The 55,520-nt window shown below is 33.3% G+C and overlaps 2 protein-coding genes across 2 annotated transcripts; both read left to right on the top strand.

The window, feature by feature from the left end:
- The first annotated feature begins 14,236 nt into the window (after window positions 1-14,236).
- LOC132550944 (Na(+)/citrate cotransporter-like) lies at window positions 14,237-29,715 on the top strand. The gene is made up of 13 exons (XM_060215046.1): window positions 14,237-14,341; window positions 15,626-15,775; window positions 16,322-16,437; window positions 17,384-17,529; window positions 17,879-17,966; window positions 18,607-18,756; window positions 21,616-21,702; window positions 25,933-26,037; window positions 26,200-26,291; window positions 26,566-26,678; window positions 27,179-27,340; window positions 28,918-29,055; window positions 29,584-29,715. The coding sequence occupies exons 1-13, from the start codon at window positions 14,237-14,239 to the stop codon at window positions 29,713-29,715; spliced, it is 1,584 nt and encodes a 527-aa protein (XP_060071029.1).
- A 989-nt stretch (window positions 29,716-30,704) lies between these two features.
- On the top strand, window positions 30,705-43,354 carry LOC132550946 (solute carrier family 13 member 2-like). The gene is made up of 14 exons (XM_060215047.1): window positions 30,705-30,818; window positions 33,929-34,078; window positions 34,336-34,451; window positions 34,789-34,946; window positions 36,269-36,365; window positions 37,042-37,200; window positions 37,437-37,559; window positions 39,935-40,030; window positions 40,218-40,322; window positions 40,955-41,060; window positions 41,565-41,666; window positions 41,956-42,117; window positions 42,491-42,628; window positions 43,154-43,354. The coding sequence occupies exons 1-14, from the start codon at window positions 30,705-30,707 to the stop codon at window positions 43,352-43,354; spliced, it is 1,827 nt and encodes a 608-aa protein (XP_060071030.1).
- The last annotated feature ends 12,166 nt before the right edge of the window (window positions 43,355-55,520 follow it).

The raw sequence follows: 55,520 nt of genomic DNA on the forward strand, positions 1-55,520 counted from the left end.
CACACCATAGGGTCTCAAGGAATAATCAGGGCTGAATCACACCAGTGGGTCCCAAGGAATAATTAGGGCTGATTCGCACCAGAGGGTATCAAGGAATAATCAGGGCTGAATCGCACCAGAGGGTCCCAAGGAATAACCAGGACTGAATCACACCAGTGGGTCCCAAGGAATAATTAGGGCTGAATCACACCAGTGGGTCCCAAGGAATAATCAGGGCTGAATCGCACCAGAGGGTATCAAGGAATAATCAGGGCAGAATTATACCAGAGGGTCCTTATCTATAATCAGGATATATTTTGTAACCGTCCTTTTTTGGACATAACCAAGTATAAGGTAACCTTACAAATTAGAATAAAGACTAAGAAAATAAGATAGAGGGAGAGAGAAAAAAAGGAAGAAATTGAGTTGTAGGTGTTGATAATAGATTACTTATAAAAATATTTCCCGAAGAGTGACGGGCCCAAAGATAAAATATTTATCGACACATATCATTTGTCTCGTTTTATGTATTTGGTCAGCGTGCCCGTTTTCTCAAGCCTAGATCAATAAAAATTACCGGTTATGCCTACTTCTTTGTCTTGTATACTGTCCACCGACATTTTAGACTAATCTACTTTAAACCACACTTAATCTCAAAAGAAATTGATACACGTAAGCAAAACATGAAAATATGTCAAAAACAGGGACAATATGGTATAAGTCGAAATTCTAATATTAGTAAGGATATCATATTTGTTTTCCGATCTATTTTGGGGCAATTACAATCGTCCTCAGTAGTAAACCATAAAAGCACATGCAATCTTTTTCCACTTGTAGACACCTCTTACGCTAAATGAACTATTGTTTAAATTCTGATGTAAATGGAATTGATGTAAATTCTTTTTATGGGTTTGTTCTTAATGTACAAAGATGAATCAGAAGACGGTTAAATGTTTTGAAGTGAATAGAGGACTGCAGTGTGGTTTGTCAAGTTTGAGTAGACAAGGAGATGTTTCAAAGTATTGTGTGAAGAATTTGCAATCGTTTCCAAATTAATCGTGTTCCTTCAAAAACAACATGATTCAGAGACTACAACACATCACCGTGATCACGTGTTGCACGGCGTTACAGGTATGTTAATTCAATGTTAAATTATTAAAGAATGTATCACAATTCTCAGAAAATCGATACACACTTGCTATATATCTATAAATGTAAAAGTATAACTGTACCACAGTCATCTGATTTCCATTTAATTGTTATGATAACGTATTTATCGTCCATAAAATAACTTGATATTGAGGAGTTCTGTTTATCATACCACGTGTTTGTTCAAAATGTGATAATATGTACCCCACGTGTTGCCTTTTAAGGTGGCTAGGTGACTAAAGATATGAAATGAAATGATATCAGACTGTAACAGCTTTACGAAATGACCAGCATCAGGCTTCTAGTACCTGGTAGACACTCATATAATTAGGAACTGTATTCATGATGCTAATTTATGGTCATGTAGCACAGCAAAACGAGATTCCTTAAAACCCCGCCATAAGAGAGACCAATTAGATCAGACTTGCGCTTTAGAGGATGATTATGGGTAGGGAGAGGTTGTAGGCATATAAAAATCGTAACCAATACTACGGAGACTTGGCGCGAATTTCTCATCAATGATCAATAATGATATTTATTGTAGTTACAAGGGGTGTAACTCCCGACAAGGTCTCGGGTACTTTATACTGTTACAAGCGTAAATTTTACGATTTCGGAATAGTTATTGAGGTACCCATGGGGGAAGAGCTTGTGTGACCAACCGCACAGGAAAATGTCTACCTGGCCATTTCTTCCTATATTTCCGAATTCGACAGGCCATAACTTGGTCAAGACTCCTCCAATCTCATCCATCAAACACTCGTTAGAAAGATAAAACTTTTCTCTTACATATAATGTATATGTTACTTAGATTTGTGGTCGCTTGGATATCAAAAAAACATAATTTAGGACTTTTTTTTTGTTATTTCCCCCATCCCTTGTATCTGTAATACATATGTAATCCATGTACCTGGTACCCTCAATGTGTACTAGGTCCTCTGCACTTACACCTCATATGTCACGTGTCATGTTGTTTACGTTCACGTTTGTATACAAGTGCGAGCGTATGATGGTTGAATGGGGTGAGCGGTTGTAAACGGAATGCGCGTGCGGACCGGAGCCCTGTCACGTCTCCAACCCAGCACTCACCAGTGGTTCCTCTCCTGGACACTAAGGAGGTCACGTCCAAGCCACATCGTCATGTATGTCTGTGCCCTGGTTTTACCGTGATATATTAAATTATTGACTACAACAAGACGTTTGGTTATTATTTAAACCACCAACGGTCTACACATATATATAGTCTGTGGGTTGGGAATCGTACAAAACATAAGTCTTGATGAGAAAGCTCCTCTTTAATGATTTTAGATTTAATGCGATAGGAATCTTGAATACTATGTCGGTCCCTTTTCTGGGGCTATCGACCTGACGTCATACTTATAAACAATGATGCGTGGCCACAGAGTAAGAATGTCTAAGCATCGTCTAATGCTGGAGACGTTGCAACAAAAGGACTTGTCGGGCCACTAGCTATATCATCCTTGATATCTGATTAGTTTTAACACCACCCACCAAAGCTTTTACACAATCTCATTCGTGGTAGGCATAGAAATCGTGGAGATTTAATTGGCGATCATAGCCGTGTCACTCGGTACTCAAATAGTTTAATACTTAGGAAAAGTTGAGTGCATTTCTAGTTAAAAAAAAAAAAAAAAAAAACCACACATACACACACACAATGTTGCAAATTTTATGGGAAACACTTTTCCTTTTGGCCAAAATTCCGGATAGTAATGATGATCTTTATTTTAATTCTATCTTTTACGAAAAAAAAATTAAAGAGCAGTTATACTTCATATTCGCATAATATACATAAAAAAATATTAGTATTTTATTGTAGATAAGCCCAATGATTAAAAGAAAAAACACGAGAAATCACTGTCATGTCTTCTAGGTCTCCATCTCTGATAAATATGGGCGACCAATAAAAGTGTCTTTTGTCATCCCATGTTCAATCTCGCCGTAACTGTCTGTCCTTCAGTGTATATGAACTGTGAGAATAACGTCCCTAGGTACAGATGGCAAGTGTATATAGTTCAACCATAGACTACTGTTCAGTGTACACTGCTTCTGTCTTAACGGCCTAAAAGATACACTGTATGTAAGATCAGCTGAGTGAAATTGGATGTTGGCTCCTTGAATAGATTTTTTCTATGTTGTTCACAGCTGATATGATTTCATTGAAATATTAAATAAATGGAAAAATCAGACTTTGTTACAACGTTATTTTTTTAAAAAATTTTTTATTTAATCGAAAAACACATGAGGAATAAATAGATTCATACATAATATCAGTCTATAACTCCCACCGTCACACACTTACAGAGTATAGTCATGCATCATTTTCACCACTAAACACACAGCATTTTGAGTTGCACACTATATCTTAACTATCATAGACACTATGTAACACAATCACTCTAAACATATATTTATAACTTGTAGCCATACTAGCACTCCAGCATTGTTACATATACAAACAACATCAGCATCTGACATCAACGTCATCATATACAATCATCATCCTCGTCACACATTAGCATCATCACATACCAACAGCATCATTATGGTCACCTATCAACATTAGCATCATCTTCAGCAGCATTTTACATCCGCATTATCACATACCAAAATCAGCATCGTCACACCTCAACATCATCATATATACCAACATCAGCAGCATCACACAGCAGCATCACACATCCTCATTATCAGCTTTTTCACACACTTTAACCTACATGCATAAGGATGCTGCAGATTCTTAGACACAGTCAACATCATTGTCTTCATCATCAAGCATACATACATACATAGACATGCTAAGTTCAGTAATTTCTCCATAAACTAGTATGGACTCATAACAAGTGAGCTGTCACTATATCACTGTAAGATAAATGTTCCTAGATATAATGAAATAGACAAATACAAAACAAAACATGTGATGACTTTTTTATTTATTAGAAAGAAAGAGGGAAGAACAAAGAGGGGGGAAAGAGAGATGGACTGGTTAAGTCACACTTTGTATATGAATAGGGTAAAACTCTTTTTAACTATACCTGATAAAAATTACATGTATTTTAATTATATCAAATACTGCCAAGGCCAAGGGGAGGAAAAATGAAAAAGCATGTGTTCACAAAATTATGGGGAAAAATAGATTAATAAAATTATGATGAGTTCAAAGAAGTATTAATTTATTCCATTTTCTCCATTCTTCATTGAATTTTTCTAAATAAGAATCTCCCTTAGCTGTAGCAATATACTTCTTAACCTTATGATGATCCTTAATGGTATTAATCAGTGCATGTATGTCAAGAGAGTTCTTAAAGCATCTTGAATTGTATATGTACTGTTTAATGATAATATTAATTTCATTATCAATTTTGCTGTACAAATTTTTAAGTGGCCAGAAACCAAAGAAAAAGGACTGCTTGTTGACAGAAAAAGGGATTAGCAATGCTTCTAAAAGAATTTCTAAACTTTGTAAAAAATTCTGGACTTTTTCACAATCCCACAATATATGTGTTAAAGTTTCAATCTCAGACGAACAAAAAGTACAGAGTGGACTATCTACTTTCTTCACCTTATACAGAAATGAGTTTGTAGTCAAAGTGTAATGTAAGACTCTGTACTCTATGAAGCTTAGAATTATTAGTAATTTTAAAAGGTAAAGAAACGATATTTGCCCAAGTGGATTCCTCAAAGTTAAACTGTTCAGCCCATTTCTTTCTACCTGTAGGAATTTCCTTATTTTTTATAAAACATCTATAAATATCATTTGTCCCTTTTGCCCGTAGGAAAAAAGGTTCAATATTGCAAGGAATAAAAGGCAAAGGAAAATCTGAATCCTCATTCATATGCAGGTCAGTATTCTTCTTAATAGAGTTTAAGATTCCTTGAAACCGAAGAAAATTTGTGACAATACCATATTTTTCAGAAAATTCATTAAAAGAGCAGAAAGAGACTGTATTTGAAACCTTTAGCATATCATTTACAACTCTAACACCTTTTGAAAACCAGTCTTTGTAGAAAACAGAATGCCCACCTATAATTAATTTTGGGTTATACCAAAGAGGTGTTTTCAGTGGAGAGAGTTGTCAACCTTTAACTTTGAGCTTTATGATCAGTAACTTTTCCCAAGCTTGGAAAACATCACTCCAAAATTTATTTTTACATTTTTTCTGACACTTTTTTATATAATCACTTCCACAGTTCATAGCAAGATCAGTATTAATTTGTCTTTTGAATAAAATTTTCCACTTACTTGTAGAAGAACTTAAACAAAATCTCCTAATCCAACCTAACTTCAATGCATTTATGAAATCTGAGATACTTACCATCTTCAAACCTCCCTCAAAATAGCTTTTAATAATGATATTTCTTTTAATTTTATCAGTTTTCCCATTCCATAAGAAGTTAAAAAGGATAGTATTTAAGTAATTAATGAACTTATTACTTGGATTTGGAAGGGCAATAAATAAATGATTAAATTGTGAGATTAAAAGTGACTTAATGACATGTATCTTCCCAATTGGAGATATTATTCTTCTACTCCAAGATTTAATAAGAGATTTTAGTTTTATTAATTTTTGGTCAAAATTTAGTCTAGGAATTTTATGCAAGTTTACACTAAAATCAATCCCCAATAATATAAATGTATCTTTTCCCCACTGTAAGTTAAGCTCTGGTAAAAAAGTGTGTAGAATATTTCTTACTACCAATCCATATTACCTGTGTTTTGCTAGTATTAATCTTAAGACCTGAAATATTTGCAAACAAATTAAGCTCCGTTACAGATTCACATAAAGATTCTTCTGACCCATCAAGTATCAAGGAGTGTCATCGGCATACTGAGAGAGAAGTATTGGAAAATCACCTACACTTATACCACTTATATTTTTGTTTTCCCTTATTCTTATTGCTAGAATTTCTGTGCATAATATGAAGATATACGGTGAAATTGGGTCGCCTTGTCTGCAGCCACGCTTTACTACGAAGAAGTTTGATACGTTTGATTTATAGCTGAACTGGCCACTTTTGTGAAGAGTTTTGACCCACTTTCTAATACTTTCCCCAAAGCCAAAAAAGTTAAGTGTTTTATCCATAAATTCCCATGAAACAGAATCGAAGGCTTTCTCAAAGTCAATCATTAGAAGCATTCCTGGAATATTATTTTCTTCAGTAAAATTCATTATATCATAAATAAGCCTAGTATTTTCACCTATATAGCATCCCGATCAGAATCCAGTTTGATCATGGTCAATAATTTTGTCTAACACTGACTTCACCCTATTCGCTATTACCCCAGAAGCAATTTTGTAAACAATATTCAAGAGAGAAATGGATGGCCAATTTTTCAAAAACTGTCTTGGTTTATCCCCGTTCTGTATACAAATAATAATTCCTTGTCTTTGAGTAACAGAAAGTTCGTTTGCAAAATACCCAAAATTATGTGACCTAACAATAAATGTACCCAAATGCTTCCAAAAACATTTAAAAAATTCAGTGGTAAAACCATCGGAACCTGGGCTCTTTTTATTTTTCATTTTACTAAGAGTTTTACCCGCTTCTTCTAATGTAATAATTCCTTCCAGATCATCGAATTCTATATCGTCTAATTTAGGAACATCAAAACTATCAATAAAATCATCCAAGTTAATATAAAAAATTTCATCAACTACACCATACAAATTCTCATAAAAATCTTGAACTTCATTTAAAATTTAAAATTGATCAGTTATTATCCTATCACCTTTCTGTACCTTAGGAATAATTTTTGAAGTGTAATTTCTATTTTCCAAACCTAAGAAATAGCTTGCAGGCTTTTCACCCTCCTCTATCCATTTTGCCTTAGACCAAACAATATTACCTTGTATTTTATGTGACCTTATGACTTCTAATTCTTTTTTCTTATTTGTAAGCTCTACAGTATCTACCTCGTCCTCATTTTCTAACCCCTGTATAAGTTTCTTAATATTTTTTTCTCTACTATTTTGTGTTTTCTTTAAAAATGATGAAAATGAAATTGTTTTTCCCCTGATTTCCATTAGAAGAGTGGTAACCTCTAAAAACAATTGATCATTAATAGTAAATTGCAAATCTGAGTCTAACAATTCTGAAATATTATCCAAGTTGTAGACAGGAAGGCAATATCTAGTTTTTATATCATTAATACAGGTTTTAACCATTTTGAGATACTCCATATCTTGTAAAAGAGAATTGTTGAATTTCCAGAGACCTTTACCTTTCTTAAATTTATTGAACTTTAAACTAATTTTGGGAAAAGAATGATCAGATTTGTAGCCAGGATCTATGGAAGAACTTACAATACTAATTAGTAAACTTTCTGAAATTAAAAAAAATCTAGCCTAGCCTGCTTAATAGGATTACTCTTTCTCCAAGTATATCTTTTAGAATGTTCATGTTGCTCTCGAAAAATATCTACAAGGCCCTCATTTTCCAATTTTTTCCCTAGATTTAGGATTATTAATGTTTTTATAATTGCTGTCATAATCAACCTCAGGTTTCACAACTTAGTTAAAATCACCACATAAAATAACATCATTATTTCCAAAATCTTAAATAGCTTTACTTATATTATTAAAAAAATCGGGTCCATCCTGATTAGGGCCATAAACAGAAATAATGTTTAATCTTGTACCTTCTATTGTTATATCTAAAGCTAAAAAATTACCTGTGTTATCTTTATTTTCCCTATGCACCTTCGATTCGGAATTATTGTTAATAAATATTGCAACACCCCTAGCATTAGATTTGTAAGAGCTGAAGTAACAATCAAAGCCCCATTCACTTCGGTAAATAATTTCCCTTTCTTCTGTAAAATGAGTATCCTCGAGACAAAAAACATTATAAGATTTACTTTCAAAGTATAAAAACACATCTTTTCGTTTGGAACAATCCCCTAGACCCTGACAGTTTGAACTTAATATAGTTATGGAATCAGCTGCAAATCGATCGTTGCAAGAGTATTAGTATTACCAGAACTTCTATGAGGTCTGTGCCAGTCCAAGGGAAAGTAGGAATAAAAGAAAGAGGGGCCATAAACAAGAAAGATAGATATTAGACATAAAAGTTACCATAAGGTCTGAGTCAGCGACAACTTGCAACTCAGCACCCTGAAAATTAAAAATTGTCTAGCTCGTGGCCGTACGTGTACGGCAAACAGGAAATGACAATTTAAACCGGAAGTAGAAAGGGATATATAAGCGTCGACATGAATTCCTGAATAAGCAAATCCGGAAATAATCAGAAAGTAAATTACAAGAGGGTATTACTGTAATACAATGTTACAAAATTGTGAGGACACCACAGCATAGTATTTCACTTATTTACAAATAAATAAGAATAAGTAAGTAGATAAATACAGGTAAGCTTTCAGAGTCGGAAAAAAACCAACTGAAATTGTTGAAAAAATTATTACAAACCGTGATACGTTAAATAAAACTAAACTCATGTTTAAAGGTGCTATCAAATTGCAAAAATATGTATCAATCAGTATCATGTAAATAATATAAACAAATTAAAGGTGAAGAAAAATAATATAATAGAAAGGGCATGATAAATCTAATCTTTCATCACACGCGATAGTAATTTCTCACCTACCTTTAAATCGAGTCTTAAATCCCAATAATCAATAGAATAAAACACTTTCACACACAAACTTACTTAAACCATGGTTCCAAGATAATCAAAGCACGCCTCCAGTGACCGGGCTAATATACTCGGAAATGTCTTTCACCGGTAGTGCGGCGTAATACAAAATAAAAATAACAATTACTTCAACATTTAGCACAGTTATCTATGTAGCTCTGGCACTCTTGAAGTTTTTGTCGTCCATCAGGAACTCATCGAATAATGGAGTGTCAAATGAAAGTCTGCGCTTTCTTCCGTTCGTCAAAATCACAAACAATTTCCCGTCTGCACTATATGAGTTCTTTACACATCTGAGTTTATAAGCCTCCTTTAGTCTATCTTGGTTGAACTTGGTAAGATCCTCAGAGATCGACACCCTAGTTCCTTTCAACTCCCTTCTCTTTTTCATAATCTCGTGCTTCTTAGTCCGGACTGGCCTTTCCGTTGGAAAACCTTCCCAGTCGGTGTATAATGTCAATATCATTTCCACTTAGACAGACGTTCAGTTTGGAGTTAATAAGTCTCACCACACTGTCCTTGCAATCTTCAACTGTCTCATTCTCTGAAGTATCTGCTAAACCAAAGATTCTGATCGAATTCTTCCGCACATGTTGCTCGAGATCGTCAAACTTTTCACACAGTGCTTTCTCGGACTCTTGGAGATTTGAACACTGAGCTTTGAGAGCTCCGACCGTTTGTCGCAGTCCATCGTTTTCCTTTTCCAAATCAAAGATTCGTCCTTCTAATTTTTCCAACAACTCACGATTCCCCTTTCTGATGTCGTTTTTCAACTTTATAAGTCTTTCATCCATTCTGTCCGTAATCCCAGCAATTGTCTTGTCCAAGTTTCCCAGCATCTCGTATATCTCATCCAATCTCTCTTCGTTCGTCTTGGCTGTAGAACATCTGACCGTCTTTCCCATCATGAATATATATATAAGTCCAATAGTATAAGATGAAAGTTTACCCACACGAGCTACACAATAGCTACGTATACAGGTACATGTATACTGGACGCCTCGAAAGCAGTTGTCACGCGATCAATCCTAATCCATTGTTCGTTTTTCAAGTCCAAAAAGTCACCTTCCGAGAAACTGATAGAAAATCTTTTCCAAACAATCTGATATCAGAACATGTTTACATCACATTATCCAAAAATTACGTTTTTCAAATCCCTAGAAAATATGTAAAACACTGATGATGGTGAGAGCGATTTTTTCCATGTCCATACAGGTTCGCGTGACCTTGACCTTCCTCAACGTTATTTCTAAATATAGACAGGTTTTGTAAATTGCTGTAAGCATTATTGATTAAATAAACATGAACTCCAGAGAATACTGACATAAGGCGCACCCTATATATTGCTACAACACAAAAATCCAATTTAACCTATATTCTACATCAAGCACAGTTTCTCGTCATCTTAACACAGATCATATTTCATCCCCTGTAATTTATTTTTCTATTCTTGAACGAAACGACGAAAATTCCTCTCTTATTAGTCCAGCAACACCAGCAAATTCAAAAACAAAAACATCCGAAAATTCTAGAATAACTCATAGTTCTCTGTGTTAAAAAATAAAAAAGTTCAAACTTTTACTATTTCTATACAAATGTGTGTAACTGCCTCAAAATGTTCTGAACAATTAGCAGTTTTTTCATTTGTTTTCTGTTTGAGACAGTCATCCTACACCAACTAAATGTATCCTGCAACTGGCAGTGCTTTTGTCGGAATACGCCATATTTTAGTTGTATTCGGCCGTGACAGAAAACAGCTGTATTTTAGCACGTGCGGTAATTCGACAGAAATACGCTCCGAATTTAGTTAAGTATTACTTTTTGAAATATAAATAGTTGTTGAAATAAGCGATTTTTTTACGTGTTGTAATGAAGAATTTCATTCATGAAAATTCATAAAATCGCTGTTATCCGCGTGGTGCAAATATTTTGGCGTCCGTCATCGGCAAAATATCAGGTTGAACAACAAAAAACGTTTAAGCAGTTCAATAATGTGAATTTCAATCAATGTTTCAGGATAAATAGAATACATTGTCAGTGTCTTAAAACTTAAGCTGTATTTTGACTCGGGACAGAAAGACAAAAGCGACGAGCCTCTGGCGGGCCACTTTTGTCTTTTTTCAGCCTCGCCAAAATGCAGCTTATATTTTAAGACACTGACAATGTATTCTCTATATACAAAACATGTATAATGCGACCAGCTTAAACAAGTGAAAGTGCGGGATGAACCACGAATAAGCTAAGCAATGTGTTTTTGGGAAAGCATGATTCATTTAAAAAAAAATAAAAAGATATCTATCTATAAATTGTTGCCTCTGTGTTGGAACTAATATTAGTGAGGTGTTATTGTAAAAGTGATTTGTGGCCACGAGTGACGATTGGACTGGTAGAATATTAGCCGACGTGAACACGAGTGTTTTCCTCGCTAGATAATTGTATTAATTCGGCGCTTTTTTTTTTTTTAAAGAATTCGAATATTCATTTTTGTTTCACGACATTCACATTATGTGCCAATGCACCGCAACCTTGATCAAGTAAAATCACAAGGAACCAGTGATATTTGCATTGTTGTCTACAAAGAAACAACAAATGTGCAAATGTCGGAGAAGGCTGAAAGCAGTTTCCTCGAACTCAACAGCATTTTCCTTGTGCTGATTAAACATAAGATACAACAACTGTGACAGGTTCACAATTCCATCTCGTGTGTAACAAAGTGGACATCTGATTAAACGTTGTAAAGCGATAGTGGGTTCTCTTCGGAAAATATTTACTTGCAGGATCTTTGGACACAATCCTGTCTCCCCTCCCGATAGATCAAATTTAAAAGATATTTTGCTCGGATGAAACAGTTGGATTTGTCTTGGCCTGTTTAAAGAACTTACAACTTACACGAATATTACAATACAGATCCAACACATAGATCAATCTTTTAAGTCATTTGTAATCTTTTTCCATTCACATTTTTTAAAATTTATGTTGACACATATGTATGTTCTCATCGTTGGCTGTTTTCGAACACGAGGTCGTAATAACTTAGTCGGTTAGAACGCTGACCTACATAATCTCAGGTGAGGAAGGCATGCAGCTCAACACTCCTTTCATCTAGATAATGAAAAAGATTTGATAGAAAATGACTTTATATCTAAATTACCTAGTTATGAACCAGACAATGTCGTACCTCTCTCTTTATCTTCGTCTCCTATCGATGTTGTGGATATGTCCACTACTTCACGCTAGTTTTCGAAGCTTTAAAGTTTTTATTAGGCTTGTTGTCTCCCCTTTATCAACATATTAGGCCAGCACATGCATAACATTAGTTTTCCACATACGAGAGAAAAGTATTCCGTAATCTTTTAAATGACCTCTTTCCACGTTGAACAGGCATGTTTGTTTAGGATGTTGCTTAGCAACAATGCAATGTACAATTTATGACTCTTGCACCTTGTCATCTTACAACGTTGTCAATTTCTAAACCCACTGTAATGTTTTGTATGTTCTTATTATTTCCTGCTTGTAAACAAGTACTCCACTTATTCCAGTTAAAGATATTTATAAACATATGCACGCTTGGAATCAGAGCAGAACTTTCTAAAGCTTTACTTTGGTATCCTTAAGAAATTATTTGGAGGATGGCGAACATAAAGTAACTATGATAATCATTTTCACTGTTATGCATATGGACCTGTCGCTGATCCTTTCTTTCTTTCGTTATAAATATAAACATGTATTTTTACATTTACATACCACGAAAACCTTTATCTCCCATGTCGGTATTTTTGTTATTTATTTATTCATTTAGTTTTTGTTCATTTTTTGTTTCAGTGAGATGCTTCAGTCGGATGTTATTTTGGCAGGTCCTTTTTCACTCTGTGGTTGATGAAACAAATATTTGAATATAATGAATTATCATGTTAAAGTATTTGTCCTACCGAAGGACACACCTGTTGAAATATAGATTAAAATTAGTCGGGATCAGTTCACGAATTCAGGTGAAATAAAGTAAAATTTCATTACGCGTATAACTTCATATATTATGTTGACTGCATCTGACACCAAGAATGTTCAGCTTAATATGAAAAACTATAGCTTTACAATAGTTTAAGTTTGAGTATAAAGAACTTAATTGTAGACTTTTTTGTCACAAAAAAATTACAAAATTAACTGAAGAAAAAGTAATTAATTCCAAATATATTGACGAAATATGTTACTTCTGCCAACTATGCAAACTCTCCTTTAGAATTTCTTGTTTTCCTCATCATTAGCAGGCTTGATTACTAATCAATCTATTTTGCATTCAAACAACATTGTTGATATTGTTATTGATTTTATGCTATATCTTTGATACAATCTGCCGTGTCGTTTTATAAAATAATATGATCGATGCTATTACCTCAAAGTTGTGTAAATGAATTCCGTACTTTTGGGCCCTAGAACTATGAGGAGTCATTGTCTAAATATGGTTTTATTTGGCTTAAGGTGTATTTGTTAGCGAATTGAACTGTGATATATACACGATTGTGTTTATATTTTCAATGACGTAACATCTGGTTATAAAATTTTATGTTTTATGTCTCGTTTGGTTTGCCGTTTAATCATTACGTAACACAGGGTTTCCGTAAGGATCGCTACTGTTTAAATATTAATGACCTGCTTACTCGCGGAACACCACAGGACACAAACCAATTTTTCTAAGTGTTCAAATGAATGAAGTGTTAATTCGGAGAAATAGAGGATAATTTGGATCAATTGCCATATAACATAAAGATATTCCAAAATGCTATACATTGAAAAATTCTTGATTTTCTGATGCATTGGTATTCTTCTATTGGTACTGTTTTGTGATAAGGGCCGTGACAGCAAGTCTGGCCCGTGTAACATTAAGGTGAAGATCCGGGATGAACGTTTCGACCTAATCTATCTATGGTAGTTTGTGTTGCTTAGGAAGCTAAGAAACAGACCGCTCTGTGTTGTTGGGTTAGTTTCATTGGCAAGACACTTATTTTATATACTATGTGATTGGCCTACTTTATGTTGTTGCGTTATGTATCCAACATGTACTACATGGCGACTCCGCCATACCATGATCATAGCTGTCCCATTGTCAATTAACCTGGCACAACCAGATAATTAAAGATGTCAGCTGAAGCTGATAGTCATCTCATAATAGCTACATAATATTTCTATGACATTTTGGATCAAGAACCAATATTACATAATAATGCTGGTTTGTTTTACATGACAATGCAACATTCAATATGCGATATAAGTAAGACATTACAAAACCTGGTAACATAACATTTTATAATAAAATTACAATTCTTTTGTTACTTTGCATGAAGCCTATCCGTTACCTAGTATGAGTAGAAATTGTGACATCCTTCAACAGACTTTGACCCAATTACTTGTGCGACATACTATTAGGGCGTAGATAGAGAAAATGGCAGTGCAGATTCTAAAGAACGCTTGGAGACTAAGGCAACTCCTTATCGTTGTTCTAGCACCGATTCTTCTTCTTCCTATTGTATTCGCTGCTGAAGGAAAGGTGAGTAATGACATATGTCTCTTATGGTTATTTCAAAAACATTTATTTTATCGGCTGTAAGTTAATTTTTATTCATTTTATGGTAAAATGATACACGTCTTTATTAACGTTTGCATGTAAATGTCATCACATGTACATCAGTAACCAGGGAAAGTTATAATTCCATGTACTTTAAATGAGAACAACGATAATTATAGTGTCAGTATTCTGGACATGGAAAAATGAATGCTCATGGGTGAAATGTATGTTTCATTTGACGGATAAACTGCGGTTAATATTATATTAATTATTATCGGCTTAAGACAACATCATTTGCAGGGAATACATATCTTGTAGGCAAACCTGCCATAGTTCATATTGAGCTAGCATTGATAGATTTGCGATTTATATTGACAATAAATGTCATAGCAAGATAGTTCGATGTTCGATTCCTCAGACCAATGTAAGACTAGTTATATACTATCTCGGCAGTGAATGTTATGCTTCAATAAAGGTTGCACATGAGCACTATTTGATCTATTCGATATGATGTCTTTTAATTTTACAAGAACATAGATTCGAGATTAAACGTGAACTATTTATATCTGACATGAATGAGGCGGCCACTGTTGAATGGTATCTATAATATCAAGCATGTTTTCACATTGCGTGTGCGTCTCACGTGATTAATAAAATACTTTTTAAGAAACAGGAATGACAAAAAAAAAAAAAGATATATATATAATAATAAAATAACTTTCAATTTTCAATGTCAATATTTTATGACGTCATGTCAGAACGTGCTCAAAATATTTGGAATAATTCTGAAGTGCTCTAAATATAAACGGTAGAACCTATTTCCTTATAAATGCGAATTCGAAGTGTCACTACACAAGGCATGTCATGCACAATTGTGGACACCGGTATATTGCCATAGACAGACCACTATTATGCAGGAAATAATGAAAGAAAACATTATTTAAGACACCACCAATTTGAGTAGCTTTCTCTTCATAAGAAACTGTATTTTTAACACCATTTAAAGTCAATCGCACTAGTAAGATCTCTAATTCTAGACAACGACTGTTGATTGAGCAATGTGTATCTCTGTCTTTTTAGTATTATGAGTGCATCTAGGATACTTGTTATTTTCTTGCAAAGATATATTTATCACGTGCCACATGGACGAAAACATTGTTTAATTTTTATATTTCATACATCCAACAACAAATTATATGGTTGACATTATTCATGTGTCTGTGTTGTCCCTGTCATTGATTTAATATATGCTGTAATTTATTACAGGAATCAAAATGTGGCTACATTATATTGTTGGTGGCCATATTTTGGATCACGGAGGCTTTACCAATTGCAGTTACAGCCCTTCTGCCAGTGATTTTGTTTCCTATGGTTGGAATAATGAACGCAAAAGACATATCAACAGCTTATGTTAACGTAGGTACAAACGCTATACAGCGAGGCGATATCGTTATGTTGGCGTATGATTACTACCTGGAGCCCATAAGTGTGATGATTTTTTTCTATTGATCCCAACCAGATATAACTATAATATTTAATTTTATTTTGCGATTGCGAAACAAGCTTAACGCCTTTATTAATCATTCTTTTTGGCCGAGATTAAACCGCGCGAGAGGTCTTATTGTGGGAAGTAACCGGAGTATCAAGGAAAAAATCCACGTAGTCAAGTAGATGACCCTATACCATTCACGCCCGTGCCGGAATCGACCTCTGGGCGCTTAGGTGAAAGGCGAGTGTGTTACCACTGCGCCAACCGATTACCCAAACCAGATGAATTACACGTCTGATGCCCACAAATTTTAAGACATATATCTTTAACTGTCACAGATACAGCCGTAAAGCCCATATCATGACCTGAAAACAAGAAAAAGTTATAAAACGTTGTCTTGAATATCTCAATGCGTTAATATGTTAAAAGCTTTTAATTTGCACGTATGCTCGTCCTGTGTGTTCTGTCATTAGGACACATCGATGCTCTTCGTTGGCGGACTCATTCTCGCATATGCGATAGAACAATGGAACATCCACAAGTTATTTGCCTTGCGAGTTCTGCTTTGGTTTGGATCAGAACCTCATTGGTAAGCTCTTTCCACTAATGCCACATTATTTAGAAACTCTGAATAGTTCATTTGGGAATAAACTATGATAAATATTCAACTCAGTATGATAGATAAATTTGACAATAAAATGTAGCATAATCATGTCTATTGCCAAATTATTCAAAATAGGCATATCTTAATTCTCGCTGTAACCGACATAATTTCAAGGTAGTCTTATTTTCAAGAAACTTTCCTCATTAAAGAGTCTAGGGCTTATCAAGATAGCTTAATTTTAAGATCGGTTTATGGGTAAGATTCTTTGACTGAATGTTGACAATTTTGTTAATGTGCTGATAAATCAACATAATTCTTAATTTCTTAGAAAACATGGCTTCTATTACTTTGCATCTCTAATATTATGCATCATAATTCATCACTGATGAAATTTCAAAGGAAATTTATTTTTGATAGAGTTTAGTAAGTATTTCCGTTTCTTCAGATCTATAGCATTATACAAGAAGCAACCCTCTGGGCCTTCTCTATAACCATACGTTTTGACAAATGTCGTCCATCAGATTATAAGGATTGTCCAAAAAGACACACAAGTAAATAGCATATATCTAATATTTAGATAAACTGCGCCATACACTTTAATTGAAAGTTTTAAAACACATAAGTCATTCTTTGTTCCTCTAAGCGAGTATGCATATTAACCTTATGACGAGACAAACATTTAATATGTAGATATAGAGGTGTATTTACCCAGTTTTGTAAATGTTCATTATATGATAATTTATACAGGAAGTGCTGTAAAAAATCGAACACAGGTCTTCTAAAATCCTTAGAAATGAACTTGTCATTTTTGCTTTTCTCCCGAGGACAACAAGAACAGTACGCATCACGATGGCAAGTTTGTAATATGTCGTGTTTAATTAAGAGTTCGGAGAAATACTGTATTTACTTACTTTGAAGTTTATTAGTATAGGCTTATGCTTGGGATGATGCTACCTACCTGGTTTCTCTCTATGTGGATGAGTAACACTGCCACCTCCGTCATGATGCTACCAATTGCTAATGCTGTTCTACAGCAACTGAAAACTATCCGTATTGCTGAAGAGGACATAGGGATAGGTAATATCCACATAAGATATTCATAACTGTTTTGGGGTCAGGGAATGCGTCGTTTGTATGTAAACGACTACCGTCTTAATAAGGACCATTTTTCACATTAATCGTGATTTCATTAACTAAATCTTCATCAACATTGGAAAAATTCACTACTGTCATCTTAATGTATAGCATTGCAGTAAGAAATAAATAACCAAATACAATGTTGACTATAAACTTGAGCATATATATGCGCGATTTAGTCTACGTGTTGTACCTATAGTTTTATGATATTAATTAAATATAAGCTTCCTTCTAAAGCCCCAGACGTAATGTTGTAAAACCAGCACTGATATTTTGATATACTTTACAGAAGATGCTAGCCCAACGTTTCATCAAAATACACAACATAAGGCTGGAGAATTGTATGACAATGATATTTTTGAGACAGAAAATGGAAGGCAAGTGCTTTTATTTTCGTATAAGTTAATCATCAATTAGAATCCTAGTTACCTTTAGGAATACTACCTTATAAACAACAATTAGAATTTCAACGGGAATGCATGTCATAGAAATTGGCCATTAATCACTGTTAGGTTAGGAAAGTAGTTATCTTCAATCTTGATATAGCAATGTTTTCAACGAATGCCACTTATGAAAGACCTCTGAATATTCACGAGGTTTCTTTAACGTCCTACTTTTTCTATTATTATTTGATAGCCATCGAATTATAATTCAGTTATAATACATTTCGTGTCATGATTTTCACTTGATAATGTATCTGTCTGCTATCATTCGTAGATTTTCCTGGCAAACATTTGCAAATTTAGAACGCAGTATCTGAACATAGCTAAATATATATTAATTTATTTTTCTGCTGTATCTGACCTATTAACAAATTATATATCACTAGATGACATTCTAATGAAAGGTTGCTCTATAAAACCAACGATATGATTGCATGTTGCCATTTAAAATTTTCTAATAATATCAATTCAAGATAATTAGATTCTAAGTTGAAAAGGCATTTGTTGCTTCAGTTACTTCTTAATCTTTACTGTTTTAAGATATTTCATTAATCCAGCGTGTAAATATTTAAAGTGAATCCAACCAGGAAAGACAGGCTGATAAAACGCACCTTAATTTATGCAAGGCTCTGTCGATGTCAATATGTTATGCGGCAAATATAGGTGGGATAGCATCGCTAACCGGAACTGGAGTAAATGTTATTATGAAAGGACAAACCGATATGTAAGTTGGTCATGGTTACAGTTCTTTTGAACTCTTTAAATATATTATTAATATACATGTTGTTTCGTTAGTTAGGGAACATTAGCTAATGGCTTTTAGCATTCTTGTGTTGTCGGTCAATTTCTAATTCGTATGAATTATTATATTCTCCACCACATAGGTAAGGGTCGTATATTGTAACTTACAATGTCAGTGCGTCCGTTACCGACACCTCATAAACAAAAAGACAAATATTGTTCATATTTCCTCATAATTACACCTACACACGACCTTGTTGATCGTTGTAAAATATTAACTGTCTGAGGTCACGCTTGACTTTTGAAATAAAACGTTATCTGTACATAAGACAAATCATGAGCTCTTTGATAGATTAAATGCTCAATATATTTAGATCGGAAGAAGAGCGATAAGTGGGCCGGGTTAACATAATCTTTATCAATTGCTGAATTCAATCTTATATGATAAATATATCATATAGGCATCAGCGTAGTGTTTAATAAGTACATCTTGTTAAATAATTTGAAATGTCATTATTCTGCGGATTTCCTATCGATGATGTCTCTTAACTGCCATTGTTTACCCACGACTAGTATACACCGAAGAGAAAAATAGAAATTAACATGACCTGTGTTAATATTATTTATCGTTCAGAATTTACCAGAAGTATAAAGTGGAAAATCCGGTTACATTTGCTACATGGATGCAATATGGAGTTCCGATTGCCGTTATTTTGTTATTAATGTCTTGGATTTGGCTGGTCATATATTTTCTTGGATTGAGGTAAATGTTGATTTTCAAGTACATATCAAATTTAATCAATATTCACATATACATGGCATTCATATCTATAAACGTCCCACGCCAATTATTTATTTTCTTATGCTTGATAAACCATTTGACAATATATTGTGTCGGCTTTGTGGCGGACATTAACTACTTTTAAACAGAAAGATCTAAAGCCGTATGATTCAACAACAAGGAATAACATCTTAATATCACTACAAAGCTAAACGTATCGTTCCTGTAAACACCAACTCTGAACAGTAGCATGGAAGGTTTTTATGTAGTATATCTTCGAAGTTTGTAATAGCCTGTTTCAGCTATGAATGATATTTTAGTATCAAAATATACAATACTGCTATCATAATAAATCAATATTTACAATATATGACAAGTAAAAATGCCTTTAATTAAGTAGCATTGATGCTAATGTCAACAATAAGTCAAGTTATGCATAAAACAGTAAAAAATATATAACACTAACGATAATTACTAAACGTAAGCAATAAACCACTAAATACAGCTGTAGTTTCTATCACTCACGTCTGACACAAAAACGTGGTTAGAAGTCCATTTGTTGTGTTTCCATGTTGGTTGGTCTTCTACCCATTGTTCTGTGACGTTGTATGTGAGAGGAAGAATGGAGTGTGGTATGTTAGCATCTCTAGCATAGTCAAGTCAAAGGTTTCAAACCAGACGTCTTCTGAGCGGTCAACGAAGGCTGTAGTGGGTGTGAACTAAATCATGTTTTTTGCCTTGTGCTCCTCTTGTAGAGTGAAGAAACAGTTGTAGATATGTAGGGTGATGATGCCTTCAATGTATATGTTAATGCTGTAAATCTGGCGAAAACGTACTTGTAGGATAGGTGTAGAAATTTCCGTCCGCAGAATATACGTGCGGAGCTGCAAGTTCGGCTAGATCGTTGCTGTAGTGAATGTGATCATTCTGTTGCCATGTTCACGGTCGTCGAAGAGGTAAATTGTTCGCAAATAGAGGTTTCTTTCAAATTTCTTCCCGATGTGTGGTCTGTCAAGGTATTTCGTAGTGCAAGAATCTGTTTGCATTGTGCACGCAAGGAGATAATTTGGCAATGTAAAGTGATTGCAATCGCTGGACCTCGAATATGAAGAGTCATCCCAGTCGTTGTACCGGAGTTGGTTGTGTTCCTAGTCAAAGATGGAAGATATGGGTGTGATAGATTATACGCAGAGGTTGGCAGTTTGGTTCATTATCTGCTTAGGAACAGCACTGACTGAGCCTGAGGCGTGGTTGTGAGGATATCTCCCGAAGTTTGCTGGTATGTTGTTTACTGTCTAGAAGGATGGTAAACAACCTGATGGTGAACATCGCATAGATGGTTAAATACTTTTAACATTACTCTGAAAACAAGTAAACTTTGTAACTAATATATGATATTAATTATAAGAAAATCCATCAATCTGAAATTAAAACTTCAACTAATATATCGTGATAGTCATATAGTTAGATTTGATGAGTCGAACTATTTAAAAAAGAACAAGTTCATTATAGCAATGCCAAATATGAATACAAAATACTTATTCACTTGGTTACGCCGTTGGTGTTTCATTGTACAAAGCGAGGTGCTGCTATTTTATTCATTGCCAATATCAGGGCTTTGGATTAGATATCTAACGATAGATCTGTTTGATTATGAAATGTGTTATAAATATAAATTACTATTTACAATCGGAGTTGGTGTCCAAGAAATACGATCGCGTCAAGAACTACAAGAGATTGGTGTGATCTTAAACGTACGGTCATTCTCAATGCGTTACCAACTTACAAACTGTCGGTTAAAATATCTTAAAAGAAATAAAAATAAAAAAGTGAATTTCCAAATTATATACTTAAGGGAAAGAATGTCAAGAAAACTTATATTAGACTAACTTGTTGCTGAATAATATAAAATATTTTTTCTTTCTTTTTCTTTTTTTCTTTTTTTTTTTTTCTTTTTTTTCATAAAGAGTATTCAAAACTGAATATTCACTTAAAGAATGTAGCGCAATTTTCAGTAAAAAAAAAATCAAAATAATACTTTCGCATTTGATCTACTGGCAGATCTTTGTGCAAAAAACAGTCGAAAGAAATATCCATTGGAATAAGGAATGTTCTCCTACGAGAATATCAAGACCTGGGCTCAATAACGTAAGTATCAAGCACAAAGACACGGCACAGCGTATCATGTTAGTATACTTTAAATGCTATACGAATTTTTGTGTATCTAAGGGGACAGGTCTTTGAGTGTTATATGTTGACTTTTGTTCAATAAAGTTTGTAGCAGTACAGTGTTTAATGTTAAGCGTGTTGTAACATCCTCAGTCTTTAAGTGACATTACTTCTTGTGTCGATCCGTACACACTATAGCTACCCTAGATATTTGTCATTGGAAGCTTAGTCTGGTGTTTCATCGTTCAAGCTTACGAAAAAGTTCTTTAATGACTTTGATAACAAATCACCATCGTATATCATAGCATGCTAGGAAGCCACTTTTCTACATGGACTTCGAAACTCAGCAGATTTCACAATGTAGGCTAATGTATATCATAACACTGCCATTATTATGTAAGGCCAAATCACCTAGGAGAGAGTGTCGGATGACATAAAGGTAAATTGGATAACAGTCGACAAGGTCATTAACTGTCACATTACTTCACATGCACATTTGTACACAGCATAAGCATTACGAATATTGCCAGCGACAAAAAAATGTCAGATTTAGAATCTGATAGTGAATGGAAAAATCAAGAAATTTAATAGGGAAAATATTTGAGAAAAGGCAAAATGTGTTAGCAAGTGAAAAGATGTCGAATTTGCAAGGTTACACGGTAAGAGGATTTTTAGGTTGGGTGTCATATCGTTGGAGCCTGAAGTTGATTCCTAGTTCCACGTTCCGTTAACAAGATAATTGAGAACCAGACTCCAGTTCAATATTTAAGAAACACGGAATCGGGAACTAGCCCCCGATCCCGTTTGATTGAAATACTGAACTTTGAATCATATCCTATATCCGTATGATATCCAGTACAGGAATTGAACCCACAGCCTTTCAGACAAAAAATTCGACAATCTTAGCCTCTATAGATGAATGGCGCGATCTGACATCCAAATATCGAGTACGTATTACTTTAAACAGAAATGGAAACGAAACCTTAGTTCCGTTACAGATAAACATATAATGTTTTTTAAAGACATATACGTATATATGGATACAGTGCGAGAATCGAACTCACAACCACTCAAACATAGCCATTAAAATGAACTTTGTGTTATTGGAACTAACATTCATTCTCTTGTTGTCATTTACCTGAACCAGCACTGGAAAGCGGACTCTTGTTCGGTTTAGATTAACGTGTGTATTTTTTCGTGTTTCTCTTCTTCTGTCTCAGGAAAACGAAAAATCCAAACAGTATGTTTTTTGCTGGATCTGGTACAGGTGATGTATTGGTAAAAAGCTGAAACACTTTATTCAAATACATAAAATGTTGAGTACATTGGAGACAGCAAAATGACCATACTTTTATAATCGTAGTAAAAAATGACAAAAATGGGTGTCATATTTAAACGCCGTTTTTTTTTTTTTTTAATTTTTTTAATTTTTGAAATATATGAGAGAATCATTATCTCTATAGCCTAACATTTCAGAATATCTCAGTATTTAATACAATTCCTTACTTTCCATATCTGCCTCGTAAAATCCTAATTTGAATGTACAAAATATCAAAAACAAAATAGAGACCTTAAAACCCTATCTATGAACATTCCGAAGATACAACATGAGTTTATCATACGTCTCGGCTCTATACATTTCCTGATCATAAGCTCACATGTTTAATACTTCGGAGTTAAGCTGAAGTGCGAGTTTAATTTATGTTTACTATTTCGCTATAAGGAACTATCGGATGGGTACATAACTGATTTTAAGATGCAACAGTGAAAGAAAAACAAACTATAAGTGACATTTTGCTTATCATTATTTAAACACCATTGTGAGAAAACATTGTGCTGCCTATAACATGAATGAAATTAGAATTCTCTTCATCATTCAAGTGCAAAGTTTTTGCTTAAACAATAACGTTTCAAATTTCTAAGGATTCTTCTGGAGGCCGTCACCTTGGCATCAATATGACGACGGCTAAGACACTAAACCAACCCTGAAAAAAACATTAATATGCAACAAAAGCTTTCGTGGTGTCCTTGAGCATGTCATACTCAAGGTTGAAGCACACTCGATTTTACATGTGACTGTTAATGTATACATAAATACTTACATAACCTGATTCTTGACTTTTAAATGCTGTCTACCTAAAAGGATGATGTACGAGGGCTTGTCATCAAATGGTTAAGTGTTTTTTATGTCCTGTTTATTCCTCTTTTTGTTCATTTTAAACTGTCATCAAAGTTTGAAATGGTAAAAGGTATGCCAATGGACTGAAGGGTATTGCCATGTAGGTAAAAAATACGATATGACTGCCATAATTTAAACGGTTTAAACTGTAAGAGAACATCATACAGCAGCCATGTGATTATTTCAAACTGTAACCTTTTAGCAGTTAATTGGTCAAATGACAATATTTACTGTTAAGCCAAAGGTCACAAGTAACTATTTACTTAATAGACGCAAATGTCGTCATGACGTCATTCCGTTTTTATATGTACATTTCATGCAATAATTCCTTATTGGGTAAGATAAAAGGTTTAGATTTATATATAACAATTAACGAAACAAATATTTTTTTCCGCCAGTACTTTTATCTCAGAGGTCAACTTCTGGAAATCTAAGAGAATATCAAAATCTTAAAGAATGCTTGACTTTGATGAACTTTTAAAGTAAAAAAGACCATATGTGTGAAATATTGAAATAACTTTTACCGGATAATCAATAATATCAGGGCTACGTTATTTGGCATGAATTCTGCATGAGGGGCTTTACAATTAGAATAAATGAATGACCTACGGAGAAACGGAGTATCCTACTACAGCCTGAAGCACCTTGGAGTAGCAAATCTGAAATTTGTATTAATGTTGGATGCCCCTGTCCTTGCAACTTGTTTTAACCTAAAGTGCTATCCTCCATGCATCAACAATTTTTCTAGGTTTGCTCTACTGAATGCATTTTGTGAATGCTGTTTGGAAAATAGCCGATGGTGAGCTTCTATCACCATTCCATTGGCACTTTAATAACATCTAAATACTTAAGGATATTTTCAATTTCTGTGTCTATAATGAGAAAAGATCTTATAAACTGCTTGGTACAACGGTAACTAAAAATAAAAATGTATTTCGCAAATTTACATATTCCTGACGCTGACTCCAACCTCATCTTTCAAGTTTACTGCCATTTTTAACATTTTGATACTGAAGATTAAAACAAATCGCATAAGATCGATCTCGGATACTACATGTAGTTTATCGATTATACTTGCTTTGTTAATTAATCCATAAGATTACATGTTGATGCTGATTACGTTGGCAGAAGGTGTGATATTTTAGCAGTTTGCATAATGACATCTTATTCAATAGGTTAAAACGTTTTGCCATATTACACATTAGACTGCGAGTGTTGGATCAGATGATAACGTGTTCGTATTGTTTTCATAGATTATTCTCCATTGGTATTGTTCGACAAGGTTAGAATAAACAAATCTTTAGCTATTCTGATACAATTGCCCGGAAGATTGTGTGTTCGATTCTTGTACTGGTTTTACATATATCTATATACATTCGAATACTCTTTTAGCTACGTCTGGTTCCTAATTCAGATTAAGGAAAAACGTGACATGGGTGCTCATATGATAACAGGAGGTTGCTTATAACGTATTTCTTAAACAGATCTGATGTTTGATACAAGTTCCAATGTTGGTGGTATTTAAGTTTATTATGTTATATTTATTATATATACATGTTTATTATTATACCCAATACAACTCTTCTCCTTCACGTTCTCCAAACATATATATTCATATCTTTATGGTTTCAAGCTGGATGGGACATTCAAAATCCATATTAGCATACAATATATTGTCGTTTAATGGTAATCAATCTATCCCTATCATAAAGCTGCAGATGTGACCTTTTTATATGGTGTTTCATTGGACTTTGCGTACAGTTTAATGATTGGAGCAGGACAGCAGTCGTTTCTTTGGGGATTTAGGAGCCTTGAACAAACACCAGGTATATGTACCTGAATATTTTACAAGGATATTATCACACAGATTGAAGACAGTCCGACACTAATTAACAACGTGAGGGAAATAGTTGGCCATTTAATTTCTAGTGTTTATTGTCCAAATAAAGGATTAGATTATGCTTTTCTTTCTAAAACGTTGACTCGCATTAATTTTTGTTTTCAAAATTTTGTATATGCATATATTTCAGATTTGCTCAGGGAGCAGTGATAGGGCATTTTGTCGCAATGTCCTTACTTTGGATCACTCGTGATCTCGGCGGAGTTGGTGGATGGAAAAACGTGTTCCCTGAAAAGTACTATCACTAGCATATATATAATATATATATATAATCTGATGATTAAAAAAGAAATGAAATAATCTATGACATAATATGTATTTTCAAAATGTTTCAAATACAACAACTGGTGTATGCAGTTAATTTTAGTTTATTGAACGATACCTTTTGGTTTCATAGGACTGTGACGGACTCTACGCCATGTATTTTGGTTGCCTGCAGTCTCTTCTTCTTTCCGGCCAATCTGCCGGAAATATTGCGCTGTGGATTGAGTATTTATCAGGAGATTAACACATTGATCAATAAGATTTAAAATTATATTTGAATAATGTACAGGAACATTTCATTCATCATGTTATTTATGACACGACTCTAAAATTAATCTTTTTGCAAAGTATGTGAAGGGAAAATAGCCACAGTTTTGATATTTTTTAAAAAAAATTTATAATTATATTAGGTAATGGTACATATACAAAAGGAAAAATACTAATGATGATAATACAAATGAAAATGTGCTTTTATAGAGGCAATTAATTGCAATTGCAGACAGAACAGTGACAGCCAAACCTCTTATAACCTGGAAACAGGCCGAGAGGAATATATCATGGGGAATTATTTGGTTATTCGGTGGCGGGTTTGCATTAGCCAAAGGAAGTCAGGTATGATGGGACATTCTCAGGTGAAATTTGATAAAGGAGATATAAAATAAGACGAAAAATGTATAATGTTTATATCACATTACGTGATAGCCATAACTTACTTGTTCCATTACATTTAAATATCAGTCGTCTGTATGAAAAACACCAACAGTTGTCTGTTACCTACGTTAGGATAAGACTCTTTGTCCTAAAGATGTAAATGCTCTTATACCGGATAACAGTTGATTGACTATTAAGAATTTCATCAATATATATATATTAATATCCAATATTTGCACAGAAAATTATCTTCTTTGGTTTGGTTCGGGTTTTTCTCTTAAATCTTGTTCTTTGGAACACACGAGACGTACACACACTTTTACTAACTTAAATTTGTAACCATTGCTTATATGTATTAAGAGTGAAGTGGCCGAACAGCTAACTATTCGGACATGTAAAGAAAGTCCCGACAAAATCCTCAAGTGTTCAAATTACATACGACAGAATTGGTTAAATGGCAGGAAACTGGATTGTCAGATTGGATAAGTCAAAAACTGTCGGTCTTCGGTGGACTGGAGATATGGTTACTGAACATCGTCCTATGTTACATCGTCGCAGCGTTCACAGAGGTGACTAGCAATAGTGCAACTGCCACTCTCATGCTACCAATAGTGGCACGACTGGTGAGTCGCTCGGCAATAATTCTGTACAAGAAACTTTTAAAGAGTCTTACAGCATCCGTATGGCCTGAAACATGTTAATTGCTTTCTAAGATCTGTTTTTAAACTAAACCCAAAAATAATGTTAAGATTATCATATAAAGATTTAAAATTCTGACAATGCCCTGCTTTGTTGAAAAATAATATTTGTTGGAAACAAATATAAAATGTGACCTCGTCGTTGAAGGTATTATAATTCAACCCGAAAAAACAGGTTTTGTCACGTCTTTCACACTGCTGTGATCAATGTCAATAAAGGCTAACAGGCATATTCGCGTTAACTATTATATGGACGAGTTTAAAGAAAGGCGCTAGTGGTAAGATGTTAAGGTTAATTTGAAGAAAAAGAAAAGAAACATCCTTTTTGTCATCCTGTTATTGCTATGTAATGTCTTCACTGGGTCAAAACAAACAGTTCTTTCTCTAACAATTGTAAAGGCAGTGTTTATATTGAGGTTTCATTGTAGGTGATGCGAATGTTCAATTATATCGTTGAATAGCAATCAACAAACAAAGGTGAATAGACATATCTTAACATACTAAACTGTGCATTGCGTTGTCAAGACGGAATCATCTTAAACAATAGTTAACATAGAAAAGAGGTTTAAGGTCTCTGATCCAGATGACGCGCTATATTGGTTTCAGTATATATGATTTAGTGTCTGGTCGGAACCGGAGTTATAACTTATGATGAGAGGTCATCATCTACCAGATTTAAATGTTGTGTTGACAGAGAAACAGTTTATAGAACTTTATCATTAAGACCTCTAGATAACAGTAAGTGGTGTATTGTTAGTATATATTGTGTCTGGTTGTTCGTTTGGTGTTTACCTAATACTCCATGGGGAATATGACATTACTCACGTGAATTTACGAAGATTTACACGACAGGAGTGGTCGATAAAGCAGCAGGCGAACACCCTTTTGGAACACCTGATCGTGATCGCCTTGTACTTTCTCAGTTGTCTCCGTGTTAACCTTTTTTCATATTTTGCTAGGTTCTATCGGATTTGATTTAGAATAATAATTATGTTACAGAGCTAGAATTGTCTTTATTGGTCATGATGAAAAAACCTCAAAATGGTATGCAATAGTTTTATCATTCACCACACATCTCTATGAAAAAAGAAAAAACACGAATGAGTCATTTTACCGAGGGTTAGTCTAATTAAAATTAACAGCTTTTTGTCAATGTCGTGTGAAGTACCACATCATTTTTGCATGCGAACAATTTGGCCAATTGGTGTCAAAACCAGAATATGATGTTTTAGTTTTATTTTTTCGCATAAGAATTATGAAACAAGTACCTTGTGTAACTATTTCTAAGTCAAAATCATTAAAATAAATACTCGTTCAATATTCACAATACAATCGTATAGCGAAAATGTCGAAAAGAGGCACTACTAAAACATATCTTAACCAGATTCCTGAACGTGTTATTATCTGATGCCGTTTTAATGAAGGATTAACATATGCAATACCGAATAATTATCCTATTCGTTAATATATTACGCGGACATTGCATTCTATTACTGTGACAGGGTTTGAAGCTGGAAGTGAATCCACTTTACTTGGTGCTCCCTGTAACTATAGCAGCTTCTATATCATTTATGCTACCAGTGGCGACACCACCAAATGCTGTTGTGTTTTCTTATGGATATGTCAAAGTTATCGATATGGTACGTATTTTACTGATTTTTATCTCTGTTCTTGATATGTGCAATATTGTGTTTTGATTTCATGAAGCAAATATGGTAAGGGTTTATAATTTCAACGTTTAAAATTTTCAAGGCTACATCGAAAGATTGACAGAAATAAAAAAGAAAACGGGGTAAAAAGAAGTTGTTCTCAACCGACGATGTGTAACTTGATTAAAAGAATTATTGGAAAGTTTACGTGTCGTCATAGAGCTCTCTTTAAGAAATAGTCCATTTCATTTTATTTATCTTATTTTCAACATATATTAGATTTTGTTCAATCCTTGATAAAAAAAGAAAATAAGAAACTCCTAAAACTTAGCAACTTTTACAGAATGAATGATGCAAACTGGTATAAATGGTATATGTATGGATATTTTGTGTTGTTCGTATTAAGAAATATAGATAAGCGATGAATATAAATAGTTTACCATTACAGTGTACAAAACTGCATGACATGATATGAATTAGTATGAAAAATAACACAAAGATTACTTTCGTTATTTTCAGATAAAAACTGGACTCCTTATGAACATTGTTCCTATTCCCATAGTTGTGTTCTTGACGGAGTATCTTGGAAATAGCATATTTGATCTGAAGACCTTTCCAATGGGATTCAAAAATTCAACAGCTCTGATATAGTCTTTTTACCTCTTACTGAGCAAGCATATTTGAAATAGCAAAACTTTGAACATTTTGTTGATCACTGTTCTATTGTCAAAAAAAGAGCATTGTCTTGCTGAATCAATCAAATGTATATATGTTATGATTCATAATAGCTCTTGAGGATGTAAACGAACTTATTCCATTAAATAGTATATACGTTAGCAGTTCAAGTAAATATAAGCATACATGTATATATAGGTTTTGTTTTTATATTGTTTTACATGGTAAGCACAAAATTATAACTGCATCAACATTTTATTCGTGGAAAAAAGGATAATGTAATTGCAAATAATGCAAGATAGCTAATCCATAGTTTGATAGAAAGAGAGTAAGTTGTAACGTTAATTTCAATGCAAACGATCTGAAATGTGCGTGACAAATAAAAATAACTTCTTCTCCATGTTACACGACCTGCTGATCTATGTGAATATCCAGTAACGCCTTGTTCTCCAAAAATGTTTTGCAGTATGTATATGTGATTGGTTGAAGTCATATCGGCATAACCATTAAACAGAATCTGTTATAATCCGAATGTGTTTAATGTTATTGCACGTAGCAATAGAAAAAAAGGATGACCAAAAATATTTGATATGAACATTTAATATGTCTTAGTCTTCTTTTCGCATTGACATAAAACTACTGCAAAAACATTAAGGATATGAGCTCTTAATACACATAATTTATGTAGTTACGGATGCGACTATTACTAGTGAAAGTAAGATTGACAATACGTAGTGTTATCTAGAAATACATCAACCTGTCACTCCGTACATTGTTTACAGTACTCTCTATTGGCCCATACCTTACCTCTAACACGGATATATGCAGATAGGTCATACGAAACACGTATATCTACGTACGGATAACAGCCTGGCTGTACTTGGTAGTGTCTGCTCGGACATACACATGTTATATAACCCAAGTTCAATCAGAAGAATCTAATTTTAAAATACATTGGCATCAAGATGGATTACACGTTCAGGGAGTTTTTGCGTGACGTTTTAGCAATAAGGAAAATCCTTATTGTTATTTTTACACCAATTGTGCTTCTGGCGATACCTCTAAGTGTACAATCAAAGGTATGTACTTCATCTTTATTATTATGTATTATTATGAAATATATCAATAATACAATAAACATAAAATTATTATGGGTCAAATCATAGTTTTCTTTAATTATAAACGATACAAATAATTTAGATTTTCAAGTCGGTTGTTTGCTAATAAGAGATATGTTAAACGACAAAAGATAAAATGTATTACTGTTCATGTTATCTGAATAGATATACCTAAAACAATACGCCTAGAACAACACTATAACGCACTCCCTCAACTTTAATGAAAACGTAGTTTTGTTTGATTGATGACAGTTAGCCTACACACACACTTGTAAAACAGACGTATACGCGGCGCGACCCCTAATCTCTGTTAGCGGTAACTTCCTCGATACATTCTTGTCCTTGTTAACATCTTTATGTTTTTCATATAACCGTTACTGTTTTCTTTGTGTGCAAGAATACCTTTGCTTATTACCTGGACACGAGAATCACACTCTATCATGATTTATCTTATCAGTGTGCACATGGTCATAGAATTGACATACCTTTTATCAGTGGAACATTTAAAAAAATCAAATACAAAAGGCAAAACATGTTTGATAATACGTCCATCAAAGATATTTCTTCTATTTCATTCTGGTCTTTATTAAGAAACACAAAATGCCAAAAAACGCCAAACACTTGAGTTATGTACAATTTAGGTAAAGTATAGGTAATGAGGACTCGTATGATTATAATACATTTACAGATTTTTATGGTAAGCTGAAATAGTTCCATGTCTTCAAAAACAATAATTTTAATGTAAAAAGATAAGCAAGCTACACTGTATGACTCTTAAAGCAGTCTACATATTTCGTAAAAAATCCGTATCCTGCGTTATGTCGTTTTGGCTCACTTAAGGAAAGTTGACTTTGAAAGTCTTGTAACACCCAGACCATGCACTGATCTACTGTTTGGATCTATCCGACGATTCATATTTTTCGCCTTTCCTATACATAAAAGTAAATATTTTTTAAATGTCATTGCCACATTTTGGTATTACACTTCTTAAGTTCTATGTTACAGTTTGATTTTCACTCAGTTATTTTATCACTACTCGATATGTATAAGATACCACGAGCATTCATACTCCTAATTACAAGTAATGATGACATCTTTGCAGTATTCAAAAGAATCGCCAATGGATCTAATTATAAAAGCAAGCATGGGATGGAAAACGCTTTGAAATCTACACATTACATGTATTCATTTCTGAAAACAAATTTGTAAATCACAGAACCTTAAAGATGTATCAGAAATAACTGTTGGGCTAGAAACATATCTACAATAAAATAAGAAAACATTCATAAACCTCTCCTTGAAAATCTCCGAAACAACATACTTTGTTTATTTACAAGGAGTTTCTGTTTGTTACTTGTTTTCTTTATTTGTTTATTGTTTTTAATGCAGGCTCAATCTGAATATTTGCATAATTTATTCACCTCCAATTGAATTCGTGATACTACGTCAATATTAGATATCCACTTCACCGGGACTATATAGACATCTTATCACAGGATTGCTGTTTGTCAGAGACAACATGCTCACCACCTTATTTGCAATTTTCAGTAATTATAAAAAAACTGTAAAAAAATATAATACAAACAGAATATGTCGGAAGACTTTTCATTGAATATAATTATAAGGATTTTGTAATAATAGGATACTAATAGTAAAAGTGACAGCCACTTGAAACTGTCCACACTTGTGTACCTTGTGTACACTACAACGTATACATTTAGATATCATTTTTAATGATCATGATCGTTGCCAATCCTCACGTTTAAGTGCTCATGTAAACATTCAGATAGTGATATTCATAATACTACATCTATAATTCATGGGAGTGTGGGGTTTTAAACTAGTGTCGGGAGGTCGCACAGGTAAAGGTATTGCTTTCACGATGAACATCATCTGGTGTCCTAATTAACATCAGGCACGTCAACATCAATTAGTATGAAAACCGATAAATCATGACCGGTATGTGAAAATGAAACTAAACGTCGTTTACTGGTAATGGATATGAATGCGGATGTTTTCCCCTGATTTCATTCAAAACTAAACGTTATTGTTTCTAATATGGCATTGTAAAGATTACTTCTCTAATATTATAAATACTTCTTAAACTCCAAACATTTCAACGCTACTGCCTTGTATAAATGGATATCAAAATGTTGAAATTGGTAAATATTGGTACATTTGTCAAATCATAGAAACATGCTGTGTTTTACAAAATGCTTGACGACGAAATGAAATTTGTTCATCATACGGATTCTGTCATCGCAATTATGTTTTCTGAATAATACAATTCTTTATCACCTTTGATTCTATTAAGACAAATTTGTAATATTTTTGTTTGTTACACGTGGTAATATAACCTATTTTGACAATTTTGCATTGTGAAATAATAATAGAGACAATAGATATATTGCAAACTTTACTTCAGGTTTGTAATATAAGTTATAATGGTCTACAAATTTTGCCTTGAAAGACTTATTAACGGGAAGCTTTGCAGAATCTGGAATGTAATATAATAATGAATTTGTTTATAAGGATATATCTGATGAACCCTTTCCATATAAAAAACAATTGCTATGAAAAATTAAAACATGCTTCTAAACAGGGCATATTATCATAAATGACATACATTTAAGCTATCTTAATATTAATGTGTAGCTACATCAGAATAAGATTGAAATGAATACTCTATTTTGCAATCACACATCTTAATCAAAATGTAAGAAAGGTAGACTCTCTTCTATTCATTTCCGATCCAATATTTTTTTTCAATGCTAATGTATCATTTTCATAATAATAAAAAAAGTAAAAATATCAAATCGAAAGCGTTCTTTTAAGCCCATAGTTTAGAAACTAAAGACAGTTACTTGACTGAGTAACCTTCCTTGTCATATATATTGCCCTTTTAATGGTAAGGAATATGGCATTCTCACCAATACTCATACTGTACAGGTTAAACTTTTTTAGGAGGTATTATTTCGAGATCAATTGTGAAAAAAAAATCTTTAAAACAGACTTTGAATTATATTGAAAACGCACAATGAAATGCAATCTGGATAAATACATATTTACAGGAAGCAGACTGTGCCTATGTTGTCATCATCATGGCTGTGTATTGGGTGTCGGAGTCATTGCCCATAGCTGTGACAGCACTGTTGCCCATTATTTTATTCCCTATGGTTGGAATGATGTCTGCGAAAGATGTTTCAGCAAAGTTTGTCAACGTAAGATTTGATGATGGTCTTCGTAATTTATGATATTTTGTCAAAGACGAAAATTGTTTAAATAACGTTGCTTGGAATATTTTGGACTCAGGACAAAAACATTAATGTTATATACAAATAGTTAAAAGAAGTATTATTATGTTTATATCAAGCCCAGAGTTACATTTTCTTATACAATACAGCCATTCAAATATTAGGTTTTATAAGAAAATATGAAGTAATATTGCCTTAATATGACCATATATTCCGTTATCAAGGACACGACGATGCTATTCATTGGAGGACTCGTTATAGCTTCAGCAATCGAGCGTTGGAACATCCACAAACGAATAGCTCTCAGGATTCTATTGATAGTCGGTTCTGAGCCTCATTGGTACGATATACTATACATGATTGGCAAATTCTACTTGTTACTTATAGTTTTGCTCTTCTTTTTTAATGTTCTTTGTCATTTCTATTATATAAAAGAACATTCATGCTTGCAAATAACCAGAATATGTTTAAGAAACTGTGCATTGTAGTGTATGAATATTTGTCAAGCTAGAAAAAGTGACGAGGTACTTTAGTTATAGTCATGGACAGAAATTCTAAACAAATGCAAATAACTAAACAACCAAGTAACCATAGCTCTTTGGAACGGTAACGAATTACGAACGATGTTATTCTGCTTCTTCATATAAAGTAATTATTTTTTAAATCCTATCTTTAAGGCTGATGCTAGGTATGATGCTTCCCACATGGTTCTTGTCCATGTGGATAAGTAATACCGCCACAACCGCCATGATGATCCCAATAGCTAACGCAGTAATGGTCCAGCTTAAGGATGCTAGGGAACTCAAGGAGAAGACTGAACATCCCGAACTTGATGGTAATAATAGAGTTGATATTGTGTTTTATGTAGTTGTGTCTTTTATCTGCACAAAGACTGGCAGGAAAAACATTCAGGACGATATCAAGAGACCAATATCTTACTATTTGTAGAGAACAGATACCAAAAAATAGGAGGTGAATCAAATTTACTTGAAATTGATATCAGGTGTAGGATCACTAAGTGATACGTTGGCGAAAGAGAGTAAATTTGCTCACATGTAATCAGGTACGGATATGTGAACAACTGCCTTAATGTATATCCGTGATGGTGTGTGATGTTGTTTCATCACTTGGGTCTCTCTAATACGTCTTACTCCAAACTATTCTATGTGGTACTAAGTGAAAATGGGACATTTTTCCTTCCATAGTGTGTCAGTCCCATAACATTTGACTGTCTACATTTGACTGTAAGACGCATTGAAACCCAGTCGAATACAATAAATTTACATCTCTTATTTGTTCTATCTTCTGATGTTGTATTTCGATTATTGTTTTCCTCCATTACTTCCTATTTTTAAACACTAACATTGTAGGACAGTTCTCAACGGATGAGCTTTTTTTATCTCATCATTTAGCTCTACAACATCTCACTCCAAATTGTCAGTATACTTGTGTTTTTTTTGCACAGTGCTTTCTAAAATAGACAACCTTATAACCTTAGATGTGCCCGTTTCAAAAGATGAAACATTTTCAATGATGCAATATGCTAGTCTTATAACCCTTTCAATGATATACTCTTGTCCCAGAATGAAACAAATAATGGACTACATTTAAATATACTTACTAGTCGAAGTGAAAACAATCATTATTCGATCTGTGTGACATAAACGTAACTTATTGTGTCCTGAAACTGGATCAGCTATATATATATGACCTTGATCCTAAACGGCCGACACTGCGTTACCTAACTAGACTAACTTTAATATCAATTTCTTATGTGATGGGCAATTAGGTGTGTTCGGCGCTGGTTGTATGGCTATGTATGTAGATTTTCATAGTCGTTACCCTGGTTCTCGTTTTGAGACGTGCTATTACTTGCATTGGTCAAGATTAACATTTTAACAAGAGTGTATCTTAATCTCTACTTTTTGAGTTGGAATTCCGATTTTGCGTAATCTTTGACATTATTTAGATGCTTTTGGATACGTTAAAATGCAAGTTTGTTACTATCCATTTTTCAGATCCGAACAAAACCAATTTTTCAGGATCTTATGTCCAGTCTTTATTTACATCCCTTGGACATCTGCCGTTTGCTCGATTCTCTTTAAAAGTCTGTGTTTTTCCTTTGATTATTTTTGTACGTGCGTCCGTTTACTTAAGGTTTTGACAACAAGGCCCTCGAATTGGAAAGTATAACAGTAACAGAAAAACGGGAGGAGAATAATCTAAAGGAAATGGATAATTCAAACGCAAAGAGGTATGTGTTACATGAGGGTATAAAAACATAGAATCTCAAATCTTTAAAAAGTTTTCATTACATTTCTTTTCGAACGAGTCTTCGATGTTTTTAGTTTGCAAGGAACGAGGTTCATATAGTACCATATTACCTAAAAGCTTTATCACATAATCAAGAAACATAACAATGTGACATGTTTTAGAGTCAAGCTGTGCATTAAACGGAGTCATTTTATTGTCATTTTAAATTCGTGACTTAACGTCATTGTACATAAAATATCATCACAATCAATTTCTGACTGGCGCAGTCAGTGAAAAAAGGCACATTACAATGGTGACATGCTAATTCATCCCATGGGCTCAGTTCGATATTACAATGCGAGTATGGTTTTCATATTCTGTGTAAATGAATGTTTGTAAAAAAATTATTTATTTAACTATTTTCATTTTCATTTTTTGAATTTCATTTTATTTATCTATATCTTTTCCAATATTTTGTATCTTTATTTTTTTCGTTTCCTTATTACAAGAATCAAAACGATATTTAATATAACTCTTATTCCAAATTGTATCAATGATACATTGAATAATTAATAAACTATAAAGAAATTACAAAATGTACTTGGTTGTGATATTCTCAGAAACATAAAATGTATCAAAATTTATATTATGAATGGTCAAAATACCTTTACTTTCAGTCCAAATGCTAATAGCGATGATGAAGACGGTTCCGAGGCCGAGCATTTACGGATGTGTAAAGCGTTGTCGCTAGCTATTGCGTACTCAGCCAATGTGGGGGGTATTGGTAGTTTAACAGGAACTAGCCCGAATCTCGTCATGAAAGGACAGAGTGATATGTCAGTATATTAAATAATCTTTCCAGTCTTTTCACCATAGATTCCTAGCGATGAAAAAATACCTGAATTAAAGATATGTTTATTATCATGAATTATGCTAATTCATGTCTATAAGAGACATCGGTGAAATACACATAAATATATATAAAAAATCTTTAAAGATTTAATTTTGTTGGTTCCCGGTACCATATCCCTTCTAGTGTTTCAGTTTAAAATAACATTTTGCCACCTTTTAGTGTATTTCAGAAGTATGGTGCTGAATCACCCGTCACCTTTGCCACTTGGATGCAGTTCGGGCTACCGCTATCAGCTGTTTGTCTCGTCATTCTCTGGGTGTGGCTACAAATTTATTTCCTGCGGTGTAAGTAAGTAAACGCCAATAATGTTTGTTAATACTCTGAGTGTAAGATTACACGATTTAGATACTGTATGAAAATTAATATTAAAATACAACAAAGGTAAAAAAAAACCCGTGCTTATCACTAAGGAACACATCTTAAAATGTTATAAGTATCATTTTATCTTTATGGTTTGTAAATATCCACAGAGTCCGAATTTTTCTGCAAGAAGAACATTTCATATAATGCATAAAATCGAATTTCATTGAAACAGCCATTCAAGATTAAATTAGTCGCACAGGAATCCACGACATTTCATACGCTAAGATATTCTGCTCTGCTCAATGCTCATCATACCATGGATGGTTCGTTTCCTTTAATGCATAAATGAACCTTATTCGGTCTCTTGTCAAATCCAAATGGTTTGTGTTTCGCATGGATCGTTTGGCTTTTAGTTGCTAAAAACAGATGATATTTGGCGATGATGTTGATCACTAAATCACTATGAACTCTCCTCTGATATTACATGTTATAACTGTCTAGTCCTAAATACATTTCTTTATGCAGTCAAACTACTCATATTAGAGCCAGTTAATTTGACGATCTAATTTTAACTCAAACGTTTCATCGACTAAATTTCTGCTTTATCTAATCAAAAAGTCAGTTGCCCGAACTCAGTAAATTCAAAAAAGGAGAGGAGACACATAGGTCCCTATTTCATAAATTCACATAGTGATTTATTTATAGTTTACTTTTTGGGGGCAATGGATTTATTAAAAGAAGACCGACCGGATATTTATGTTCGTGTTCTGAAAAACAAGATCATTTGTAGCAACATTTCTTCGTAGAATGAACTTATAGCTAGTGTGCCCAAATAACATTATGTTGTTTGCGTTGAGAGTATAAACATGAATATGTCCAACACTTGTGTGAATGCTATAACAGTTCCACCTTGTGTATACTTTCATAGATTTAATAAGAGCAAGGTGAAAAAATCGAAATGTTAAGAGACTAAATGATGCTATCATCGATAGAACAGTAAATTCTTCCTTCTCCCCAACACCGTGTTCATAGTTTCCACATTTCCACATTTTGTAATTTATTCACGTGTCGTTGTTGTCTTTAGAATCGGTCTTCCTTAAACTCTCTACCTTTTATGACGTCATTCACCATATGATCTAATTGTTATAATGAGTCATTGATGTCTTTAACAAATAGAAAATATCTCATGGTTTTAGGAATGTATCATTTTTCGGGTATCTTTTAAAAATATTTGTGATGTCGTTCATCATATGACATTTGAAAGAACTATTAATATATGTCTTTAAAAAATTGTGACATCATTCATTATATGATGTAATAATATTTCATTCATGTCTTATAAGCACATGGAAATTTTCTCATGATCTTTTATTATGTCAACGTTATCCTCTCATATATATTTCCCGACATATTTTGTTGATTCGTAAATCCATGCTGATGTAGAGATGTTCATGGCATATAATAGAAATATAAACATAAGACGACACTGATCCCTTCTAAGAAGATATACATGTACATTAATTAGGGCCCCGCATCGGAGATGCGGATGCTCTATAGTAATCAGGTTGTCCGTCTGTCCGTCTGTCTGTCCATTTTTTTTTTTTTTTTTTTTGCTTCTGGCATTTCTCACAGACAACTGCACGTATCTTTATGAAACTGGATGTACATACATATCTTCACATTACGGAGTGTCACATACTCATTTCGAGTTTCTACAGCGAAAATTTGCAGAGTTATGGCCCTTTGTTACCAAAACTTGTGCGGCCTATAACTTCCATATTGTTTGAACGACATTGACCAAACTTGCTATATGTATATATCTTGGGAATGCAGAGTATCACAAACCAATTTCAAGTTTCAACGACAAATATATGCAGAGTTATTGCCCGTTGTCACTAAAACTTGTTTCTTCTAAGTTCTGTGCACAACATCGCAAGGTTGTCGAGGGAAATGTAAAAATGCTTCCCACTTGACTCTGACAGCTTACAAGGATTGTAACACTCAACTGAAGCTGACTATTAGGGTCAAACACAAAGCGGGTCCCTTTCTGACTTGTCAGTGTGCTAGTTGTTTCTTCATATATAAAAATAAATGTCATTTTTAGCCTGAAAATATCATATATTTCGTATCGAATAATGTTCTTTTTATACTTCCTTCCTGTATATATTGGAAATTATACTTATATACTGTAAAATTAATTTTTTTCGTATAAAAATCTAATATTTCGTTGACATTTGACTTTTTTGATAAATAAAGCGCAATCCACTTGCTATTTTAATTTTACCATTTTGTAAAGATATCAGTTAAGAAGATTAATGGTTTCACAACAGTATTTCTAACCTCTCCTGTTGTAGATCGTGTTTCAGCTGTTGTCACAAACAGGACAAGTCTACATCGAGGCAAGTGAGAGAGGTGTTACAAAAGGAGTATGCCGAACTGGGTCCTATAACGTTAGTATCAAAGACACTTCATTATTATTACATTTAACAAAACAAAATTTTGCATTGTTTCTAAAATTGTAAACTATAATTCGTTTAACTAAGGTTTGCCTTTTTCCTAAACAACAAGATGTAGATATTCTGCTCAAAACTCTTCTATTCATATGTAACGTTTAATTACTGTATTTGATGTTTTCAGATTCGCACAAGCGGCGGTGATTGTTCATTTTTTCTTACTAGTCATTTTGTGGATATCACGTGATCTTGGTGGAATCGGGGGATGGGGAGACCTTTTCCCAGAGAAGTATGTGAAACATAATAAAATAAATAATAATTTTCATAAACTCTATTCCTTGGAAACGGAAAAATTGTTTTCAGAAAATAAGTTGTCATTTGTTCAAGTTTTACAGAGTACATATGTGTTTCCATTTCACAATAATTTCTCGTGTGTTATGACGCTATCCCTATGAACGGTATATATTCGGTTATGTTAAATGTATATTATATATCCTTGTATAGAAAATATACAGACAATTCACTAATGCCAATTTGATTTCGAAGCTTGCCCTGATTAATTTCATTTTAGTCTAAAACAAAACTCACACACAAATATCCATCCTTATTTTATTAACCCATCCCTTTATATACATCGAAAGAATTCATTTTTATATTATTATATTATATTAAGCGTGGGAATGACGTACATGTTATATTTCTAATAATACTTGTATCTATTTTGATAACAAAGGCATGTTTCCTGTAAGTTTTTATAAACTTGTCACCTTGTGGTGACCACTGTCAATCCATACCAATCTTTTTTTTTTGTTTTCAGTATATGTAGTATATATAAAATATACACACGCTTTATGACATTGATATATTTGTTTTTATTTCACAACATTGGTGTACGCTGAACTTTTATACAATTTGTTTCAGAACCGTCACGGATTCGACTCCATCCATTTTGATATCAGTTAGTCTTTTCCTTTTTCCATCCGAGGTACCAAGCATTTTCAGACATGGAAAAGCAGAAGAACTTTCTGTAACTGACAATACAGGTCAGTAACTGCTTACCAGAAGACCAAACAACAGACATGTTTCTTGATAATTCGTTATTTCTAAAAAGTAATACTAAAAGATGATGTTCAATCTATGTTTACAACTATCAGAATTGTAATAAAGTACGTCCGCGCTAAGGTTCTTTTTGTGAAAAATGTATACATACAGTATATATGACATATATGTTTATCATACTGAAAAAACCACATTAGAATCAACAAACAGTAATATCACTTTAAAAACCGACCAAAGGCATAACCCTTGCAATCATATGAAGCTGTGTGATTCAGTCAGATTCTTTATCTGACTCATCTGTATCAAATTTTAAATTGTAATGAAGGATACATATACATAACAAGAGCTCTTATTCATACTTAGATATGTAACTAACATTTCATCAGAGACTAACGTATTATATATGATTATGGCTTCCCGTCTTTGAACATATCAACATGCTGGATATTACTGAATTCCAGTTGCCAAAAAGACGGTGACCCCGTTGATGTCATGGAGGACAGTAGAGAAAAGTATACCATGGGGAGTCATACTACTAATTGGTGGTGGATTTGCTCTCGCAGATGGAAGTCAGGTAAATCTGAAACTCCAAACGTATACCACGTGAAAGGGTAAACATGAGATATGTAAATATAGTGTGACATTGTTTACCTACAGTTAAGTACATAGATATCTGTCTAAGAAGCCGAAAGTTATCATTAAAGGCGAATTTACCTTGGGTCATAAATAGGATATACTGTACTAACCTCATTTCCATATCTTTATATCACTTGTAGAATGTATTCTTTGATTATGAAGGCACTTTCATGATTCATTGTTCATATAAAATATTGATCGATGGAAATGTATTTGATTACTATTAGGTGTCGGGGCTCTCCGCCTGGGTTGGTGACAAACTTACCGTGTTTAGTGACTTTGATCCCTGGGTCATGAACCTGATCCTCTGTTACATTGTGGCAGCAGCTACAGAAGTTACCAGCAATACTGCAATCTGCACACTAATGATGCCCATTATGGCCGAACTGGTAAATAAAGAAAAAGAAATGAATCCGCAGAATAATGATTTTATTATTAACCTTAATTTTGTTGGTCTGTTGAAGACATACAAATTTTAACTCCGTTCAGCATTAAATGCATTCTCATTTAGTCACAGCTGTAATGCTCTCACATAACAACATGAAATAACAACTTAAAAAAAATTAACGCTACATTGTAATAAGGCTACCAAACAGTTTCATATTTTTAAATTTTTCTCTGACGGGAACACTATTGTAAAATCTTTTACAATAAGACACCATTCAAATCGTTATGTAAATACCAAACACAGCAACATGTTTACTGCTATTTACATGCCATTACTAGAAAAGACGTAAGAGTTCTAAGTTGTTGGTGTTTCAGGCTATAAAGTTGGGAGTAAATCCGTTGTATTACATGTTTCCTACTGCCATCGCCACTTCCTTCGCCTTCATGTTACCTGTTGCCACGCCTCCTAATGCCGTCGTCTTCTCCTACGGCTATGTCAAGGTCATCGACATGGTGAGTTTGACATGTTGCCTGTTTCTAAAAGTATTTTAAAGTGAATACGGATATATCGAGTTAGTATTACCAGGCGTAAAAGTGTCTTAATCAGAATGTTCTGAAGTGTTTTGGTGAATACATCAATATCCGGAATGACAATCTGATTATGCCTTACGTATTGGAATAATTATGAAGAAGACAAAACTCAAATGCCAAAGGAAACGTTTGTCATACGCTTTCAACGTTGGAAATAAATGCTGAAAAAATGAATCTGTACCCAAATAAAACGCGATTTCTAAATAGATAGCAGTACACGCATGTCACACATCTTTTCCGTATAATCGGAAGTGTTGTTGCATATCAGACAACAATGTAAATATCAATCACTTAGATAAGAAATCTCAATCAATGAATTCATATGTATACATACATTGTTTCAAAATATTAGAATCCGGTGTATTTAGCCGTGACTTTAAAAAAATATTGAAAAAACGCAAAATCATTAAAATATCCTTTTTCACATTATGCTATTTCCTCTTCTAGGTTACGGCTGGTTTCCTAATGAACATTGTTGCAGTTTTGGTTCTTATTGGAGCAACAGAATCGTGGGGAGAAAGTATATTTCACTTCCATGCGGAGCCTGACTTTTTCAAAAACTCTACATTGACTGTTTTGAACACAACTGTGAATTCAACTCTAGAATGCCTTTGTCCCACAACGGTTCTCCCCATTACAACCACATAGAGTTGACCTTCTTCTTGTTCACTGGTTTCTGTGATAATATAAATGTAATATTCAAGAATATTGTTGTTCCATGTCCAAAAGAATTTCATCACGTTAAGGTAGTGAAGGTAGATTCTAAATTGCTCAAGAACGTTATACATCGGATCATCACTAAACCTGTTTAATGGTTAACAATATGCAAGAGTATCTCAGCACATATCATCAATTAGGGTTTTGATATGTACGTGCTAATCAATTTGACTTTGTAAGTAATTTTGCTTTTAGCTTCATATTGAACTTAATTTCTCAGTACATGAGCGATCATGACGAAACACGGAATATAACCTGTATATATCCAACGCGACGCACATTTTATTTCTGAATTTCTTTCAAAGTTTATTATTGATTTAACGTTAAACGGTTCCGTTTAGCTCAGTGTTAGGCTTTTATCTCTAGCAATAAATCCTGTTTATTTATGTATGATCGTCTCATGGCACATGTCAATTTCTGTTTCGAGGCTACAGTTTATTGTTAATTGGACTTTGTTGATTTATGGCACTATGTTAGAATTTTCTGTTTCTACTTAGATCAATTTTTCTCTGTATCATTACCGGATTATGGTTATTCTAAAATCTATGCATGGCCAGCTCAAGTCGTTATTTCAGGTTCTGATTTTCACCTACAGTTTTTACCATTTATTGAACTGTGTTAATCAATTGTGCCATGTTAAAGTTTCCAATGTAGTCTTGTGTTGAATTGACTTTCTCTTTTCGTACGTTTTTATTTCAAATCCTGATGATATGGAAAAACGTAGACATATAATAACTTTATTCCTTGTAAAATATTGATTTCTTTATGTGATATTGATTTTCCTAGAAAGTCCACATGATATGTTGTACAGAGATAACTCAAATCAATCTATCGATCTTCCAATTAATCTTTGAATTTGTTTAAAGTAAATCCGTCAAATATTCCTTTTTTGAGCGATATGAAGCTGGACGTTAGATGCTAGTTAATTTGCGTTTTGGTTCCGTTGTTGTATTTTGTCTGTTTGTTGTGTTTTCATTTGAGAACATAACATTACCTGCTGCGATTGGCAAAGATTTTAATTACGTGTTTCATCAATCAGGCAGAATACACCTATTCTAACGGAACATACGGTTTTATTATCCGTGTACGTTCCATGAGTAAATCTTACTTTTGCTAATATTTTTATCTAGTTTTATTGAATTTGGGTTATGGTTGTGTTCATGTGTTGGTATTTTCTTGCTGTTTTTAGTCCACAAACAAAGTTTAAAAAACCACAATTCAATGAAACATGTCCAGCATTTAAGCAATGAAAGCATATTAGTGTGTACCGATGCAAATTTGATATTTCATAATTAATATCTCTTTTTTGAGAAGCATTTGTGTCGTTAATGTCCATTTTCTTGTTTAGTATATTCTTTGTTCATTGTTCATCGTAGTGAAATTAATAAAAGAAATATCGAAAAGTAAGAGATATTTTTGCTGGGGGCAAGCAGCATAAAATCTGACGAGATTCAATATAAACTTTCAACAAACCTTTGTGGCTATAGCTTTGCTCTTTCTGGCTATTTTTATCATACTGAGATAATGAAGATCAAATTGGTAACATTTTGACATGTCTAAGAAAAACCGTTAACAGATTCATGGCATTTCCATCACATAAACCACCAGAAAAGGAGTGTAATCATCCTTGATACTCCATGGATTACGATCACTTTCGCTCATTTAATTTCTGGACCATGTCGTGGCACGTTACGTATTCGACACCATGTAGACAAAACGAAAAGACAAGGTTGGTACATTGATCTGGAGTATTTGTAATGTAATAAATGATAATTGACATTCACCGTGTAACCATTGATACGTTTTATCAATTGCATAATACGGTGAAGGTAAGCTGTCGTAATGTCTGGTCATCTTGACGAATAACTATGTCGATAATGTATAACGTATCTTAGTTTGCTACTAAAACCGTAGCTTCAATGAGAAATGTAGATATAAGCTGATTTCGTTAAAAGTTTTGTATCTTATATTGTGAACGCTTAAGGATTAATATTTTCAATTGATAGATAAAGCAATAGACAACATTGAGATTTTTGCGTTGATTTCTATGTCATTGATTGCTTCTCAATAGGGTGTGAGACATCGCCAATACAATTTAACATTCAGATTGTCCCTCACGATATGAAGCTATTTAAGACGCTGCATCCGTATCTGGATATGGTAACTGGCATAATAAGCCCGTTAACGGAGACGTTAGATAAACATATTCAAATATATTATACTTTCCCTGTATTATGTAACCATATGTAACCATGGAAAGTGTCATTGACAAGCGTCGTGTTTGCTAAATTAATCCTCTTTCCCGTCGGGTTGAGATCCGCATACCTTACCTCCATTTGGATGAATAAATAAAATATATAAAACATCATATACAAGAGAAAGGACATCTAATGTTGCTTTTATGACAACTGATTAGTGGTTGATAATTCCCTGTATCTACCTCAGGTCTATAATTGGTAATTAAGAAAATATATAAGATATGTTTTATTATTTGACGTAAATTCATAATTACATGATTAATCTTTCTCCTTTAGCTGTCATATTGTTGTTGTATGCATCATATACTCATTTTCGGCAAGAATGACGATGATCTGATAATATCATGTTAAAATTGAATAATATCATGATAATGATCTAACAATGACTGTTTAAATCTCAGGCGGATTTTTAAGATAAAAAAACATCACGCCGTACTATGATATATTGCAGTTTGTGCATATATCCTTATTCATAGTATAAATGAGTGTAGATATCCGGCTCTCAATGAACACCTTAGTAAACACACTTTACCTTATTTAGAAAGGTTTGTCATGACATAAAATGATTCGTTTTTCTTATCTCGTTCCCTGTTTTTTTTTATGGCAACGAGGTTATCGGAGCATATTTTATTTAACATACATAAAGCCTGTCGAGCACTAAGGACTGCAGAATTATCTGGTACACACTTGAGATAACTGTTATGTATGGATCATCTGTCTTGTAGCTAGTTCAGAAAACGTCACTCTCTGTAGGTAATCGTAGTCAAGTATGACCTACGTCGGGTTTGGTAACAGTGAGAACATGTACCAGAGAATATTGACTAAAAAACTTGAAATCATCACATCACAGGAATGCATCTCATTGATCATGTAACGATGCAGTAACATCTTATCATTTATCAATGAAGCACATGGATATTTTTTCAACTGTAAGCTCTGCTGATTAAAAAATGAAATGAAATGGCCAACTTAATATATTAAATTAGTATATCTTTTCGTCAATGTATAATGGCCGACAGTAAACCCGGTCGAGTCCAGTCGCTGATGTATGCATTACTAGCCAAATATTCACAAAACATACCCTTATAAGGACAACATAACATAGGAAGACAAAGTCATATCAGTATCATCTGACAAGGTAGGTGCTCGTGTATATATAATCACCTAACCACACTTGTGTAAAATCATGTTTGTTTAAGAAATAAAGACGTCAGCATATTACAACAGGATTGCTTTGTTAACCGCAACCATGTAGGCCGAGGCGAGCAGTGATATTATATATGGGAGTCATTTCAGCGTCTATAGATCACAAGAATCACTATTACAAATGTCTTGTTATTTTTTCTCGTCTAATATCATTAAACTGACTGACATTCATCTTTAAATCCAGAACTTTTCGATAAATCCAAATATGACTTACGCTAACAGATAAACATTTACTTGTAAATGTACTGACGACAAAATAAATAGCTTTATATGTTGCATCTTAACGTCATTTGATATAAGTGGAAAATCTACTTCCTTTAACATATCACAAATACATGTATTAACTTCGAATAAGGAGATAAAGAAAGATAGATCAGGTGGGCCAAAAAGCATTGCGCAATATTTTATACACTGATGTTCAAATTAAACGTGATACCTACCGGCAAGTCCATTGTCAGCATAATTCGACATGGGGCGTCCAGCTTCTGTGTTCATTTTATAGCATTCTGTGTAATGACAATGAAAACATGCCCTTGTAAGAATAGATTGAACATGATATCTATGTGTTTCGTCGTTGATATAATGTTTTCTTTTATTTAAGGTAAAACAGCTAAAAAGTCTTTCATAGTTTTCATTATTACGTAATTGTACATGAGGTTAATAAACTGGTAAGATTTTTTTCTCGCCAAAGGCTCGTTAAATGAGAAATGTCTAGATTTTGCTTACCACCTTTATTAAAGGATTCTAGATGATAGGCAAAAGTAGTTATCGTATCCATGGGTTAGGTGGTATATGTGTTTGCCTTTTTTTCTGAGATTTTCTTACTTATAGGTCACTGATTTTTAGTTAAATGTCAATATGTATGAAATCGTGTTAAATTGTGATACTTTACAACCTGTTTTATGTTATGTCATTTTCCTGAAATGTTTGAACCACCATGAAGCAATCTATTAAGCTAACAATGATCATGTGTTTAAACAACTGTGTCCGGTTATCTTTTTTGTTATCAGTACTTAGATGTGTGTCGCCATGTTTTACCACCACTCTGTCGTACTAAGAGACCTCACAATGACAAACTTTCATACCTTTTTAGCTCTGTATGTATAAGTTAACGTTGGCGTTTTCGTTCGGCATGTTACGTATATGTGTAGGTCTGCCTACGATTATCTATTACACAGAAATCTCTAAAATATACTAAAGAGTTCATAGCAGCATCTTATACTGGTCAGTGGTTTAGTCTTGTCTTACTTCATCATTCTGTCAACAGCCAGTGGCATTCTGGGACGGAGTCTACTTGTAGTAGCTGGCAGATGTTTCACATAAGTGCTGTTCATATGCTAACCACATTAATCAGTGATATGCGCTTTGCCCTGGGCAAAATCAAGACAAAACAGACTGGTCCATTACTCAGCTTCTTGAGATACATAAAGCGCCCTCATATATTATATTACATTATATTGTATTATATTATACAACAGATTCCTCCTAGCCGTTGAGCAAACGTGTTTTATCATAATGAGTTAGCCAGGTACCGACATTTCGTGTACTTTGTTTCTAGTGTGCCTGTTTCTTGAGTTAAAATGAAACATCGAAGGATTGTGTATGTCACTGAACAATATAAATTGGTGTGACCTATTAATTTTGGACGTTGTGAACATCATTTGGTTGTGAACTATTCTGAAACGTACTTCGTGAAAAATACGTGTAATATACGGAGAACGAAAATCATAAAAATGCTTGAGATTCTGGTTGTCCTCTTCGTCGAGTATGGTGGTAAGATCTTCCAACAAACTACATAGGATTTCAAAAGATGCATGTTATTAAAAAAGTATGTTGGTTTATAGTTCAATTGTCGTGCTGTTGCTTTCTTTGAGAAATATTCTATTTCTTTGTGCGATATGAAGCTGGACGTATTTGATGCTCGTTAGTATGCTTGTTGGTTCCATTGTTGTATACATTTTTCTCATTTGCGAACGTGGCATAACTTCCATTATTATCTACTCGGATTGACCAAGTTTAATATGGCGGGTGTCGTCGATGATAGAAGCTGAAGACGCTTATTCTTCCGGAACATGTGATCCTATTCTCCTTGTACTTTTTCTTGAATCCCCTTGTAAATCTTTCTTTGTTCACATATTCCCTTAGTTCTATTGAACAAGGGTTTGGATTTTGATTACATTGACTTGTTGGTATTTTATTTTTTTCTAAATACTACAACATGACCATCTTATGCGTCATTTCGAGATTTTGAACGAACAAGAGATAAAATCTGTTGTAATTTTGCTGTAATGCATTCTTTATCTATTAATACTGTGAAATTTAATAAATCAGCGGCCCGATATATCTATATTTACTATAAAATAACAAGTTCCTTTCGAAATAAAGAAAAGTCAATAGCCTTTTTTCATTCTTAAGATTCACCACAAAACAAAGCCCTTCACGAAATTTGAATTCAGATTCTGTTACATATAACATGTTGATAATTCAGTAAGTTTTTCTGTTGTAATAATTTGTTATGAATTACTGAACGGAATAAGATAATTACAGTGCTGCTAGATATGTTGATGGTTTCGGTTTTGCCTAAACCACTTAAAATCTGTTTCTCCTCTACATTTACGTAGACCTATGATAACAAACCATATAACTAATGCTGCAATACATATCACCTCATAAAGTACACTGCAAGCATACACATATCACAATATTGACCTTCTATGGACCCATGAACCACAAAGAATCGGTTAATCCATAGGCTGGTAATTGCATTTAACAGGTAATTTGATAAAAAAAAAAAACGGTTAACAACACAAAAGTGTAACTGACAGCAATTCTTTATTGACTGACGTACTTCCGATTTAACTTAAACATACAACCTTTATCATTTAAACATACAAAACAAAACGGATATATTGGCATTTGAAATCAAACTAAATATATCTGAATATCAGCTTGGAGTATATATAGTACAGGGACCAAACAATAAAAAACCGATCAGGGTATTAATAAATAAGTCGCAAAACTTCCCATATCCAAAAACACGATTTATATCGCTTATATAAACTCAATCGTTCAGATTATTAAAAGCTAAATATCAAATGTTCTGAAACAAATCTTTTTATTGAAAGTAGTTTATTCTTTAAGATAATATCAATTCCATGTCACATCATATGATATTATAAAACCGTGATAATAGGACAACCACTGCACTTAACTTATTTCAAATAAAACCATATCCCTTTTACACTAATATTACCTTCAAAAGCACCTTTAAGAGTATGCTCGCTCTTCAAACATGAAACAAAATTACAACTAAAACACAATTGATATATGGATGTAATTATCACCAACCTTGTTATATCGTCATAGGAACAAAGGGTAGCAATTAAGTCACACCGAGGCCTCTTACGTTATGAAATCTAGAGTACAGTTTTTTTTTAATTTCTTCAATATTAAGAAATAATTAATATACTAGCTTTTAAAAGCAGAGTCAGCAAAATACACTGATGATATCGAATTACACAATATTTTCTCCTTCAATAATAACGTAAGATAAAAGCCAAACTTAAACAAAAAATACTAACCTTTTCCCAGTACATCAAAAATATAAGTGCGAGTAAAATTTCTTAAGTGCATTGTACGTGTGCCAAAAATATATATCAAACTTATCTTTTTTTCAAATCTAAAGTGGGGAAAATATGAAAATGAGACGAGAAAAGAGATAAAAATATGAAATGCGAACACTGGTATACACCAGATCATTGTACATTGGCTTTGATCTGTTGCAAGTCAATAAAGAGACCTCCAACAGCCTTGATACAGTTTATTCAGGTTACAGACTTGGAAACATTGTCACAACAAAGGAAAACAATGTAAAAATATTACATCTACATCTGAAATCTTCATCAGCAGTGGAACATGAATAATCCCACAATAACACATACTAGTATTTAAGGTTATTTAAACTTAGGCACCTATTTAGTAGGTTTCTTTCATTTTGTTTATCAAGCATTCCTTGATAAGACCGAACTATTTTGACGGTCTGTACATCAACAGATGCATTAAAAATGACGCTAGACCATCAGAAAAATTCGTAATAATCTCCATCTCCTTTGTTATTAATTACACATCATTGCTATATCTTATACTGTTACAACAGCATTCTTTCCATTCTTAAAAACACACATACAATATTGAACTTCCAGTATATATACCCAGGGCACCATATACAATACTATTGTTGTATGCAGTTACTTTTTATGATCAACCAGCATTATACTTTTGTATAGGTAACAGATATAGGATACTACTTAGTTAAAATTCTTCAGAAGGATAAATATCTGAAGTGATGTAATGACAATATTCTTTAAATTATATGCATATTATAATTAACGATATTTCATGTACATTAGAAATCTTCAGTTCTTCTGCAGTTTAGAATCCTATTTTTATGATAAATTACATGTACATGAAAACTTTCAGTTCTACTGCAGTTAAGAATCCTATTTTTATGATAAATTACATGTACATTAAATAACTTCAAGGTATCTTTTATTTAGATTTCACAATAAAACATTTGATTAACTTCTATTCAAGTATATCAATCACTTTGAGAATCAATAGTGGAGTAAAATTTTGAAATTAAGCAAGAATTTCCAATCAATGTAATTTGAGATTTTTAATAGGAGTAGGCCCTGTTCTATAATCTACATATTCAATCAATATTTCAGTGTTTTATATCTTGGGATTGACTGTTAAAGATAAATCTATATACTTGATATGAAATGTGTATTTTCCTTGGCAACTTAATGCACGCATGTTACGCAAAACTAATTGTTACAATGGGATTTTCTTGTTTAATCTGAATTATGAACAATAATAGCACATTGTATTTCCGGTATGGGTGCAATTATGAAATAAAATTATCACTTGTAATTGATATAGATGTGAAATGAAAATATTATTTCTTCCTATGAGTGTATTGTGACATCAAAATACAGGATGTTGAAATGTTCACTTTCAAAAATTCTGAGGAGAAAAAAAATGATCAAATGCATTATTTCACAGTTCAAAACCATTTCACCATTTACAACTAATAGTTTCCACCAGAAGTGTTATGAGATGTCAAGTTGTAAACATGGTGTAGGGGGAGATAACCATCCCTGAAAGTAACATTGAATTAAATTTGAGGAATTATAATGTATTTTATCTAACCAATTCAAACAATTTATTATCATAATTAAATTAGAGTCAACCAAAAAATACACATTTCCAACAACAGCATAAATTTGTGTATATAAATTATCATAAAATGTTTTAGCAATCACATCATTAGATGGGCATCATTTAATTCTATATATAAGAATGCCGTTTTCCTCCAAGTGGGATCATTTATTATGAAACCAAATTACATTCAAGATATCCTTATGGAACTTGGAAAAAAAAGAATGTAAGTTTGATGGTAATTGCGTTACATAACAGTGGCTCTGAAGATAGCAAATCTAACCCAGAAATCCGAAACGTTTTAAATTGCGACAATTTTAGTTATCTTAATGTACGCTATCTAGATTATAATACCAATTAAATATTGGCAAGATATTGATACAAATGAGATGTATTATCTCATTACGTAATATATAATACTGCTCATTACATACGCATACATGATTTCAATTATGTATTTGTTCTCGCGACTTTAATTTATTTTTTATCTTTTTGCTGGATAATTAGAGTTATCATATCTGGTCCTAAGTCTTACACAGTCATATTAAATTTTCAATCTTGTTTGATCTTTATTTGCTTTTTGAAAGTTGGATATTTTCCCTTCTTTTCTCTTCTCTGTTTTGCTCTCAGTGATAAGAAATGTGAAATTCCTTGCAGAGAATAGCAATAACAAACTTTACTTGGCGAAAACATAGATGGCTACCTGTCGGCCATTTTAATTTTCGGATCAGTCACAAAATAAGAACAACCAGAAAGATCTATGCAGTATATCTGAAGGAATAGCATTAACAAACTTTTGAATGTAAAAATACAAGATGACCCCCTGTCGGCTTTTTTCTGATCAGTACCAAGATCGAACTGGCACAAGTGGGTATCAAGGGAAATATACACATTAAATTGGAGACAGATCTGTGTAGTATTTCTGAAGAAATAGCTATAACATACTTTTTAAGTCAAAATCCATGATAGCCGCTTTTCGGTCAATTTGTTATCTGATCAGTCCAAAAATCAAACGGGCACACCTAGAGGCCAAGGGGAACCTAGGTATGAAATTTGGGAAAGATCCATCCAGTAATTTTCAAGAAATAGCCATAACAAAAAATTTTAACGGAGGGTCGGAACACAGACATAAACCTATTTGAATAGCCAATCATCTGATGATTGTGGTCTAAAAACACAACCATATCATTGTGGCCAGCCACATTTGAGTTTGTGATTTCAAAATTGAATAAAACGTCAACAATACCTAATTGTTCACGAATCAAAAAGGCTTCATCGGTCAGCATCATATATGCGTCTAATAATAGGAAAATGGTTTTCTGAACAATATTGTAATGGAAATGTGTTATTAATCAAAATGAGTATACTCTGAGTAGGTTCAGGAACAAACATACAACTTGAATCTAACAGTGCAAATAAAAATGCTGTCATATCGAGACTGAGAAATGTTAAAAGGAGTTACAGTTTTCTGAGTGCTTTTAAGATGTCCCCTCCGGCGGTATTATTTTACTTCCATTATATCTAAGGAAGTTCAGATGGTTTAGTTCCTGTCTTGCTTAGAATATAAAAGCCCTACAACCTGTTCAACTGGTTATCATTCCAATAACTGAACGATATGTCTATATCAGGAGATACCTCTGATACATTCTCCAACTTCAACTTCGTTCAAAATTTCTGGACCTCAATGTTTAAGTCCTTTTCAATAGTCAGTTTTAATGCCAACAGAGAACTTAAAAGTATCCTACAAAGTTACATGTTTAGTTATTAATCATACTTTACACCAGCATTTGAAGCTTTACAAACAAAATCAGAAATGCATTCTAATTTAATGATACTGCTGCTTTGGAATTTTGAATTTAAAGAAATAATAATTTTTATTTTATTCAGAATCCATCAAAACGATAATAGAAATTGGAACAGAAATGCATTGAGTACTTTCAGCTACATTAAACACATTAAATAGTGACTGATTATCATTATCATTAGAGATTTAAGTCATTTTCTACATTTCACATTTTGTTTATATCTTCTCAGAAGAAGTTAACACAGATTAAGTTGTTTGATATTGATAATTAAAAAGAATATATAAAAACACATAATATCAAAGTGTTTGGAGGTCCTTCACTTTGCCAAATCTGCTATTTAGAAGTATACAATGCACAGCATCTAAAGGAGCCATTGATATGTCCTGGCAAGAATATTAGCTATAAAAATATCTTCTGTAGAGAATGTAATGCTTCTAGGAAAGAAGCATTTTAAACAAAGTTATACAAATATTAGCAATAATATCATCCAGTAAACCACAGATGATAAATGAGGAATGATATGGACTACACATTTACATAAAAAATCGGCTGCGAGATAAAAAACACAGAGCAACACAAAAACCCAAAATATTTCTGGTAATAACAATAGCATGTACAAAACTATGTATAAAAACGACCAGACAGAGCAGAGGCAATGCTAGAACACAAATATTTACAAGTGTCATCACAAATAAACATCAACTGTACTCAATTTTAAAAACATTTAAAACAACAGAGGCAATATGTATTGTTTAAATGGCGACTAGATGTAAATGTGTTATACAAAAATAAGGAATATATGACATAAATTTGTGTATTATTACTATTATTTACTCTCTATGATGTAAACATGAACTACTCAGCAGACTTACAACATTCGATCATTCTAATTATGTCATCACAGAAGGTGCGTAAAGAATATAGAGACGAGACTAAGAAGCCTTCACAAAAAATCAGTACTTATTCAAGCCATTATTTGTAAATTTTGAGCAAAAAGCAGATCACACTTTAACTACTGTACTTATCCTCCAGTTAACCAACACTTTACCTGTGATTCAAAGTCTGGTGCCCTATGTGGGCTTGCTACAGGACAGTGAGAAACGTATGTGTTGATAAAACAAATTACCTGTCATTCAAAGTCAGGGCCTTATGGGGGCTTGCTACAGGACAGTGAAAAAAGTACAAGTTGATAAAAACTAGATGTAAATAAACATCAATATGGTGTTAACATGCTGCAATCGGTTTAATATTCAATGACTATGATTTTGTGCATGATTTCAACAATTGACAGAGACTCAGAACGTACGGTTTCAAGAGATGCAGGTTGATGAAGATTAAAGGTTAGCTTTACGTCCATCAAAATGATCTCACTGGAGAATATTGTATTTCTTTGTGTGACTTGTAGTTGAATATGATGTTCGTTAGTATGCCTAATGCTCAAGTTTTTGCCATTCTCATTAGCTAATAAGATATTATTCATCACTAAATTGATCGACCATGGCAGGTATTGTTTATAAAGCAAATGATGTTTATCTTCACAGAACACCTGGTCATATTCTTGTGGTATTTTGTTCAGGAGTTTTTCTGTATACTGTTCTTTTATTCATA

The sequence above is a fragment of the Ylistrum balloti genome, unplaced genomic scaffold (genome assembly GCF_031769215.1).
Source record: "Ylistrum balloti isolate Yb309-2 unplaced genomic scaffold, AGI_CSIRO_Ybal_v1 Utg370158, whole genome shotgun sequence".
Classification (NCBI taxonomy): domain Eukaryota; kingdom Metazoa; phylum Mollusca; class Bivalvia; order Pectinida; family Pectinidae; genus Ylistrum; species Ylistrum balloti.

Coding starts and splice junctions, on each gene's coding strand:
- LOC132550946 (XM_060215047.1), top strand. CDS start 30,705: ATGGATTACACGTTCAGGGAGTTTTTGCGTGACGTTTTAGCAATAAGG. Junction 36,366..37,041: donor GATAATTCAAACGCAAAGAG/GTATGTGTTACA, acceptor CTTTACTTTCAG/TCCAAATGCTAATAGCGATG. Junction 42,629..43,153: donor ATGTCAAGGTCATCGACATG/GTGAGTTTGACA, acceptor TTCCTCTTCTAG/GTTACGGCTGGTTTCCTAAT.
- LOC132550944 (XM_060215046.1), top strand. CDS start 14,237: ATGGCAGTGCAGATTCTAAAGAACGCTTGGAGACTAAGGCAACTCCTT. Junction 21,703..25,932: donor CAAGACCTGGGCTCAATAAC/GTAAGTATCAAG, acceptor CATATATTTCAG/ATTTGCTCAGGGAGCAGTGA. Junction 27,341..28,917: donor TACCAATAGTGGCACGACTG/GTGAGTCGCTCG, acceptor TTACTGTGACAG/GGTTTGAAGCTGGAAGTGAA.